This window comes from Coffea arabica, chromosome 5c (assembly GCF_036785885.1).
Source record: "Coffea arabica cultivar ET-39 chromosome 5c, Coffea Arabica ET-39 HiFi, whole genome shotgun sequence".
Classification (NCBI taxonomy): Eukaryota; Viridiplantae; Streptophyta; class Magnoliopsida; order Gentianales; family Rubiaceae; genus Coffea; species Coffea arabica.
In genome coordinates, this window is record NC_092319.1 from 2908221 (window position 1) to 2980309 (window position 72089).

Here is a 72089-nt window from a genome sequence, read left to right on the forward strand (position 1 = left end):
AATTGCTTCCCAATGATGAATTGGTCTAATGGTTAAGATTGATTTATTGGTTAAGCTTGAGATTTCACGTATTAGAGGAACTGACCACCTGGGTTCTAATTCCTTTGTCTCTCACCACTTATTAAGTCCCACCCTTTCCTTGTTGGAAAAAAAATTTAAAAACAAAATATTTAATTGCTTGTCAAGGAGATCTTATTTTGGTGGCTAACATTGAGATCTCATTCTAGTAATTAAGATTAAGATCTCAAAACATAGGGTCAGGGTGTGGACACCAAATTTTTCTTGATCTTAAGTTTACTATTATCTTTATTTTATTTTTGCTTATTTTCAATAAAAATTACTTAAGTAATCATTTTAGTTTTGTTTTGTAGGTTTGTGCAAGAAAGAAAAAAAAAACAAGGAAAATAACTCATTTTTTCTTTGAACGCCAAACCCAATTCCTAAACCCCAAAAAAAACCGCAACGGATCTTCTGTCCCACATCCTGTACTATTCTCTGTCCCACTTTTTATTATATTGTCATTTCTCCTTCATAAATATCATGTTTTAGTTCTTTTTTGTTTCCTTAAGATCCAATAACTACAAATTCAGTAAAAAATAAATACAACAGTTTCAAAAAACCAATATATAATAGAAAATTAAAAAATGCAGCAAAAAATTCATAAAAAATCTCATTTTTTATGCATTTTGATTTTTTGAGTTTGTTAAATTTTTTGTATTACTAAACTAATAGTTATTGGATTTAAAGAAACAAAAAGGAACTAAAACATGATGTTTATGAAGGAGAAATGGCAATATAATAAAAAGTGGGACAGAGAATGGCACAGGGTGTGGGACAGAAGATCCGTTGCGTTCAATTGGGCGTTGTTCCTTTAGGCTTTCCTTCTTTCTTTTATTTTCTTTTTGACAGGTCGTCAGCCTGTGCAATAATAATGATAAAAAATAGAACCTAACTACCACTAAAAGCAGTCAATAATTAATCCTAGGTACTGGAGCAGGGACTCTAGGTGTGCAATGGGTTACTTGATTCACCCTGTTCCCGAAGAGTTTGCTTAACCCGATATACCAGAATTAATTAGTCGACAAAAATTACTAAACAGTAGACAGTGGCAAGTAGGGTCGTCTCCTCAGGGACTGGAGGTATCTGTCTCTTTCAAAGTCCAATTAATAAGGGGGGATTTCACTGGAATGAAACTAAAAATAATTAAACAACTTAATTAAAAATGAATAAATCACTAGCACAAATATAACAGGAATTTAATCAGGAATAAATAAATTCTAGCCAGGGATGCAACTACTCAGGCACAGTCCATTTATCCGATCATTGATGTAGGAGAGGTTCACTTCATTTATTAATAGGCTAGTTATAGCCATCGATGAACTCTAATGACCAATTTTTCCTTAATTTATAGGTGACCAAGGTACGACCGTTAATCACCCCTAACCAGGAAAGCACTCCTGGGTACGACCGTAGGAATTAATTTTCCAATTGCATTAATAACCAGAAAAACCTAGCCCTAATCAATAACACGCTACGAGGGTTATTTAAATTAGATTGCACGTTCCCCTAATGTGTAAACACATCAGTTGCCACTAATATTAATCAATCAAACAATTACGGATTTAATTGACTAAATTGGCACGAGATTAATAAATCACATTGAACATCGGGCCCTTGACATCCAATTAATAAAATAATCCCATAAAAATTAAATCAGACAACATGCAAATATTAATAGATAAAGGAACGCGTGAAAACTAATTAGATCTCACAGATTTTCGGGACTGCGCCGTCGAGTTGACCCTTGACTAGATGGAAGACTTAGCCACGCCGCATAATTAAATCATCACACGAATTAATGGATTGCAAAGGCATAGCGTTTTTTTACTAGAAAGCAAGGAATGAAAGATGTTTTTCCCGTTGGAAAATTTTGTCGAACACCTGGCGTGTGTCAGAGGCCAGTCCAAAGAAAGAAGGAAAAACTAAAGCTACCCTAAAAGACTAAAACTAGATATCCCCTGCTACCCTACGTTATCCCTATTTAAGCAACAAAAGAAAGATGACTAAAGGCTATCTACGTGGTCCCCACACATGTGGACAAAGCCTTCCAAGTACTTCTTGCCCCCCCAAATCTCTTTCCGTAGCTTTCTTTTAAGAGCCCAAATGACTAGATGCCTTCCACTAGCTTGTGATCCCCACCAATTCAAGGGCCCAAGAATTGAAGCCCTTAGAAGTCTCCATATTTTCCATAAAGTCCCTCCTTTTTGGTAGTTGTCTGCTTTATTCCTGAAATTAAATCCAGATACCAAATATGAGTAAATATCAGCAATTAACACAATATTTATCAGGGATAAAAGGAAAAATTAATAATAAAATTACTAACAAATTATACCCTATCAATTCCCCCCACACCTAGACCATGCTTGCCCTCAAGCATAAGAAAAGTGGACAGACCCCAAAAGTTGACAGTGGTCATCACTCTTATCTACTACATTGCCAAGAGTTTCAAGAGAAAATCATATATTGAGCATTAGTGATTAAAATTCAAGAAGCATCCCCCTCGGTTAGCCCCTAAACTGCAAATTCCTTCAATTTCCAGGTTAACTACTCTAAGAAAAAGGAATGGCACACAACATTTATCAGCTAGTGGTCCGAATATTCACACAAGTCTCCATATCTAGTCCATAAACCGGCAAGCTTTCCCATTATTTATTCTCTCTTTTTTTCCGTTTTGTTTTTTTTCTCTTTTTTTTCTTAACAAGGCACATAATAATATTTGACACAAGAAGACTTAGTCTTTAGCCGCCGGAGCCTTTTGACGCGAACTCCAACATTTTTAGATGAAGGAGCCCGGTTACTCAGCTCCTACCGCTATACAACCACGTACTCATATAAAGTACCACCTTTTGACGCGAGAAACGACACTTTTAGGTGCCGAATCCTGGTTACTCAGTAGTAACTCATGGCGGAGTACAGTCCAGATTATTCACAGCCAAGCAAAGCCAAAAACACATAATAAAAACACTAAGAACCAAAAATAGGAGCAGCTCACCTCATTATTGCCAAACGTAGAGAACTGGAGTTAATATTGGACCAGTTCACATTAAAATGCCAACAGTCATTCCCTATGCCTAGAAAAATTAACAAAGAAATCACAAGAATCAAGCAGTCCGATATTCACCAAGGAGACATCTCGAATCCAACCACACTAACCCGATACATTATATTTAAAAAAAACTTGGCAAAAGTAGAACTAGAGTCAATGAACCAAGATTTTTCTCTCTTTTTTTTTTGTTTTTTTTTTAAATAGTCACATAGGATTAAAACTAAGAATTAAAACTACAATTAATAGTCACAAAGAAAGAAAATAAGCAACTAGAATTAAAACTAAAAACTAATAAAACTAGAAACTATTAAAAACTAAAAACTACTAAAACTACTAAAAACTAAGAACTACTAAAAACTAAGAACTAAAACTGAAAACTAAAAATTACTAAGAACTAAAAACTACTAAAAACGGAAAACACTAGCACCCCCTTAGACCCCCCCACACCTATAGGACATATTGTCCGCAATGTGACAAATATAAAACAAAAGTGAGAGGGAAATGGACCAAACTTCCCTGAAATCGGGTCATAGCGGAGGGCGAGGTGGAAACGGAGGTGCAAAGCCTGTATGAAGCAGAAACTGCGCCAAATTCTGTGCCATGCCGGCGACATTGGCGTCCACGTTGACCATCCGAGCCTCCAAAGCATGAACTTGCTCCCGGAGTTGTTGCCATTCAGAAGTCTCACGGCGTGGAGGTGGTGCAGAAGATGACGGCCCAGCCGTGTCCTCGGCCGACTCATGAAATGAAGAGGGTCCTTGTGACAGCCCCACCTCCCCCTAAGGCGAACCAAAGGGTTCAGCGGACCGCCTGCCCAGCTCTCGCCGGGACTCACTACAATTCTCAAATAAAATACATCACTCACATCCAATAACATAGGGTACAAGCTCAAGAATAAACGAAATAACATTTTTCAAACTTAGAACGAGATAAGATACATTACAAATCTCAAGTAAGGGTATCATTCCCCGAATAAGACAAAAGTTCTCAGTTCTCAAATAATTACATCAAATACTTATCAAGTGAATCGAATTCAAATTATATATGAGATATCCCTTCAGGCACTAATCACTCAATACAAGCGCTTTCTTTGGCCTCGAGCCTTGTGGGAAAAAATTATTTTTGGGGGGTCACTAATTAAGTCTCAGAACTTCTACTTCCAAACCTGTTAAGGAAAACAAATTGGGGTGAGCTAACGCTCAGTGAGGTCAAGGGAAAAACATGCAAGCATGCTAGCAAAGATACAATACAAAGCAATAACTCGAGTAACCAATAACTGCGAAACATTAAGCAATTAGGGAATTTAATCACAATAAAAGGATACGGGAGCTCTCAGGAGCTAATCCACGCGCGATCCAAGCTCAGGTAGTTGACCCTCCGTCAACTTTCACAGTTATCCATGTAGAACTCCACTTACTACCTCCAGCCACCATGACACCCTCTTGGATCCGTAACCAAACAAGCATGTAGGTGGTATCACTTAACAAGTATACCTAGCAAGACCCCTTATTTGGATCAAGTTATAACACTTCCCAAGATTCACCAAGTTTCTCGACCAAGCCCTTGCCGGCTCGAGTTACAAGGCTAGCCAATGGGTTGGGGCGTCCCCTCCATTCACTTTTAGGTCGATGAGACGAAACTCCAATCGACAAGATTTGGTCATAGCATTGAGACGGGATGAGCGGTATCTCCTACCCTAAAAGGGCATGATACATTCTGCCGCTCAATGCTCACGAAAAACACTTTCATTTGCATTCACATGTAACACGTATCACTTATTAAGCAAGCAATTTCATGAAAGAGAGGACAAGGGCGATAAAGTACGCCCTAGCCTCATTAACTAGCAAGTACAAGAATCATTTCATTTAAACACTTCACATGCACTTGATACTCACCAAGTATCAAAAGTCAAAGTTTGAGAAATTAGCTCTAAGACGCTTCGCCGAGAGTTCCCTCGAAGTCCTCTTGAGATCCTGAAAGTATGCAATAATGCATTGTATCTCAAATTCCAGGCCATACAGTATTCGTGTAAAGAAAAGAAATAGTCAATTTTGACTCCAAAATTCAAGTTTCCAAAGTATTTCAATTCATAAGGAACCGACTTTCAAATGAGGTCTCAAGTGATAGGTGAACTCAAGTTCACCATGAAAATAGGTTTGAAATGCTCTAAGAGTTGTAAAAATGTAACCTAGGCCCTTAAAAGAACATTTAGGTCCAAATTGGAAATTTTCACTTTTCGAGTCATTCTTGGAAAAATCAGTCCGGAAGTTCGAAAAGTCTAAAAATAGAAAATTTTACACCGTCAAAAACTCCATTCAAACCATAACAACTTTGCAGAAGGTCACTTTCCAAGAATCAAATCAGAAACAAGTCAATTTCTCCAAGAAAGTTTACTATGCATTGAAGATAGGTCAAAACAGTCCAAGTTTTCCCAATAATTTTGGAATTTCGTTAAAAATCATAGAATCAAAACTAGCCTTTGAAATTTGATATGAATGTAAATTTCCAATCCAGGTTTCAAATAAAAAAAAATGGAACTCGATTCCGATGTTCCTAGCTCAAGAAATAAAAAGTTGAAGTTCGCTAAAATTCCTGGACTGTTGACCTTTCCAGAAATTTTCCAGATTTAATGCACTTCGCTAATTAGGCCGTATCTCACTCGATTCTCAGTGAAATTGAAAACGGTTGATGGATTTAGAAACTAGGTTTACAAGGCTATATTTGTGTAGAAGAAATCATTTCCAAAATCCAGACATAAGTGGTTCAAAATCAAGCAGAAAAATGGATTTTCTGGACAGTCTCGGATGAACAGTAATAAGCAGGCAGCCAACTTTCAAAACTCGCCACGAATCGCTCGGGATGAACTAGAAAATGAGCTTGGTACCATTTTAAAGCTCTAAGAGTCTACTTTCAAATGCTACAAATGGCAGTCCATTTCGATCAACGACCAAAAGGTTATAGCTACACAAATGTTGCTGGTCAGAAAATTCTGGAGCTTGTTCCAGTTTTGCTTCTTTACTTGTAACTCAAAATTTAACCAACCATTTGGGTTGATTTTTGGTGGACAACCACAATACACATAGCACAACATATCTACACCAATTTGGAAGCTCAATTTGCACCAGAAAATTTTCGAAATTACAGGGCAGCAGCAAACAAGAAAGTCGGCAGCAAGTCAGAAATTTCAGACAGTACCTTTTCCAAATTTCTAACTTTCTTCCAACTTCATTCCATCAATCATTCTATATACATGTAACATAGCACAATATCAGCAACCAAAACATATTAATTCGTCAAATCAGCCACCAATAAGCATCCTCAAACCCTCGAGCATGTCATGAAATTGCAAGAACATAATTACTCAACCAATCAACCCAAATTCTACCATAGGTTGCAAACCCATGCTACCTTTGCTCCATTTGAGCTATAATTTTGCAAGATTGAAGTGTGGGTGAGTGAGTTACCTCAAGAACTTAGTTGGACAGCTTTAGAGCAGAAATCTTGACCGAAATTCCTCCAAGAAAACCGATGAACAGCCCCCTCTTCCAAGCTAGGATCAAAGCCCTCTAATGGATGATGAAATTTGGAAGTGGATTGAGGTAATTTTGTAAGGATTTTGGCTAGATTTTTCTTCCCATCTTCGGCCCAATAGAGAGTGACGAGAGGAGAGAGAGTGAAATCAGGTATTGTAATGAAAGTGGAGAGAATCGGTGCCTTAAGTCTAAGTGTCAACTCATGCTAGGTCCGTTTAGGGTCTTCGCGTGTCCATTTTTCGCGCTCGTTTGCAACTTTTGTGCACTAAACCTCTGAGGTAATTTCCCTAGTACATTAATAGAACATTACTAGTAGTCTAATATCATGTTCTTAAAATCTCCAATTAATCAAATTAATGTGCCTGTCGGGGCCTTTTCGGCACGCGCGCGTATAAAGGTCAAACTTAAGGGTTTTCTCGTTTGAATTTGGAAATTCAACTTATTCGATTCTAAAACTCTAAAATATGATAATCCAAATATATATATATATATATATATATATATATATATATATATATATATATATATATATATAACAATAAAAATCACGATAAGCAATTCATCTTGAATAAATTTGGGCATTAAAATAATATACGCGTAAAGAACCAATCGGTAAAATTTATTTTCGAGAAATTCATGTACTTTAGTATTTTTTTTTTTGGGTAACTCGAGTACGAAATATTTTTAAAATGACCAATTTAACAATATTTTGAAATAATAAAATTATGGGTCCTCACATCCTCTCCCCCTTAAGAGAATTTCGTCCTCGAAATTCATACCTTAACTCAAAAACTCCAGATGTCACTTTTGCATCCCACTCTTACGAATTGTAAAACTTTTTCCGCATTAAATATCACGTAAGTCTTGTATTCTTAATCTGTTCACGACGAGCGAGATAACAATTCCTTCATGCGGTTCACAGATTCAATTGCCTCAAGAAATTTGTCAATTCAAGAACAAATGATGTAATAACCCTTTAAATTGGTATACGCAATGAACTTTAAATATCTCGCAGATCAAATTCAATAAGATCTTATTAGCACACAAGTTTTGTCCTACTGGACCTTAACCCTAGTAATCTTTCAAAATAGATAGTAAGAGCCCTCAAGAATCAATAACTTCAAAATCATATCTAGTTCCGTATACATGTATGCAAATATTGAAGTACGAATTGAAACCTTACATTCAATAATATCTTATTGTAGTCCCCAAGTCATTTATGAGTATTACTGCCAATTTTTAACCCAAATACGACTTAAAGACCCAAATCCATTAATGCTACTGGTGTATTCATTACTCCCAATGGCATAATTGAATTTCAAAGTGCTTACTTTTCTGATGAACTAGCCTTAATCATATCTTCCTCTAGAATCCTCAATTAGTTGTAGTCCTGTATTAAATCTAACTTGGAAAGTACTACTGTCTCTTGTAGATACCCAAATGATTCATTTATGCAAGGTAAAAGATATTTATTCCTAATACCCACTTGATTCCAGTCTCGATATTATAGACATGGCTTTCTCACAAGGTTATAAGCATAACAAAATTTAGATATACGAATAAGTCATGAAATTGATTAAATGCAAAGTAAACTTTCATTTGCTATAAAAGACCATAATAGTTTCATAAAGTTAGGATAAGTTTATCAAATCATTTCAAAAGAAAAGCGAATAAACAAGATTGTAGCAAAACATGCTAAGTCATCCATGTTCAAAGCAACAAAAGATTTCATCCCTTACACAAAAGATTACAACCTTCAAAAGTCTCAGTATAGGCTAAGTTATAATCATAATTCCTGTCCTTAAGCAAAGTCAAATCCATCTTCACTCGTAGAGCTTCTAATACTTTGGTTCTTCTCACAACCATTAGTATTAACCACTCCCTCTAACACTCGACTGTTTTGCAGCAGACTTAACGAGCTGCTGAGGAGTTCATCGGGCAACTTAAAACTTAATGCTCAGGACTCCCGCATAGCAAGCATTTCCTTGTTTCCTTCAGCCCATAATCTCAGTGTGATTAAACTTGCCACAGTATCCACAAGTTACTCTACAAGTTACGGCCTGATTAGCTTGAGAATTCTCCTTTTTCTTTTTCTTCTTTTCTCTCTGCTCCACAACAAATTCATGTTCACATCTCTCTTTACGTTTCCCTTTTTTCATTATGGGAGTTTCCTTCACTACCCTTAACTTGGTTGCTAGAAATATACTGAGGTGAAACTTGAATAGTGGGTCGCATCTCCTCAAGTTTTTTTTTTCTTTCCTGAAGTTCCTCCAATACTCCTTCGTATTTCTTTTTCATTTCCAATTTCTTGTTCCATAATTCCATCTTCTCTACAAACTCTTGTTTGCATCGTTCTTCTCAGAATTCAACCAATTTAGTCTGAAATTCCAACTCCTTGCGAAGAACTTTTATTTCTATACGCATCTCTTCCAAACTTTTCATTTCATCCATTTGCTTAATCCTAACTGTCAGCCTATCAACAACTCAAAGCATCTAAATGAGTACCAAATCAAAATTTAAAACTTAACTATCCACAACCTATAAATTCTCACGCATCTAAGTCATCCAGGTATATTTACTCTTACCTCTCCACGAATTTGATACGTAAGAAAATTTACACCTACAAATAAAGTAATACCCCTTGATATAATGATATGTACTTCCGTTCTAAGGTCTTACTCACGTATGTAGTGAAACCATAAATTACACGCCATAAGAAACAAGTTCCAAACCTTGACTAAAAACTGTTACGCACTAATAAGACCAGAATCCTTTTCCTCAAAAGTTTGTCTAAATCAAACCAATCATGACCTACAAGATAAAGTCGAGACTTTTGATGTATTTTGAATGTATCTGTGGCAAAATGCGATTCAAAATTTTCAAAATTAGAGTTAAAGATACAAATTTTCTTCATGATCCAAAACTAAATTTTCTTAGTAAGAGATTTCAAATAATGTTTAACCACAATCATCAATACATATTTCAAATCTCTCAAATAGATTTAAGAAGATTAATCATGCAACTTAATGCATGAATTTTAAAACATATATATAATAATCATAACATATACATGGAGGGTGTTCCAACACTTTTCCTCAAAGTTTCGAGTTAAATCTATGTTCGGGTAAAGCGTATATTTTAGAAAATACCTTTAAGAAAGATAAATAGACATGTAGGTTCATATTCGCATAACCTGTGATCCAACACCTTTACCACCCTTTTATATCCAAACCAAGAGCTAACTCTACTAGTACATAAAATCCGATCATTTCTAATCTCTGATTCATAACAAATAGGCATTCATGTTCCTAAGAAAAGATTCGAACTTGAACTCTATCTGATTTCGATTCTCAAACGAGTTCAAAATGTGTATACATATATATATATATATATATAAATTTTGTGAAAAAGTAAAACAAGTGAATCTGGGTATAGTAATAGTCAAGTAAAATTGAAAGCGCTTTTGTTCAAGTAGAATAAATAGGTAATGAGTTCAAGTCATCTCACCAAACCAACGAAATACTTTCGGAGTTCAAACTTCATAAAAGTTGAAAGATGGCCATAGGACCACTCATAATATACGTATAAAGCAACTATTAAAATTTTGCACAAGAAAATCTCATCAAGTTCCCAACTAGGTTAATCCATTATACACTGGTAGATCTAATCTTCTGGTTTATTCTCGATTCATATTCAGTATGAGGGTCTCATTAAATTATATAAGACTATCCATCAATTTTCTCATGAGTACAGGGTTGTCTAAACCCTGGGTCACGACCCCTTTTTCCCATTCCTGCTGCTATACTTAATAGAAGTCTATAAGCACAAGAAAATAAATAATTAAACATAAAAGAACTTAATGCATATACAAGTTGCAAAAATATTTAGAATCAAAACATGCTTCTTTACATGTATCAAAAGTTATAGCACGAGTTAGAAGTCACAAAACAAGCCCAATATGTCAAATACTGCATATAGGCAATTAAGTGCCATAAAATATAGAAGTATATGCAAGCAGGATACAAAAGGCCTCACGGCGTGCACCACCCTTCCTAAGTCCTTAGTTAAACCAAAGGATCCAAATATCACTAATTTCAATTAGATCACATGCCTTTCCGAAATTAGATCCAATCAAACCATAACACAAGCTGAAACCAAAGGTTATCCATTCGAAATTCAAAATCTTTAATAAGCAAGCCACCAGCCAGAGTACCATCATCTCCAAGAATAACCAGTCTTAGGGTTTTATAGTTAAAGCCTCAAGCTCCAAGTTCAAACCCAAGAAATAAGTACAACTTGCTAACTTACGTGTCAAATGGAAACCAAGTCAATTCACACTAACTTCGTGCTCTTGAATGCGGTTATTCTATATTTCAAAGTTCCTTCAGCCCGTACACCTAAAGATAGGCTCACTCTTCTTGAAAACCAAGAATTTTAAAATATAAGAAGAGTAATCAAAGTAACCAAAAATCTTATCAAGTTCAAGATTTACATTATAAAAACATAAGTTCGTCATTCTTCCGAAAGCTCAAGATTTTTTTTTTTTTTTGTAAAGCATAGACAAATTCAAGTGTGAGAATACACCAGTATACAATCAAGGGGGAAAAACTTAGTTTAGAAAATTTTAATCTTGTATCAGCCCATCGTATACAAAATTCAACAAACTCATCAGTTATTCACAAATTTTCAGTTTGAAATTCAAGTAAAATTCACATATTTACCAAAATCAGAAAATTATACATACTTAAAGCATATATATATTATTTCCAATCATCGTTTGAAAATAAAACTAGTACATCCTCGTTTTTCTTTAGAATTTCAAAGCAGAAATTCTCTAGGAGGTAAATGGGCAGGAAAATGCATTTTATTCCTTTGAAACTCTTTTATCTTGGTTCAAAATCACCATACATGGAGTTTGACCATCAAATCCCGGTCTCTTATCCTCTATAGCCAGTACTAATAATTGTCTCAATTCTTTCCATACTTACAAGTATAATAATAATTCAAATTCATCCAATCTTTCACTACTAATTCTCATCCCATATTTTCCTTCAATATAACATCACCTAATTCCTCAATTTTTTTTTATTTCTACAAGTCCCAAGTAAGAAACTCTCAAATAATCAATTTCTGTAACCCCTAGGATACAATAGGTCCTCATTCACATAATATTCAAAATACTCCCACAGTCAGGCATCCAAAACTTTAAGCCTAAGATACACTACGAGATCTAGAGCCTGGGCTCTGATACCAACTGTGACAGTCCCACCTTCCCCTAAGGCGAACCAAAGGGTTCGGCGGACCGCCTGCCCAACTCTCGCCGGGACTCACTACAATTTTCAAATAAAATACATCACTCACATCCAATAACATAGGGTACAATCTCAAGAATAAACGAAATAACAATTTTCAAACTTAGAACGAGATAAGATACATTACAAATCTCAAGTAAGGGTATCATTCCCCGAATAAGACAAAAGTTCTCAGTTCTCAAATAATTACATCAAATACTTATCAAGTGAATCGAATTCAAATTATATATGAGATATCCCTTCAGGCACTAATCACTCAATACAAGCGCTTTCTTTGGCCTCGAGCCTTGTGGGAAAAAATTATTTTTGGGGGTCACTAATTAAGTCTCAGAACTTCCACTTCCAAACCTGTTAAGGAAAACAAATTGGGGTGAGCTAACGCTCAGTGAGGTCAAGGGAAAAACATGCAAGCATGCTAGCAAAGATACAATACAAACCAATAACTGCGAAACATTAAGCAATTAGGGAATTTAATCACAATAAAAGGATACGGGAGCTCTCAGGAGCTAATCCACGCGCGATCCAAGCTCAGGTAGTTGACCCTCCGTCAACTTTCACAGTTATCCATGTAGAACTCCACTTACTACCTCCAGCCACCATGACACCCTCTTGGATCCGTAACCAAACAAGCATGTAGGTGGTATCACTTAACAAGTATTCCTAGCAAGACCCCTTATTTGGATCAAGCTATAACACTTCCCAAGATTCACCAAGTTTCTCGACCAAACCCTTGCCGGCTCGAGTTACAAGGCTAGCCAATGGGTTGGGGCGTCCCCTCCATTCACTTTTAGGTCGATGAGACGAAACTCCAATCGACAAGATTTGGTCATAGCATTGAGACGGGATGAGCGGTACCTCCTACCCTAAAAGGGCATGATACATTCTGCCGCTCAATGCTCACGAAAAACACTTTCATTTGCATTCACATGTAACACGTATCACTTATTAAGCAAGCAATTTCATGAAAGAGAGGACAAGGGTGATAAAGTACGCCCTAGCCTCATTAACTAGCAAGTACAAGAATCATTTCATTTAAACACTTCACATGCACTTGATACTCACCAAGTATCAAAAGTCAAAGTTTGAGAAATTAGCTCTAAGACGCTTCGCCGGGAGTTCCCTCGAAGTCCTCTTGAGATCCTGAAAGTATGCAATAATGCATTGTATCTCAAATTCCAGGCCATACAGTATTCGTGTAAAGAAAAGAAATAGTCAATTTTGACTCCAAAATTCAAGTTTCCAAAGTATTTCAATTCATAAGGAACCGACTTTCAAATGAGGTCTCAAGTGATAGGTGAACTCAAGTTCACCATGAAAATAGGTTTGAAATGCTCTAAGAGTTGTAAAAATGTAACCTAGGCCCTTAAAAGAACATTTAGGTCCAAATTGAAAATTTTCACTTTTCGAGTCATTCTTGGAAAAATCAGTCCGGAAGTTCGAAAAGTCTAAAAATGGAAAATTTTACACCGTCAAAAACTCCATTCAAAGCATAACAACTTTACAGAAGGTCACTTTCCAAGAATCAAATCAGAAACAAGTCAATTTCTCCAAGAAAGTTTACTATGCATTGAAGATAGGTCAAAACAGTCCAAGTTTTCCCAATAATTTTGGAATTTCGTTAAAAATCATAGAATCAAAACTAGCCTTTGAAATTTGATATGCATGTAAATTTCCAATCCAGGTTTCAAATAAAAAAAATGGAACTCGATTCCGATGTTCCTAGCTCAAGAAATAAAAAGTTGAAGTTCGCTAAAATTCCTGGACTGTTGGCCTTTCCAGAAATTTTCCAGATTTAATGCACTTCGCTAATTAGGCCGTATCTCACTCGATTCTCAGTGAAATTGAAAACGGTTGATGGATTTAGAAACTAGGTTTACAAGGCTATATTTGTGTAGAAGAAATCATTTCCAAAATCCAGACATAAGTGGTTCAAAATCAAGCAGAAAAATGGATTTTCTGGACAGTCTCGGATGAACAGTAATAAGCAGGCAGCCAACTTTCAAAACTCGCCACGAATCGCTCGGGATGAACTAGAAAATGAGCTTGGTACCATTTTAAAGCTCTAAGAGTCTACTTTCAAATGCTACAAATGGCAGTCCATTTCGATCAACGACCAAAAGGTTATAGCTACACAAATGTTGCTGGTCAGAAAATTCTGGAGCTTGTTCCAGTTTTGCTTCTTTACTTGTAACTCAAAATTTAACCAACCATTTGGGTTGATTTTTGGTAGACAACCACAATACACATAGCACAACATATCTACACCAATTTGGAAGCTCAATTTGCACCAGAAAATTTTCGAAATTACAGGGCAGCAGCAAACAAGAAAGTCGGCAGCAAGTCAGAAATTTCAGACAGTACCTTTTCCAAATTTCTAACTTTCTTCCAACTTCATTCCGTCAATCATTCTATATACATGTAACATAGCACAATATCAGCAACCAAAACATATTAATTCATCAAATCAGCCACCAATAAGCATCCTCAAACCCTCGAGCATGTCATGAAATTGCAAGAACATAATTACTCAACCAATCAACCCAAATTCTACCATAGGTTGCAAACCCATGCTACCTTTGCTCCATTTGAGCTATAATTTTGCAAGATTGAAGTGTGGGTGAGTGAGTTACCTCAAGAACTTAGTTGGACAGCTTTAGAGCAGGAATCTTGACCGAAATTCCTCCAAGAAAACCGATGAACAGCCCCCTCTTCCAAGCTAGGATCAAAGCCCTCTAATGGATGATGAAATTTGGAAGTGGATTGAGGTAATTTTGTAAGGATTTTGGCTAGATTTTTCTTCCCATCTTCGGCCCAATAGAGAGTGACGAGAGGAGAGAGAGTGAAATCAGGTATTGTAATGAAAGTGGAGAGAATTGGTGCCTTAAGTCTAAGTGTCAACTCATGCTAGGTCCGTTTAGGGTCTTCGCGTGTCCATTTTTCGCGCTCGTTTGCAACTTTTGTGCACTAAACCTCTGAGGTAATTTCCCTAGTACATTAATAGAACATTACTAGTAGTCTAATATCATGTTCTTAAAATCTCCAATTAATCAAATTAATGTGCCTGTCGGGGCCTTTTCGGCACGCGCGCGTATAAAGGTCAAACTTAAGGGTTTTCTCGTTTGAATTTGGAAATTCAACTTATTCGATTCTAAAACTCTAAAATATGATAATCCAAATATATATATATATATATATATATATATAACAATAAAAATCACGATAAGCAATTCATCTTGAATAAATTTGGGCATTAAAATAATATACGCGTAAAGAACCAATCGGTAAAATTTATTTTCGAGAAATTCATGTACTTTAGTATTTTTTTTTGGGTAACTCGAGTACGAAATATTTTTAAAATGACCAATTTAACAATATTTTGAAATAATAAAATTATGGGTCCTCACAGTCCTGGTCGGGGCGTAGGGTGTGCACCCGGAGCTCGAGGTGGTCCCGGGGGGTAAACTGGTAGGAACCATCGGGCAAGCGCTCGATGACTCCCATCCTTTCTAAGTAATCCACATCCAAGAGCTCCATCTCGAACGCCAAATGTAGGTCATGGTCCTCCAGGTTAAGAACCCCTAGCTCTGTCGCCAAGTGAGTGATAAAGGACCCAAGGATAAGGGGTTTGTTCTTTTTGGCCAAGACCGTCTTGAACTGTGCTGCCAACCAACACCCCAAGTTGACCTTGATGTTATTCTGCATACACCAAATGAAGAAAAACTCGGGACGAGAGAGAATGCCGGAGCTGTCCTTGCGACCGGAATAGCTGTAGGCTAAGAATCGCTGGACGTATCTGGAGCTAGGGTCCCTAAGAAAAGAGGTCCTAGACCTAGAAGGATCGTAGCGTTCCCCATCGACGGACATGTCCTCCCATAAATCATGGTAGCAGGAGAGGAATGGCTCTACGTAGTCACAGGCACTCTCCGCATACTCCCTAGTCTCTGCATACTCTCTAGTAATGAACCCAAATGCCAGATTAAATTCGGTAATCGAAAAATTAAATTCCCGACCCATCAGATGGAAGCGAATGACATTAGGTGTCGCAACGGTGAACCTCGAGGGCAGCTCAAACTCAAAGGTAGAATAAAACTCCCGCGTTAGCTCGACAAAGGCGGGGCAAAAGATATCTAGATATGGACGCCGCCCGATGGCTGTAAACATCTGCTCGACCTCCTCTCGTATGCCGAGGCCCATCATGGTAAATTTGTCACTAATCTTACAAGGTATGATACGCCGCTCACAGACTTTGGCATACCTCTGCTGATCCGCAGGTCTAGTGAAGGTCAAGTGCCCTCCAAAGTGAGCTGGGGTATCTACCTGAGCACCCCTACCCCTACCCAAACGGGTTCGGACATTAGAAGAGTACGGTAGGTTGGTAGGTATATTCACAGGAATAGATGCCTGTGGAGGGGGCTGAGAACGAGAGGCTCTAGACCTAGAGGATGATTTTGGTCGCACCATGTCCTCCAACAGTGAACTCAAACCAACAAGAAGCTTCAACAGGTATAGAAACCAGCAAATGTAACTAGCAAAGGAAACTCAGCAGAACAAAGCAAGAATGTCCAGTAGTAACCCAATCAAGAACAAAAAGAAGGATTTCAGTAATTAAAGATGCCCAGTCAAGGCCTTCCCACCTCAAAAGTTGAAGCAATCAGTCAGAGGTCCCCCCCAACAATGAAATTGTGCAAACCCCAATAATTCCTCCAGCAATACAAGCAAACTAGACCTCAGCACATGGACTCACGACTGCAATATGTCAGCTCACCCCAAAAATTTCAACAAATGGCTCCAGTTGGCCAATCAATTGCACAAGTTCACCCAATTCCAAAATAAAAAAATAGCAATTCCAAGCAAGAATAATCCAACCAGTACCACTGGTATGACCCAGGCAACAATATCACTATGGAATGACCCAGGCAGTACCACTAAGTATTAAGAAATTGGGCGGCAACTGCGAATTACCTCCACCGTAGATGGTAGCCAAACGAAATGGGATAGAAAGAGCCGGTGTTGGCTGCAGTGGAAATGGTCAACGGCGAACAGAGCAGGGGCAGGTGGAACAGAGGCTGCTGCCGCGCCGGTGCGCCTGTGGTTGCGCTAGGAGGGAGCCGCATGTGGAGGCTGCGGCGCAGTAGAGCTGGTGGTAGGACGGTCGCGGGACTGAGGTGGACTGAGATGGCAGGCGATGGAGCTACAGCAGCGGCGACTGCGGACCGGAGAGAGAGGGATAGATCTGGCGGCGTGCGCATGCGTCAGTGAGGACTGCGTGTGGTTAGAGTGGGCGATGGTAATGTAAGGCTGCACTGGTGGCAGCGTGGGTAGTGGAGGAGGGTGGCTGGGTGTATGGGGGAAGAGATGGAATGGGAGGCGGCGTGCGCGGAGGGGAGCAGAGGAGAGGAAAGAAGGAAAAGAGAAAGAAAGAAGAAGAGAGAAAGAAAGAAAAGAAAGAGTTTTTTTTTTTTTGCAAGGAAATTGCTTCGGTTAAGAGGAAAAACTTTTTTTTCTTTTTTCTTTCGTTGAAAAATCAAAGACTAGCTACGGTTAAGGAGAAAGAAAATTTTTCCCTTTGATTTCGTATTTCTTCCTATTTTTTCTTTTTGTCCCCTCTTTTTTTTTTCTTTGAATCCTTACCTTTCCCGCGAATGTGACGCGGGCGCGTCAAGAGAGCAAGAGCGCTCCCAGAAGTTCAGGTCGTGAGCTTTCTGCACGTCACCACGCGGGCACGTCATGAGGGCAAGAGATCTCCCAAAAGTTCAGGTTGTGAGCTTCTTGTACGTCACCACGCGGGTACCTCCAATTCGCGTTTTATAAGTCGCGTTTCCTGCCCAAAACTTGCAGGAATGAAAACGCGACTGAAAACGCGCCTTCAACTCGCGTTTTATAAGTCGCGTTTCCTGCCCAAAACTTGCAGGAATGGAAACGCGACTGAAAACGCGCCTCCAACTCACGTTTTCTAAGGAAACGTGCAGAAATGGAAACGCGACTGTGCAGGTAAACGCGACTTCGAGTCGCGTTTTTGAATCTTGACCCCTTCCTGCTCTTCATCAGGCGGGCGCGTCAAGAGGAAATGCCACCTACATATCAGCAAAAACGAAACCTGAAACCCAAAATCAGTCGAATTCAAGGGAAATATATTTAAACTATCACACGAAATCAAACAAACAATTAAAAGAAACAATTGGGTTGCCTCCCAATGAGCGCCTTTCTTTAACGTCTTTGGCTAGACGTCGTCCAAAACTTTGCTTAAACTAAGCAAATCGAGTCTTCCAAGTGCACCATCTCCACCCGTTCAATTGGAACCCCTTCATAATACGGCTTGAAACGATGACCATTCACTACAAATTTCTTCTCAGTTTTCAAACTTTTGATCTCTACTGCACCATAATGAAAGACATTAGTCACAACAAAAGGACCAACCCACCGAGAACGTAACTTACCTGGAAATAACTTCAATTTGGAGTGGTACAGTAGAACTTTTTGCCCACACTCGAATGTCTTCCTTGAGATCTGTTGGTCATGGAAAATCTTATTTTTCTCCTTATAAATTACCGCATTTTCATAAGCTTCATTGCGAATCTCCTCCAACTCCTGTAATTGTAACTTCCTTTGGATTCCGCCCTCCTCAATATCCATATTGCATTGTTTAACCGCCCAAAATGCTTTATGCTCGAACTCTACTGGAAGATGACACGGCTTACCAAATACCAACCTATAGGGAGACATCCCTATAGGTGTCTTGTATGCCGTCCGATAGGCCCAGAGTGCATCTTCCAACCGTTGACTCCAATCTTTTCTATCGGGGCGCACCATTTTCTCCAAGATGGACTTTATCTCCCGATTTTACATCTCCGCTTGACCATTGATCTGGGGGTGATACGACGTTGAGACTCTGTGGAGTACACCATACTTGCGAAATAACGCAGCTACGGTTTTGTTGCAGAAGTGCGTTCCCCTATCACTGACAATAGCTCTTGGCATTCCAAATCGCACAAAAATATTAAATCTGATAAAATCTGCAACCACTTTCGAGTCATTAGTTCGAGTGGCCTTAGCCTCCACCCATTTAGACACATAATCAACTGCCAGCAAAATATACAGAAAACCAAATGAAGTAGGAAAAGGCCCCATGAAATCTATACCCCAGACATCAAAAATTTCTACAAAAATCATCGGGACTTGGGGCATATGATCTCTACGGGCTATATTACCTACCCTTTGACAGCGATCACATGACTTACAAAACACATATGCATCCTTAAACAATGAAGACCAATAAAATCCACTTTCTAAAACTTTATGAGCAGTTCTTTTGGGTCCGAAATGACCTCCACAGGCAAAAGTATGACAAAAAGCTAAAATCGATTAAAATTCTATTTCACTTACACATCTTCTCATCACCTGATCCGCACACCTCTTCCACAGGTACGGGTCATCCCAGATAAAATACTTGGCATCGCTCTTCAATTCATCCCTTTTCGACTTTGGCCAACCTGCAGGAAAATCACCCGTCACCAAATAATTGACTAAATCAGCATACCAAGGCAACTGAGAATTTAAAGAAAATAAGTGCTCTTCAGGGAATGCATCCCTCAGTGGTTCATTATCCTCTCCAACGGGTATACGACTCAGATGGTCAGCTACTAAATTCTCCGAGCCTCTTTTATCCCTTATTTCCAGGTCAAATTCCTGTAGTAGCAATATTCATCTGATGAGTCTCGGCTTTGCATATTTCTTGGTCATCAGGTACCTTAATGTTGCATGATCAGAAAATACAATTACTTTAGCACCTAACAGATATGACCTGAATTTTTCTAGAGCAAATATCACTGCAAGAAGCTCCTTCTCAGTGGTGGAGTAATTCAACTGGGCTCCATTCAATGCTCGGGATGCATAGTAGATGACGTGAGCTGCCTTCCCTACTCTTTGTCCCAATACAGCCCCAACAGCATGATCACTGGCATCGCACATGATTTCAAATGGTAAACTCCAGTCAGGGGGCTGGATGATTGGGGGTGAAGTCAACAATTCTTTCAACTTGTCGAAGGCCTTCTCACATTTGTCATTGAATTCGAAAGTCACATCCTTTTGTAGGAGTTGGAACAACGGGGCTCCAATTTTTGAAAAATCCTTGATGAACTTTCGATAAAAACCTGCATGTCCAAGAAAAGAGCGCACCTCCCGCACACTCGCGGGGTAAGGTAATGCTGAAATAATGTCTATTTTAGCCTTGTCAACTTCTATGCCCTTAGACGATACAATATGACCCAAGACTATCCCGTGCTCAACCATAAAATGACATTTTTCCCAATTAAGCACGAGATTAGTCTCTATACACCTTATCAGGATCAATTTCAGGTTATCTAAACACGTATCAAAACTATCACCATACACACTGAAATCATCCATGAAAACTTCAATAATTTTCTCCACATACTCAGAAAAAATGCTTATCATACATCTTTGGAAAGCCGCAGGTGCATTACACAACCCAAATGGCATTCGTCTATAGGCAAAGGTCCCGAACGGGCACGTGAAGGTTGTCTTCTCTTGATCCTCCGGGGTAATTGCTATCTGAAAGTATCCTGAAAATCCATCCAAAAAGCAGTAATAAGCCCTACAAGACAAACGTTCAACCATTTGGTCAATAAATGGGAGAGGGAAATGGTCCTTTTTGGTGACGGCGTTTAGCCTACGGTAGTCTATACATTGCCTCCATCCAGTGGGCTTACGCACTGGCACTAGTTCACCCGTTTGGTTGGCCTCCACCGTCACTCCTGCCTTCTTTAGGACTACCTGGACCGGGCTCACCCAGGGGCTATCTGATATTGCAAAAATAATCCCCACATCTAGCAATTTTAGAATTTCTTTCTTTACAACTTCCATCATGAGGGGATTGAGCCTCCGTTGAGCCTGCCGTACAGGTTTGGCATTCTCTTCTAGTCTAATCCGATGCATACAGATGGCCGGACTAATCCCCTTAATGTCTGCTATTGTCCAACCTATCGCCTCTTTATGCTCTCTAAGGACCCGGATCAGTTTCTCCTTCTGGATTTTTGACAGTGCCGACGAGATAATCACCGGGAGTGTCTCATTATCACCCAGATATGCATATTTCAGGTGCTCTGGCAGAGGTTTCAACTCCAGTACAGGTGCCTGCACCACAGATGGCAACACCCTCCGGTGAGGTTCGGGAGTAAAAATAGGTAAGACCTCATACCTTTTTGTAGTGGTCTGCAATGAGTGTAATGCACCTATTGTGCATTTTAGATCCTCGCTCCACTCCACCTCAGGAGTTGTCTCCAACTCGAGGTGCTTTATTAAAGCCACCTCTAACTCATCCCTGCCAACAGTTTCAAGCACTTCCTGCACTACAGAGTCAATAGCACTCACAGAGAAAACTGAGCTAAAGTTGGAGTTTGAGGGATATTTCATAGTATCAAAGATATTGAAATGCACAATTTCCCCATCAAATTTCATGGACAATGTACCCTTATTAACATCAATCTTTGTCTGTGCTGTGCTCATAAAGGGTCTACCTAACAACAAAGGTGAGGGGTAGGAAGAGTGGTCATCATCCATATCAAGTACATAAAAATCAGCTGAAAACACCAAATCATTAACTTTCACCAACACATCTTCAACTAACCCATCAGGATATGCATTAGTTCGGTCAGCTAAATGAATGATTATTCCAGTTTCCTTTAATGGACCCAATTTTAAAGAAGCATAGATAGATTTAGGCATGAAATTAATTGATGCTCCTAGATCCAACATTGCCCTTCTAATCACAGTATTACCTATCCTACAGGGAATAGTAAACATACCTGGGTCCCCGCACTTTGGTGGAAGCTTCCTCTGTAGGACCGCTGACACGTTCTCCCCAACAATGATCCTTTCATCTCCCCTCAATCGCCTTCGGTTGACACACAAGTCCTTTAGGAACTTAGCATATTTTGGTACTTGTTTGATGGCGTCTAAGAGGGGGATATTTATCTCAACCCTGCGAAAAACCTCCAAGATCTCCTTCTCCTTATCCTGTTTCTTCGATTTTTCCAACCTGCTAGGAAAAGGAGGCGGGTTAGTTTTAGCTGTAATTATTGGGTCAGGAAGTACCTTCAGATCTGCACCATTGCTGTCCTCCCTTTCAAGCTCATTTTCGATTTTTTCCTCATCCTTATCCTTAGGAATCACAGGTTCAGGTCTCTGAATTTCTTTCCCACTCCTTAGGGTCATTGCGCTCACGTTCTTCGGATTTACTTCGGGCTGAGATGGCAATTTACCTTGGTTCTGGGAATCCAAACGGTTTATTGTTGTGGCCATTTGACTTATCTGATTCCTTATATCCTGCATTTCGGAGTCCGTCCTTTGCTGATATTACATAATGGTTGCCTCCGTCCTTTGCTGATTTTGCGCCATGTTTGTCATTATTTGTTTCATCATCTCCTCCATGGATGAACCAGAGCTTGGGGGCGGAGGCGGTCGGGGTTGGTACTGCTGCTGGTACCCTGGTGGCTTATTTGGCACAAAGTTAGACTGCTTGTTCAGTGCATAGTTAGGCTGCCTATTTCCTCTATAACTGAGATTCGGGTGGTCCTTCCAGCCGGGATTATACGTATTCGAGTACGGGTCATAGGCTCTTCTTGGCGCGGACGCGTGGCCAGCCATATTCATCTGTTCTGCAGTTTCTTCCTGAAGCATTGGGCACATGTCTGCAGAGTATCCCATACCAGTGCAAATCCCGCACATCCTGGCCTGAGTTGCTCTCTCTACAGCCAGTTGCCTCACAAACGAGGTCAACTCAGTTAGCTGCTGCTGGACAGATGGTGTCTCTATCTCGTTCACCTTGCGTATTGGGACATCCTCTCTGGTACCAAATTGTTGTGAATTTTCCGCCATCCCCTCTATTAGCTCCCGTGCTTCCTGAGGGGTTTTGTTCACCAGTGCCCCTCCACTTGCAGCATCAATTATGCTCCTATCTCTGAATAGGAGCCCCTCATAAAAATATTGAATGAGCAACTGCTCACTTATCTGGTGCTGGGGACACTTGTGCAACAAATTCTTGAACCGTTCCCAATACTCATAGAGTGACTCCCCTGGATGCTGCTTGATCCCACAAATTTCTTTCCTTAGGCTTGCAGCCCTGGACGCAGGGAAATATTTATCCAAAAATTTTTTCTTCAATTGGTCCCATGTGGTGATACTACCTGGTGGCAGGTAGTACAGCCAGTCCTTTGCAGAATCTTTCAAGGAAAAGGGAAATGCCCTCATTTTTATCTGCTCTTCTGTAATACCCGGGGGCTTCATACTATTGCATACGACATCAAATTCTTGCAGATGCTTATACGGCTCCTCACCTGGTAAACCATGGAAAGAGGGTAAAAGAGAAATCAGTCCAGATTTTAACTCGAATGAAGTGTTTTCACTCAAACTCGGGAAAGTAATGCACAAAGGCTGCTGATTTAAATTAGGGGCAGCCAACTCCCTTAATGTTCGTGCATTAGCCATGGTGATTTCTTCTTGCTCTGAGTCACTCGAAGTATCACCAAATGAATCTGTTAGTTCAACTTCTGGCCCAGGTCTCTGAGATGTAGCACTGGAGTGCTCCTCTCGGAGCTGTCTGGTCTCTTTTCTTGTCCTACGCGCAGTCTTCTCTACCTCAGGGTCAAAAACCAAATTACCTGTACGAGAAGATCGCGGCATACACTAGAAAAATACCAGAAAATTAGAGCAAAAATGAACTTAATAAAGAAACAAATAATAGCACCAGTCCCCGGCAGCGGCGCCAAAAATTGACAGGTCGTCAGCCTGTGCAATAATAATGATAAAAAATAGAACCTAATTACCACTAAAAGCAGTCAATAATTAATCCTAGGTACTGGAGCAGGGACTCTAGGTGTGCAATGGGTTACTTGATTCACCCTATTCCCGAAGAGTTTGCTTAACCCGATATACCAGAATTAATTAGTTGACAAAAATTACTAAACAGTAGACAGTGACAAGTAGGGTCGTCTCCTCAGGGACTGGAGGTATCTGTCTCTTTTAAAGTCCAATTAATAAGGGGGGATTTCACTGGAATGAAACTAAAAATAATTAAACAACTTAATTAAAAATGAATAAATCACTAGCACAAATATGGCAGGAATAAATAAATTCTAGCCAGGGATGCAACTACTCAGGCACAGTCCATTTATCCGATCATTGATGCAGGAGAGGTTCACTTCATTTATTAATAGGCTAGTTATAGCCATCGATGAACTCTAATGACCAATTTTTCCTTAATTTATAGGTGACCAAGGTACGACCGTTAATCACCCCTAACCAAGAAAGCACTCCTAGGTACGACCGTAGGAATTAATTTTCCAATTGCATTAATAACAAGAAAAACCTAGCCCTAATCAATAACACGCTACGAGGGTTATTTAAATTAGATTGCACATTCTCCTAATGTGTAAACACACCAGTTGCCACTAATATTAATCAATCAAACAATTACCGATTTAATTGACTAAATTGGCACGAGATTAATAAATCACATTGAACATCGGGCCCTTGACATCCAATTAATAAAATAATCCCATGAAAATTAAATCAGACAACATGCAAATATTAATAGATAAAGGAACGCGTGAAAACTAATTAGATCTCACAAATTTTCGGGACTGCGCCGTCGAGTTGACCTTTGACTAGATGGAAGACTTAGCTACGCTGCATAATTAAATCATCACACGAATTAATGGATTGTAAAGGCATAGCGTTTTTTTACTAGAAAGCAAGGAATGAAAGTTGTTTTTCCCGTTGGGGAATTTTGTCGAACACCTGGCGTGTGTCAGAGGCCAGTCCAAAGAAAGAAGGAAAAACTAAAGCTACCCTAAAAGACTAAAACTAGATATCCCCTGCTACCCTACGTTATCCCTATTTAAGCAACAAAAGAAAGATGACTAAAGGCTATCTACGTGGTCCCCACACATGTGGACAAAGCCTTCCAAGTACTTCTTGCCCCCCAAGTCTTTTTCCGTGGCTTTCTTTTAAGAGCCCAAATGACTAGATGCCTTCCACTAGCTTGTGGTCCCCACCAATTCAAGGGCCCAAGAATTGAAGCCCTTAGAAGTCTCCATATTTTCCATAAAATCCCTCCTTTTTGGTAGTTGTCTGCTTTATTGCTGAAATTAAGTCCAGATACCAAATATGAGTAAATATCAGCAATTAACACAATATTTATCAGGGATAAAAGGGAAAATTAATAATAAAATTACTAACAAATTATACCCTATCACTTTTTGAAACTGTTGTATTTATTTTTTACTGAATTTGTAGTTATTGGATTTTAAGGAAACAAAAAAGAACTAAAACATGATATTTATGAAGAAGAAATGACAATATAATAAAAAGTGGGACAAAGAATGGCACAGGATGTGGGACAGAAGATCCGTTGCGGGTTTTGAGTGGGTTTTTTTCGCAACGGATTTTCTCTCCCACACCCTGTGTCATTCTCTGTCCCACTTTTTATTATATTGCCATTTCTCCTTCATAAACATCATGTTTTAGTTCCTTTTTGTTTCTTTAAATCCAATAACTATTAATTTAGTAATACAAAAAATTTAACAAACTCAAAAAATCAAAATGCATAAAAAATGAGATTTTTTATGAATTTTCTGCTGCATTTTTTAATTTTCTATTATATATTGGTTTTTTGAAACTGTTGTATTTATTTTTTACTGAATTTGTAGTTATTGGATTTTAAGGAAACAAAAAAGAACTAAAACATGATGTTTATGAAGGAGAAATGACAATATAATAAAAAGTGGGACAAAGAATGGCACAGGATGTGGGACAGAAGATCCGTTGCGCCCAACCGACCCATTTCTCTTCTTTCCAAAAAAAAAGAAAAATTGCTGGAGACTTGCACGCGCCATTTCTGCTCCATTTCGCAAACCAATACGAAGCATGTACTGGAAACATTATGGCATTTTCTTCTTGATTTTTCTTTCTTTTTTCTCTTTTTTTCATTCTTTCTTTTTTTCCCAAGTTTTGTTGGTACAAAGGCAACTCCCCACATCGAATCTTATCTTTTAGGGATAATTGCAGAAGTCTCCCCTGAGGTTTCTGACATTTGCACTGACCTTCCCTGTGGTTTGAAAAATTACACTGACCTCCCCTGAGGTTACTAATCTTTTGCAAATTTAGTCCAAATGATTAAAATATTATTTTAGAGAGTGAAATTAGAATTTTGTACCAGATTTGCTCTTTGTGCTACATGTCCAATGAATGACAAAACACTATAAATCAATTAACAATTAATAAACTTTAAGGAGTATAATTTATGGGCAAACACGCATTATTCATTTAAAATACCGGGTCTTTACGGGTATTTTACTTTCAAATATTTAATTTGTGATAAATATATCAATATTTGTAAGTAAAATTCAAAAAGTGTTACAGTAATATTCTTGCAAAAAGGAAATCGGTAGGTTACTTATTTAATATAAATTAAATATTATTTTTTTAAAAAGAAATGGCCCATAAAGTATTAATTTTTTATGACTTTTATCCATTACATGAGTAAAGTATTCGCTCTTTAAGTGCATTTTATTCATTTAATTTATGTTAATATATAAATGTTTGTAACTAAAATTGAAAAAGTGTTATATTAATATTTTTACGGAAGAGAGATTGGTAGGTTTTGTATTTAACAAAAATTAAATATTTGAAAGTAAATACAAATCTGTATTTGAGCGTAAATATTTGTATTAAATTAAATGTTTGAAAGTGAAATACCCATAAAGAACCGGTATTTTAAATAGTTACCAAATCTTTATGGGCAAACACGTATTACTCATTTAAAGTACCGGCTTTTTACGGGTATTTTACTTTCAAACATTTAATTTATGATAAATATATCAATGTTTGTAAGTAAAATTTAAAAAGTGTTACAGTAATATTCTTACAAAAAGGAAATCGGTAGGTTATTTATTTAATATAAATTAAATATTTTTTAAAAAAAGAAATGGCCCATAAAGTATTAATTCTGTATGGCTTTCACCCATTATATGAGTAAAGTATTGACTCTTTATGGGCATTTTATTTTGAATCATTTAATTTATGTTAAATACATAAATGTTTGTAACTAAAATTGAAAAAGTGTTATATTAATATTTTTACGGAAGAGAGGTTGGTAGTTTTTGTATTTAAAAAAAATTAAATATTTGAAAGTAAATACAAATCTGTATTTGAGCTTAAATATTTGTTTTAAATTAAATGTTTGAAAGTAAAATACCCATAAAGAGCCAGTACTTTAAATAGGTAATGTGTATTTGCCTATAAACTATACTCGTTAAAATTTATTAATTGTTAATTGATTTGTAGTACTTTGTTATTCATTGGACATATAGTACAAAGGACAAATTTGGTAAAAATTTCTAATTTCACTCCCTAAAACAATATTTTAATCGTTTGGACTGAATTTGCAAAGGATTAGTAACCTCAGGGGAGGTCAGTGTAATTTTTCAAACTACAGGGGAGGTCAGTGCAAATGTTAGAAATCTCAGGGGGTTTCTGCAATTATCCCTATCTTTTAACATGGGCACCATCATTTCAAAGTTTAGGGTTTTGTTTCTTAACATGGGTTCATATAAATAACATCTTTAGAGAGTTTTAGGGTGGAGAAATAGGAGTTTGCTGGTTTCAGCTACTAGAGAGAGAAGCAAAGGAAAAGAGAGAAATATTTAATCCAGCAAACCACAAAAATAGGGCTAACCGACCAGTCCTGTTTGAACACCTTTTCTCTTTTTTTTAAGCTCTATTTTGAGAGATTGCTTTTCCTACATACCCCATAAATGTAGTAGAAGAACTTTTGTGTTGAAAATTTCCTAAGAAGATAGCTATAAACTCATAAATTTGACATCAAATTTGGGGGAAAATCAGCCCTGGTGCCTACGTTGGAGGCTTGGATTATTCAGCTTTTTCTTAGCTTCATGATTCGTTCATTTTTGCACCTTTTTTTTTACTAGTACATCTAGGTAGATGCTCTCAAACTTTGGTCTTTATATCTTTTTCCATTTGGATGCATCTTGGGAGGTTTCCTTTTCATGTTTTGTCACTTTGAGGACCAAGGATGATGAAAACTCTTTCGGTTAGTTATGATCTAAATTTTTCCTTAATATTTTAGCCCTTGAGCACCAGTAAAATCTGTGGATTTCTTGTTTACACATTTGGATGGAGTTCTAGACATGAAACATGACTTGCATCAGGGTTTTGCCTTGAAGTTTGATGTGGATATGTTGTGAAGTTTGGGGTTTGTTCTTGGACTTTAAATTTAATTTTGATTGGTTTTGTGTTGATTTGGATGTTGTTTGATGTTTTAGATACTTCATGATGTTGTAAGGATCATGTTCATGTCAAAATTTATTGAATTTTTTTTTCCGGGGAAGACTACGGCCATCTGGCCGGAGCTCTTGATGAAGTTTCGCAAACTCAGATGTTTGAATTGAGTTTGTTACGTTCTGTTTCCCATTTCGTTTCGTATGTTTTGTTTCTGTTTTATTGGGTTTTGAACTTTTGCTTCATTTCTTGACGGAAATAGGTCTATTATATTGGTTGGGTTGGTTTTAGACTGTGGCAAGGGGCTAATGAACATGCTATGTTGGGCTTGTTTATTATTTTACCTAATTTCTGTTGCGAAATGGATCATAATGCAAAAAGTGGGTTTGGTTAGTTTGAATAGAGCAAAGTTGTTAGATTTAAGTCTGAATTGTTTTGGGTTGGGCTTGTTGGTTCATTTCAATAAGACTACGCGCATTCTGCCCAAGTTACTTAGGTCTTCTTGTTTGGGCCAAGAGATTTAGCCAACTCGTCCAAATTTGCTATGTTAAAGATCGGGTTAAAGAATATGGACCAAGATTTTGTTTTCTATTTTCTTTATTTTTTTAATATGTTATTTAAGACATTTTATGTGTTTTAGGCATTCTTTAATTTTTCTGAAAATTTTGATGCGTCATTGCATTCGCTGATTTTTATCTAAATCTACAAGATGTATTTGCATTTGACCCATAGTTTTTGCATAACTATGCTAAGGCCCAAAATTTGTGAAAATGGATAAATTTCTTTTTTAGAGTCTTGATCCCTCTTTGTGATGTTTCATGCATGTTTTTGGGTGTATTAATTCTCGCTTTCAAGTATAATTAGGTTAAATAAACTTGTTAAGTTTAGAATTTGAATTCAACAACTTTAGAAACTAATGCAAATAGTTTTTTAATTTGATGGCTTAAAATTATTTTTAGTGATTGAATTAGTCTAGTTTTGAGTGGATTATGAAAAATAGGGCAGTAAAAATTGATTTTTGCAGAATTTTCATTTTGGCCCTTAGATTCTTAAAATTTATATTTTTGCCTGCACAACTTTTATTTTTCTCATTTTAGGCCTTAAAAATCTTTGTTCATGCTTGGTATGTTAGTTTATTATTTGTTTTATAACATTAGTGAGCTTCTTTTTAATGGAATTAAGTTTTTTTATCTCTAATAATTAATTATCAATTATATTAGTACCTTGATGCATTTGTTATTTTTGAGTAATAGATAACTCTCTTACCTAATTTAGCCGTTACTTCAAAAGAGAGGTACCCTTATTATCCTTTAAATTTCTATTATGTGCTCCTATGTGTTCATGTGTTTTATGTATTTTTTTTTACTTATTTATTTACTTTAAACTTTTATCCATTTCTATGTTTATTTAATTCAAGTTTTATAATTGTTTGGATGGTACTTGAATATCCAAGATGTGATAGATAGGTTAGATCTTTTTGTGCAAGAAATGTAATTAGATAGGCAATATAATAGATAGGTTTTATTTTTACAAGAAATATAATTGGATAGGCAAATATAATAGATAAATTAGATAGGTTTATTATTTTATATTTCCCTTTTTAGATTATAGTTAGGAACCCAATGTAATAGTTAGGTCTATGTGCTTGTGTGTTTATGTGCTTATATTTTTATTCACTTTTTTTTTAGAGTTTTGCATTTAAATATTATGCTTATGTGCCATGTGCTCTACGTGTTTATTGTTTTGATTATATTCTATATATTTTATTATTAATAAATAATGAGTGCATGATATTATTGCATTAGTCCAATGGTAGTTGTGGATTTTCTCTCCGATTCCTCACTACTCCAACACTAGTGGAGACTTGTAGAAATAGACTAGTCTAATACTAGATCCTTAGGTGATCCATATGCTAGATTCATACTTTGTGTTACATTTATTGCATTTCATGCATTTTTTTTATTTTAGGTCATTTTTCGTCATTTGCATGACATGTTTTCTTATATTAGTCCCTTATCCCTATATGCATAAACTATATCATTAAAACTCGTATTTCACATAGGAAATCAAAAGGCTGGTTTGTTCATTTTTTGTCCGGATTAGAAAAGTCATTTTTGAATATGGAAAATGGGAGAGTATGACTTTTTAACCTTAACATGCTATTACCCCTTTATAAGACAGAAAATTGTGCCATGAGTTTTAGTTTTCCATACCCGTTATGTTGCATTCCTCTTTTTAAGGTCATACATATTTATCTGTATATCATAATTTTCTTTTCTTTTTTTTTTTGAGTATCATTTTTATCATTTTCGTGACCTCTTCAAGGGATCATTTTTTAGTTTCATAATTAACGCAATTAGTACCAATTAAATCTTGAAAAGACATTTTGTCTCTCTCGATATTCTCTAGCTTTAGGTTTGCATCCATATCGAAACATCCAAATGTAATAAGTTTAAAATGTTATATTAGGAAAATGTTGACTATATCTCACAACTAGTTTTGACTAAGTTGAAAAGGTGTCTTAGATTCAAATCGATCGAATCTTTACCTTCCCTTTCTGCAACTATGACTACCAAACCTTTTTCACTCTTTTTCAAAGATCTGGAATTATCTATAAGTGTTTCATTAACTTTCACTTTTTAAACATTTTTTTGACTGACTTGGTACACCTAAGTTCGATACTAAGTGATAACTCTCTTTTTTAAAAACCCTTTTTAGACTATCATTTTATGTCCAAACCGCGTCGCATTTTCTAAATCCCATTTTAGGCCATTTTTCTTTATTTTCTAAAATCAAAAACTCATATTTTTAACTCTTTTCTTTTTATTTCAAAAATGGAACGCGACATTAGGCTGAAATGGTCTTAGGTTCAAATCTTTCTAATCCCTTCCTGCTTCTTAAATCCCATATTCCCTTGCTAGAATAATTTTTTAAAAGAAAATTGTATTTAATTGTTTGAAGAGGGACAAAATTGCTTTTAACCATTGTGTTGGTACCAATATCCAATGTTCTAGTAAAAACTAACAAACTTAAAGTGGCGATTAAACTTGTTATAATTATTGGAAGATATAAAACAAACTTGAAAGAGACAAGGACTATTTCTAATTGACTAAGCCATAGAGAAAATTCTAAAATTATGATGAATTCTAAAATCAATATGCAAAAGCGTAGATTGTGATGTCCGCTTTCAACAAGAGAGGTCTTCGCAATAATGAAATGCAAGCTTGATGAGCTCGCAATTTGCAAATGCGAGGTATGGCTAAATTTATTGAATTCTGAATTTCTGAATGATCATTCAACAAAAAGGACAGTCTGTCTCATCTGTGATTGCTAACTTTTGATACAGAAAATAGCAAACTTTTGTTAAAGAAAAACTTGAATTATTCAGTTTGATACAATTGAGATTTGTGTAAGATAAAGGATAAAAAATTGCATTCTCTTGCTCACAAAAGAACAAGAAGGCCTGCTATCCTCGCAATTGAAGAATCCGATACAATTGGGAACTATGTAAGAAAAATGATACAGTTGCATGCTCTTGCTAGCAAACAACACCAAAAAAAAACAAAAAGTTATGTTATCCTCGCACTTGAAGAAACAGAAAGGTCTAGTATCCAAAATGATGAACTCTTAGACTTTGCATTCCACAAGTGCAAGAGCTAGAAGCCATCACAACAAACTACCCTTTAGCACAAAAAAAAAATTGAAATCCATCATAATATGGAGATTAATTTTCTCTTTAACCTTATCACTTGAAAGTTGGATAGGCTTTGTCATCTCATTTAAATGGCGAGATAAGAATTAGAGATAACTGATAAGTGCATGTTTAACCTACCATTAGAGTATTTTTCATTAATATAAATCAAATTGGATGATAATCCGTTAATGAAATTTGCTTATTATCCAAAAAAAAAAATAAACCAACTAATATTGCAAAAATCTCTCGATTTCATTATTAAATACTTAAATAAATAATTGGTATGGGAAATATCACAATCTCTACGTAGACAAAGTTAAGGACAAAGTTAAGGACATAAATTATGAAAAAAAAAATTAGAGAGAGAAAAGAGAAAAATTAGGAGGCCAACTTCTTTATGTTTATGGAGAGTTCGTAGGGAAGAATCCGTTCAGTGGCAAAGACAACGGAGGACCAATTAAGGCACGCAGCAGCAGTTTTAGTTTTATTTCTTTCTTGAATCACACATAGGCAGATAGGTTCAGCCCCAACAAGAACTGGGCAAATTAGTTGGGTAGAAGAAAGTTAGGGCAAGAAACTTTGGAAAAAGAAAATCAGGGAGACCAAAAGAAAAAATTGAGAGAGCCCGTTCTGCACCACCTTTTTATTTTTTTTGGTCTCTCCCTCCAGAGTTAGAGATAGAGAGTGAGACAGTGAAAGAATGTAGGCAGCAGTTCACCGTTCTGTACCAACAAGAACTGGGCAATGTAAGTACTTTGTTCAATTTTTTGATAATTCATACACCTTCTTAGGGGTGTCAAATTTTTCTGCAATTTTTTTAAAAATTTTATATGTAAAAATAAAACATAATAAGAATTGAAATTATATTATATTTGTTTAGATTCATATAATTTATATTAATTATATGGCCAGAAGATGCAAAAGTTGATGAATGTAAAAATCTATATTCTAGAATGAATCAATTATTACAATTATCAATTCTTTTGAATACAAAAAAAATGTCAAAATTCCATGTAAACAAACAAATAACACAATAGAACCAACAAGACAAATGTAATAAAACATGTTGTGTCCCGTAAACTAATTTAGGGTAATTAAATCAAATTTGTATCAACTGTAATGTATTCTGGTATTGAATATTGATTATTTCAAACACTTGAAAATGAATGAACATTCTATTCTGGCAGTAGAATGATAATTTTTGTCCCTACAATTGGGGGTTAAAAGGTATCCCAAGCGGAAAGATATTTTTATTCTGGACATTTTCACGTACCAAACTAGGGGTTAGTGTAAAATGGGGAGAAATATTGAACAAAATTGTTGATCTCTCCCACGTGGCCAAAGATTAGGCGCGATCCTCCATTTCTTTTGCTTCCCAAATTAGCAGTACAACTTTCCAGGTTGGAACTTGACCAAAAATCAAAGACTTTGCTCAATACTAAAAATTTTCAAAAAGAGAAAACAATAGCCATAATGCTGGATGATCGTGTACGATATATTGAATTTACTGGAACAAGTAAATTAAGAAGAGGACCAATTGCTATAATATAACCTACCTTAGAGCAAACTTTAGATTTTCATTTATTACCAGTACCTTTTTAAAAAATTTGAACAGGCCTCGAGCTATGAATTTAAGCAAAACTGAATTGTACATCGATCTTAAGTTTTGAACGCAATTGCTTTCATTATATACATATATATATAAAAGAGTAAATTTTATAGACACTGACGGTATATACACTATCACAGTTAGATATATGATATATATATATAATATTTGAGTTTCAAATTCAAATTTGGATTATGTGTATAGAAGATTAATCCATATAAAAAAAACAATTATTCATCTTTTTCCAGGATTAATGTGGTGCTCAAAAGTCAATTCACATTAATATCTGCAAGTGATGGAAGCATAGTTACTAAGTACGTTATTGCGTATGAAATAAACTTTGTATAGAAGCTAACAGAACAATAATATTCTCAACAGTAAAGATGTACTGAAATGTAAAAGGTTCTTGAATGAATATATTGTTTTGGGAGAATAAATATCTGATGATATTGTTTTTTTAATTTGATCTCGCATGGCCAAAGGTTCCCCATACCAAGGAAAACCTGGAACTTGCATTGGAATGCGGATTGGATCAAGGGCTGTTATCTTGAAATTCTCTGTCTAGCGAGTGAGAGATTTTGATCTAGTACCTTTTGCATGTTCTTTTTTTTTTCAATACCCTTTTTTTTCTGAAGAGTAAGGGGAAATTGAAACTAATGATATTGTTCGTGCTAGTTTTTACTCAAGAACAAACACGAATTAAAAAAATAAAACTCGACTGCCCTTATTTTGGGGATTGAAAACCCATGTTTTATTTATTTATTTAATTTATCTCTTGCAAAAACAACCCGGATTACATTTCATCTCTCATAGGATAATGAGAGGAACTTATTTATTAACATTATCTCTGGCTTAAACCACCGGGATTATATTATACTTATTTCATCTCTCATAAGATAATGAGAGGAACTTACTCATCCACAAAAGACTTTATCATGGACTTTCTTGGGTACTTAGACCTGCGACCAAAAGTCAGAGTTTCAGGGTTAACATAAGGCCTGATTGCCTGACTGTAATTCTCGTCATAGTATACGTTCCAAAGCATGACGCCTCCATAGTTGGGATAGTCCTGGATTTGGGGAAGAACTTCACGAATAAGCATCCGATGTGGAATGAAACCGCCAGAAGGAGCGGCTTCAGGGGATGCAGGTAATCCCAGGAATAGTTTGTTAACTCCTGGATGTGAAGCCCAATGAGAGCTCCAACTGTTGATGAGGTTGTTGGCATTGCCCATGCTATACTGACAAGGCGGATTGTTGAAAAATTGCACCCACACATAATCAAAGAGGCCAGTTCTGATAGCAGCGTCGAGATAATAGTCAGGATAGGAACATTGTGGTGCTGCAGATAAGTGCACCCTTCTCTCCGTTGTTCTATATTCTGAGAGCGCCTTGGCGAGATCATCCAAGAAATCCCTCCTTCCACCTTGGATATGAAAGTCTATACCGTCTAAGACAGCATCGCCTAATGGACGATTTTCTGATTCACCGCCAAGGAAATTATTATAGAGATAGGACGCGACTTCCTTAGCATCATCGCGTGAAGAAAGGTTTGGAGCTCCGCCGAGAGAAAGAAGCACTTGGATGCCTCGTTTCTGGCAAGCTTTTATCTCAGAACTAAGCGAGGAGCAAGCGCTTCGCTCACAATGCCCAGCTAAGTTCAATTCTGGTGTCTGGCCATTGCCATAATTTATCAGAAAGGCAAGATTCACGTAGTCATAGGTACCCCTCCGGCATGCGTCTTCCAGGCTTCCTTCGTCAGTGTTTTGGCCCCAGTAGGTGGCAATTCCAGCAGCATCGGAAGACCTGATCGCTGAAGATATCATCAACAGCAATGTTATTGCTATGACTAGTGCTCTAAAACAGGGAGCCATTTTTTCTTCTCTCGGTTGTTTTTGCAGGCTTGCTTTCGTGTGTATTTTTTGGTTTGGTGTGTATTTGGTTGCCCACAGATCGACCCCTTTTATAGATGAGTTCAGCTACCTGTGTGGCGAATTGAAGACGTGCCAAATACTGGCCATCCCCCTGGAGGTACGTGTAATATGTGCGTTATCAATGATAGTTGATAGTTTACCCAAAGAAAAGTATTATTCGTTGCTCAAGTGTCCCGTCGATACATCATTGACAGCATCAGTAAATTTCTTCACTCATCATTTCAACTATAGCACAAATATCTTTCTTTTTCTTGGTTCTTGGAGAACTTACAAGTGCCATAATCTTATAAATGGGTATTGAAAATGTTTAAATAAAAACTAATAGTATAAAACTCAGTTTTGACTGTTCGAGCGAGCTGATTGAACTGTTGATCGAGTAGCTTTCTGAACTAAACCAAGTGTCAAACTAAGATGGATCAAAAAATCGGTCTAGATAGTAAAAACCAACTAGATCGTTTGGTCGGACCAACGAACCGTCGACATGTTTTTACTAAACGGTTTTGAGTCTTGCTTTTCTTTAAAAAAAAAAAAATGCGGCCCCACATTAGCATATAATAATTATCGGAAACGATTAACGCACTATACTTTTTGACATTTTACTATTTAGCCCTCATACTTACTTTTAGATTTCAATGTTACCTCATATTTAAGTTTCTATCATTTCACCTTTAAAAAATTATAATTTAGCTCTAAATTGTTTACAAAATCCAAAATTTCTTACTATTCGTATTCCTATCCACTTAACAATTGTTAGAATTAAACAATGGTTACATCCCATTTGTAGTTAAATAAATTATTCGATCCATATTCATTTTTACTCTAAAAAGTATGATTTAATCCAAACCATATTCATTTTTTTAAAACAAAAATGGAATTTGACCCCATCCATATTAATTTTTATCACTAAAAAAGTGGTATTTGACATTTTTTTTTACATAAAAAATGATTGCATATAGGTCACATGGCGATCTTTGGCTAAAAAGTAGTCAAAAATTTAGATTGCGACCAAATTTTGCTAACTTGAATTTGTAAGAGATGTAAAATTAATATTTTAAAAGTGAAGGAACAAAAAAATCATTTAGTGAAATGTAAGGGACGTATTGAACGATTTTTCACATTAATTATTTATGATATATATGGTGTCAGAGATTAAAAATGACTTGGTAACATTTAGTCTAACGATTGAACCAATAACCTATGACCCAGTAAGATTTCCAGCTTTAAAACCTTCTTAAAAACTTGATTTTCGGAACCACTCATGGACGATGGGGTGCATACTCAAGAGCCCCATATATCATCATAATAATGTAATATTACTTACATCATCATGTGTCACTAAATGATAGTGTGCCAAGTTGAGATATAGTTTGTGTCAATTCTCCTTTCATTTTAGTATATTTTGTGTTTTAGTGATGTCATAAGAATTTGGGATGACAGAGGACTAAAAAGAGTTGCTGAAAAGTCTATTTGCTATAAAGTATGGCGCGTCTTAAAGAGCCTAGGAAATTGAGAAGTTGTGGGACCTGAGATTAATTTCAACAATTAAAGAGAATAATTGATTGATTTCTCTGCAGCCTTGAAAACTTTATTTTTGGATGGCAACTAGTTAGTAAGGATATTATTATATCATTATCCACGAAAATAGATTATTCCAGTATGGAAGATAATTCCTTTTATTGGAATAATTTTTAGCAGATAATCATATAGATTGTTAGGGTGAGAATATCGATATTTAATTCCCAACTCTCTCTACACTTTGTCATCGTAGTTAGGTGGTTTTTCCTTTTTCTTCTCTCAAGACAAAAACCTAGTTTTCTCCGCTGCATTTTCTCCATAAGAAGTGGCTAAATTTTCTTTCTAGTTAGAGGATAATCCAAGACTTGGTTCTACAAACAATTATGATATCTAATTGAAGTTTAGTGTTTCATCTATTCGTGGGTATTTTTATACTTCCTGTATTACATGTATGATGATTATTGTGTGTAATTAAATAAGTGGCCAATATTTAATTATTTACAATAGTCTGCTACCAATTGAAGCAATTAAATTCGTAATTGTTTGTCTGTTTTAATATTTGTGTAGACTGACATAATTGGATCTATATCAGGAAAAATATATGATATAATTTAAATGATCTCTCGCAACATGTTTGTTGATTAGAATTAGGCTTTTTTAATTCTTGATGCTGTTAAAAAATTTAATTCTATGGTTGTACCTAGAATTATCTTTTAGTTAGAGAAGTAGTTAGTGGCCATACTCTGATTATCGATAAAGTAAGGAAATATTGATTGCCAAAGTTTAATGATAATTATAACCTATTTGTTCACTAATATTTGAATTCATCTTTGCTTTAGTGATCAATTGTAGGAACCAATCCTAAGATTATTCCTTTGGCTAGAACTCTATTATTATTGGTTTATTCTTAGTTAATTTTCTTTGCATGTTTATTTGTGTTTAAATTAATTAGTTAGTATAATTCTCCAAAATCCCCCTTTTTATTCATTGCTTTGGAAGAAAATAAATCAACTCTATCTTGTGGAGACAATCCTACTCATTGCTGCATACAAATTCGTATTTTCTAGAGCAGTTATTTATTTTTAATTAGTTGACACCCTGTCACTGAATCAACATGGCTTTTAAGGAAGAAAGAGAAGGATTTATCTATTAGAGGATGAATGGCACTTTGTCCGAACCATGGGGTTCATCCCATTTTACCTCTTGAACCAAAACAATACACACTTCATTTTCTTTGTGCTAAATTTTTTTTTATCTTATTAAATCAATTACAACCAGTGTTACAATTTCATACTTAGCTCATAGGTATATGGTTTAGAATATTGATGATTAAGGAGCAAATTGAACTTTTTATATATAGTGTTTGTAAAGAGAAAGCCATTCTTTATTTATTGAGTTATACACTTTACTTTGCATCTTTGCTTGTGCATATGTTGGCTGGCCGAGGATTGACCATTTTATTTTATAGATAGATGAATTCTGTCTAAAGTAGAGGATATATTGTACCCAATAGTACGGCAAAGGTTCCTCTTTCATAACATCTCTTGTTGCATTATCTATCTGATTAATACATGTTTTCTGTAGTAATAAATAAAAATTCAAGTTTTAAAATAGGAATAATTTCAGAAACTCCTCCTGAGATTTCTAACTATTTCACTTAGTTTTCTTGAAGTTTTTAAAATAACATTTACCTCCCTTGATTTGACACTTTGGTAACCAAATCTTAAAATAAGCTAAAAAATTTAATGAATACCCTGAAATGCCCTTATCTTATATAGTTCAATTCATTCTTCTAAACAATTGTAAAGTAATTTGACATAATTATATATATTAAAAAAGAGTCTCAAATTTTTCATGTCAATATTTGTTATTTAATAATCAACTGTAACAATAAATCTTTACTGTGCTAAGTTATTTTTTATAGTGTTTTATTGGGAATATAGATTCTTTTTAAGATAGAGAAGAAAGTGTTACCTTGTGTTTTATAAATTTATGGACTATTGTTTTAGCAAAAGTTTATGGACTAGTTTAGCGATGGAACTACCATAGTTTGGTAGTGATTTTGGGCCATTTGTTTTTAATTATTGTTGATTTATTCTTGATTTTGATACAAAAAAAAAAGAGTAACAAAATAATTGGATGATATTAAAAGTCATCAACAAAATTACTAGTTTAACGTTTGATCTAGATAGATATTAGCGACAATATTGATAGGTCTTCTATACTTCTAATGAAATATAAGAGAAATGAATAAGAAGGAAAAAGGAAAAAAATTATAAAATCCATTCTTTGTATAAACATGGAAGCAAGAGAGTTTTATTAAAATATTAAAGTTAGTATTGTCATTTTAAATGGGCAAGGGAGTTAGATATAATTTTTGAAACTTTAAGGGAGCCACATAAAATTATCAAAAACCTCAGGGAGGTTTATGAAATTATCCCTTTAAAATATTTTTCTTAATACAACAGTTGCCCTTTAACAAGTTGTATAATATAAAATAAAATAGAAATAGGGTTAATTGTAAGTTGCACCCCTCAACAATTTGGCAATTGGAACTTGCATTCCAAACTTTAAATTTAGCAGTCTATTACCTTCAACTTCTAATTTTTTGCACAATTTACAAATTAAGTTAAATCTGATAAAAAAAGAGAGGGTGATTATACTTGTTTACCCTCAAATTTTTACCAAACCTCCAAAAATACCCTTCCTTTATTTTCATCTTCTGAATAAACTCAAATTCCTAAACCCTACAAATATTCCTCAAAACAAAATCCCTTTGAAAAAGCATAAATTAATATCTAAAAATTCATCAAACAGAAATAGAAATCAAGTCATAATCCATACCCAAATCTCACATTATCAACACCAACCTCTTGATCATCCCATCACCACTATCATTATCCCCCACTATCACCATAACTTCTTAAAACTCATTAAAAAAAAAGTAATAACAAACAAAGAAATGAAGGAGAATAAGATCTTTGGGAGGCAAGAAAACAAACAAAAAAAATTCCCAAATCCAAATCTCGCCAGAATAACCTCTTAACTTCTAACGTCTAAGACCCACAAATTGATCAGTGTGACTCACAAATTGATTACGAGCTCGAGCTCTACAGATAAACCTATTTTATGCAGTGCATGATAAGCTGTTATTTAATTTCTAAGGTCCTTCTACGCTGACAGTTAGCAAGGTTGGATTGATTACGTAAATTGCCCAAGAAATCTGACAAATGGTTGTGTAGATAATTAAACCAAGCCTAATTATTAAATTAAATTACTTATGTGGCAAGTTTTTTTATTTGTTGGTTTAGTGAGTGGAAGAATTTCAAAGTTGATACAGAAAAGAAATATTTCCTAAGGTCCCCGTTATTAAAGTTCAGCAAGATATTTACATTTATCATGTTGGGAGAGAGATACTCCTAGTCGGTTCAGAATTGAAAATTTTTCTGCCAACTGTTAGTTTCCTATTCCTTTGAGACCCCTGTTTGGCACTTAAGTTTTTTGCCAAGTTTATCTGCTACAAGTTTTTAAAAATTTTAACTACAGTAATCTCAAAAATTTCTCAAAATTTTTAAATTATACACTTCAAAATATTAAAAAAACACACTTCAAAAATTTTTTTAAAAACTTTTATAATAAACTACAGCAAAGTTTTAGACAAATACCCAAAAAACTCACTTGCCAAACGGGGTCCTAGTCGGTTGGATACTCTATACCGTTTCATTATTTTCTTGAAGAGAGAGGTAAGTTGTGGATATTGAGAGAAAACTTCTAAACTTGTTATTTGTGAGCATTATTGTTGAGTTTAGTTAATAAAATTATTAAGTTATATTGTGTATTTATTCTCTTTCTCTTTCACATATATTCATATATTTTAAAATAATTTTTGCTGAGCATGATTTTTTTTTGTGGCAATAGATTGGAATATGTAATCAAATTTGAGGATGAATAGGGCCTCAATCAACCTTCACCCTTCATTCATGTTTATCTTATACTTGAACATCCTAGGTTGAACTTTTCTCTAGGCCACAAAATTGTTTATGCAAATTTGATGAGTAAAAGTTTACATGTACTTCCTTGGGGGAGCACAATTTTCGAGTAAAGATATTGAATACGGATTTGATGTATGGATTTATCAACAATCTTTTCTTCTTTTAATAGTGACGTTGATTGACACTAACATTATTATTGGACACCCCAAAGGTGACATTCTTGCCTTGTTTCCATAGAATTTTCCAGGCCACCCTAAATCATTGTCCTGCCACAGAATTCTGGGACCAGTCCTTCCTGTGCATGAATTGAAGTGGACGCACTAAAATCACTTAAAATGGACGGACTAAAACGAAAGTCACTTTAAAGACGCACTACAATGAAAAGTTACAGTTTGAATTGTAAGTTTACAGAGTTTGGTTAAAAAATATATTATGATAAAGTGATGCATGTGAGATAAAAAATTGATTGGTAAATGTATCAAAAAAATATTTCAAAATATCTAAGTGAAAACTGGCAATCCAAATAATGCCAATCTTGTCGGCTATAGTAGTATTTTGTGTGACCAACTTCTCTCTGCAGTTTTCCTGGTTTCAAATAACACTACTGAGAGCCCATTGTCAGGTTTGAACATTTCCAAATAGAAGCTCTAAATAAATCACTCAAAAGGAGTACAATAGGAAAGCAAAGGATAGGCTGTGTCCAAAAGACTGAACTTCTTTGGATTGCATTTTTCTGAATTTTTTGTAGAAAAATTACTATAGCGATTTGATATATATGAGGTAAAAAGATAAATGGAAAATGTGTTTACGGAAAACGTAACAATTTTGCTTTGGAAAATTGCTGTCCAAACAAGGCTTATTTCTTTTTTTTTTGGGTAGGTTAAATCTGTTCCAAAGCCACAAAATATAAGTTACAATCACTACAATAAATCTGAAGTGAAAATTTTCTTGTAAGGACCCAAATAAATTAACTGGTTGTACATGTTTCGCGAGATCAAGAAGTTTCACTACATAGGATAAGATTAGGCATCACAATCCAGCTGCAGTCTTATATGTCTTTTACATCTTTAATTTTGACAATCCACTTGCGATGGTTACTGATTTCGCAATCACTATCTCAAGATACCATCCTATGAAGCACTTCCTGTTTATTTCTATTTGTAACTGAAGATAATTCCCATGGAACTCGCCAGTAATAATCCGTCACCAACAGATGTTTGTGTAAGTGGAAGGGGCTTGCATCCCTTAATCATGAGATCTCGGGTTCGAAACCATGGGGATGGAATAAAAAACGTTGGGAGAGCTTCCCCCTGCAAAGGATCCGACGCGGCTCAAACGAGATTAGTCGCAGACCGTAAAACGGATGCGAACACCTGTGGGTTAATACCAAAAAAAAAAAAAATAATCCATCATGATCAACTGAAAGAAAACAAAAACACCTACAGATCAATTGCAAGTGCAAACACTCCAATTCAATCCTAAATTTTCCTTCCCCTTTCTTCAACCTTTCAATATCCAGTTACACCAAAGAAAACAAAACAGTGAACAACACTCCATGGGGATGTATTTAGTTTAGGCATTTTTCCATCATGCTTACATGCTATGATCGTAGGGCAGTTTCCTTTTTCCTTTAATCAAATTTGATGTTGAATCAATACAAAATTCACCACAATTCAGACTTCCTCAGGTAAACAGAATATGTGATTAAAAAATTGCATACGAATGATCTAAGGGACAACAAATTCAAGGAGACTAATAATATGAAAGATCCAAACATCCATAGGTTGCGCATGTTAATTCACACAAATTTCAAGGTATTAAAAAAAAAAGAAAATTTGCAAAAGAGGGCTTACTTCGGTGGTGGCACAGTGAACTGCAAGATTGGGCTACATGATGAAATCTAATGAAAAAAATTTGTTCCAAAGACAGTAAATTTGATGATCGAATGGTTGACGATGGCTGCTGTAAAGATGACGATGGTGATTTTGCGGGATTCCTAGTGAGACTTTTTGTAGTTTTTCTATTTCTTGTGTTAGATTTTTTTTTGTTTTTTCAAATTTGATTTCCAGATTTGAAAATTTTTAAATTTGTCACGTCAGATTTCACCTTACCATCCAGGTTTAAATCAATTCATTAGCATATTTGGAAAGAAATAAACCGTACAACTGGAAGCACGCATAGATAATCTTGATAATAAATGTTTTATCATTTGATTTTTGTGAGTTCCACTGCATAATATTCTATTAATTTTTCAGATCTATATATATTTGTTTGGACAGAATATTATTTGAAATAATTATTGTAGTACTTTTTATGATGTGATGTATATGAGATAAAAAGGTGATTGGGAATATAAAAAGGTGGGTTGGAAAATGTGTTTATAATGCAAGCGAAATATTATTTGAGATATTTCTACTGTCCAAACACTAGCCTAAGTAGATCTGTTTGTATCCGTATATTATTTATATAGTTTCTGCCACTAGTATAGATTTAATAAAATAATAACATTTTTATCAAAAAAAACAAAAGAAGAATACAGGATTAAGCCCGTGCAAATGTGCCGAAGTTGAGTGCTTGTGTATTCATTAGTTAGTGGGCAAGCAAACTGAGCAAAAGGTCATGGACAAGGTGCTCAAGAAAAAAGTTTGTTCATTAAAGTATGAGACTATCAATGAACAGGTATGCTGAAATGAAAGAGACTTTGAAAACTCATCTTCACCACAATTTCAATGTCATCCAGCCTGCGATCCAGCTTAGATGCTTCGCGTTGAATGTTTATTGCATGTTTAAAATCCCCATTTCACCGAAATCCAATCTGATAATTTCACACTCTCATTTCTTAATGAGTTTGAAATTTGCATTAATTAAAGATTGTTTGTTCGTGTGTCAATCACTAGTCTTTGTTTTTTTTGCCTTTGGGCCATGAAGTAAATTGACAGCGCTAAGTTAAAAAGAATATTAAGAAAAGAATTGTAGAGACAGAAAAAAAATACAACCTATTGTTGGCCAAAGTTGAGTTCATGTAAGTTTCCATTTTGACAAGTTTTCTATTAATATGATTTTTCAACATTTTTATTCCTTAAACAACTTAAAATATTGCCTCTTATATTAGTTTTCTTTTTTGAAATTTATAGCTGCAAACCAACATGGCTTTTAATTGGGAGAAGGATTTATCTATGTGTAAATCTTATATACACTGACAGTATATACACTATCATCATTGGATTCATCATATGTGCATAAAAATTAAATTTTAAATTCAAATTTACATAATTATCATTCATCCAATACTAACAGTATGTATACTGTCAGTTTTGACAAGTTAAAAAAAAATATTAAGAAAAGAATTGTAGAAACAAAAAAAAATATTGCCATTTTGACAAGTTTTCTATTAACATGCTTTTTCAACATTTTTATTCCTTAAATAACTTAAAATATTGCCTCTTAAATTAGTTTTCTTTTTTCAAATTGATAGTTGCAAACCAATGTGGCTTTTAACTGAGAGAAGGATTTATCTAAGAGGCGACGAATGGCACTTTGCCTCTCTGAGCCATGGAGTTGATCCCACCATACCCGCTTCGGACTATGGGTCGAATAGTACGGCAAAGATTCCCTTTTTTTTTAACAATTTTTGCTGTTAAAATCTTATCATGCTATCTATTCGATTGATAGGTATTCCAGTGGCAGAGCCACATAGGATTGTGGAGTAGACAATTGCCTTCCCTCCCCAGCCCCCTCAATTTTGATAAAATTGTACAATGGCCTTCAAATTTTTCAAGATTTTTAAGTTTATACCATGTTTGCACCCCTGAATTTTATAAAATTCTCTCTTTCAGTTGTGTTGCCCCAGTCAAATTTAAGAAAATTCCCTTCTTTATATATAGGTTATCTTTTAAAGTTTTATATATTCCTCACTTATTCTACATTTACTCCACACACACAAAAAAAAAAAAAAACTTTCTATTGATTGCCTCTAACAAAAATTTAGGATTTATTTCAAATTAAACAATAATGGGAAAAAAGATTTCACTTTTTAAATCAAAAGCACACTGTATATTTAGGATTAATCTTTTCTATACTGACAGTGTATACATTATCAGCGATGGATGAATGGCAAACATATAAATTTTGAATTTAAAATTCAACTTTTACACATATGTCATAGATCCAATGGTGATAGTGTATACACTGTCAATGTATATAAGATTTACTCGTATATTTATTATATAAATCTAAGAGTATGATTTATACTGAAATTGCCCATTGCACCCCTTGTCATAAGGTTCTGGCTCCACCACTGACATATCCGATGCAATAATGACTAAAAATCCAAATTTCAGAATGTATCCCTTTTTTGTTTTTTTTTTCGGACAGGATAGAATGTCTCTCTCGATGAGTCATAAAATTCGGGTAACATATAGAAACGCGAAACACAACACCTCAAGGCGCGAATGGTCCTGACGCTCACTCTTCACACAAACTATGCAGTTCTAATAATAATAGCTATCGTTTGGCATGTAACGCAGTAAAAAGAATATTCCTTTCAGATAAATGCCCAGCAACTTAAATGCAAACAGCCGAGTAGGGCTGCAAACGAATCGAGCCGCTCGCGAGCAGCTCGAGTCAAGCTCGAGTCGAGCTCGAGCCAGCTCGAGTCAAACTCGAGCTCGAACTCGAGCTCAGAATATTAAGCTCGTTAGCTCGCGAGCCGGCTCGCGAGCTTGAGTAAATATATATTTTTTTATTTTTATTTTTATTTAATAATAAAATTACGTATATTATATATATATATATTTTATTTTTTTATTTTCATAATGAAATTACGTATATATCCTTAATATTTTATTATTTATTCATAAAAAATATTATTTTATTTATTTTTTAAAAACATAAAATAATTTTTTTTTATTTTTTTTGAGCTCGAGCTCAGCTCGACTTGATTCGAGTCGAGCTCGAGCTCGAAAATTGCCAGCTCGTCGAGCTCGAGCTCGAGTTTGGTAAAATTTAGTCGAGACTCGGCTCGATTAGCTCAAAACTCGACTCGACTCGGCTCGTTTGCAGCCCTACAGCCGAGTACGATAATGAGAAATGGGTCCCTTTTAATGCGCAATAATGGATGGGGCAATTATTGTACTGACCTAACCTGTCCTTAGGTATGAAAGTCACTAATTTCTAAACTCGCGGCTCCAAGTCTCCACGTCGATACAGAATGGACAATTAAAAACAGTACATCTTTTCTACTCATCCTCCCAACCATGCGCCTGTTATCTTCCCATATTTCGTTCTTGGCGTATCTTTACCTAATCTGAATGGGTTTGAAAGATATTTTTGGACTCTATAGCCACCTCAATTTTTTTTTATAACCTAATGCTAATAATATACTTCTTCTGTCTCATTAAAATCGCTGTAATTTTTATTTTAGAATGTTCCAAAATAATTGTCATGTAAAAAAAGTCAAAACACCTTTTAATTTCTCTTTTGAATATAGCCTTTCTTTTTAATTATATTCATGTTACCATTCAAATTTAAAATTTTGAATTTGTGAGGATAATATTTAAAAAAAAGTACAAATATCACAATCAAATCACTATTTTTAAAAGTTAGATTTGTTAAACATGACTAAATAAATGTGACGAAAAAGTAAACATACATCACTTAATCAATGCGACTCAACAATTCATTACAAGGTCTACAGATTAAACTTCTGTATTTTGTAGTGCATATGATAAGCTGTTAATTAATTTCCAAGCGCTGTCCTTCAAGGCTGACAATTAGCAAGGTTGGATTGATTATGTAATTGCCCAAGAAAGATGACCAATGGTTGTGTAGATAATTAACCCAAGACTAATTATTAAATTAAATTAGCTATGTGGCAACCTTTTTTTTTTTCGTTGGTCTCTAGTGAGTTGAAAATTTTAGAAGTTGATGCGGCAAAGAAATATTTCCTAATGTCTGGTTATTAAAGTTTAGCAAGTTTGCATTTATCATGTTGGGAGAGGGGTACTCCTCGTCGGTTCAGAATTGCAATATATATATATATATATATATATATAACTGTCCATTGCCGTATTCCTTTGTGACTAGAGTCCGTTGGATGCTCTATAAATTGAGTAGTACCATTTCATTGTTTTCTTGAAGAGAGAGTTAAGTTGTGGATAACGAGAGAAAGCTTCTAAACTTGTTATTTGTGAGTATTATTGTTGAGTTTAGTTTATAAAATTATTTCAGTTATATTGTATATTTATTCTCTTTCTCTTTTCACATATTTTTATATATTTTAAAATAATATTCCCTGTCCTTGATTTTTTTGTGGCAACAGATTAGAAAATGTAAATCAAAATTGATATGAATAGGTTTAAATTAGAGGTGTCAAAATGGGTGATTTGGACGAGCTTGAATTGGATAAAATGGGTAATGTGTATAAGTGAGTCAACCTATTTATGTCCATTTAATTAGATGGGTATAAATGGATAAGTCAAAAAATAAATTGGGTTACCCAATTACCCATTTATAACCCATCTATTTTAACATTTTGTAAATTCATTTGAATTCATTTTTGCAAACTAAGTTATCAATTTATACCATTCTTTGCACCCATCATTAGTTTTAAATATTTACTTATAATGTTTAATAAGCCTAATTATCAATTTTTTTTCATCCGTACTCTATGTCGCAAAATTACATATTATTTCATAACTAAACAATAAGAATATAAAAATTTGAACTAAGTACCATAAAAATTAACATAAAAATTTAATCCAAAAATTTTGAACCCCTAGCATTTTTTTGTGGGTAAATTTAAAATTTTATTTTGGAAAAATAAGAAAAGAAGCTAAAACTTGTCATAAATTGGTAATGTTGAAAAATGAGCAAGTTAATAAATTAAAAGAAAATAAAATGATAAGATAAAACTAATAAATAATAATAATAATGAAACAAAAGTAGTTAACATCATGATAAAATAAAAAAAATTTTAAAAAAAAGGGTGGGGGACGAGAGGAGGTTTGGGGGAAAACAATTTTAAATGGGTTAATTGAGTTTGATGATTTTAAATGGTTAAATGGGTATTATTAGATAACTCATTTATACCCATATATAAAAATTTAAGATACTCATATCTATTTATGAACGAATGTGAATAAATTTAATTAAATAAATTTGTTTTACAGTTTTAGTTTAAATCAACCTTCTCCCTTCACTCAAGTTTATCTTGTACTTGAACATCTTAGCCTGAACTTTTCTGTCGGCCACATCATATTTTATTTGATGGATAAGAGTTTACTTGTACTTTCTTGGGGGAGCACAACTTTCGAGTAAAGATAGTGAATACGGATTTGATGTATGGATTTATCAACAATATCTTTTTCTTCTTTTAATAGTGACGTTGATTGCCACCAACATTATCGCACTTCCGAATGCGACATTCTTGTCTTGTTTCCATTGAATTTTCCAGTCCTTCCTAAATTATTGTCCTTCTACAGAATTCTGGGACCAGTCCTTCACGTGCATGAATTGAAGTGGACGCACTAAAATCACTTAGAAGGGACGCACTAAAATGAAAGCTATTTGGATTGTAAGTTATTTGGGATGGTAAGTTATTTGGGATATTTTTATTGTAATATTTTTTGTGACATGATGTATGTGAGATAAAAAGTAATTGAGAAGATAAAAAAGTGTATTGAAAATTGTAATAATAATGTAAGTAAATAAAATTGAGGAAATAATGCTCAATCCAAACAAATCAGTTTGAATTGTAAGTTCACAGAGTTTTGTTGAAAAATATACTATAGCAATATGACATATATAAAGATAATAGGATGTATATAATAATAAATATGACATATATAAGATAAAAAGGTGATTAAAAATATATCAAGAAAATATTTTAAAGTTTTTCAGTGAAAACTTGCGATCCAATTAAGGCTAGTGTCATCCGCTTATGACCAGCTTATCTTTGCAATTTTCATGTTTTCAAATAACGTTGAGATCCCATTGTTAGGAACATTTCCAAACAGGAGCTCCCAATAAATCACTGAAAGGGAGTACAATAGGAAATCAAAGGATAAGTAGTATTCAAAAGACTGAACTTCAAAAGGGAAAATCTTTCACAATGTCCCCTATATTTTGTCAAATGAATTTTTTGTTCTTCATTTTGAAAATGTTAGTTTTACGTTCTTTACAAATTCAAGTTAACAAAATTTTGTTCGAATCTAAGTTCTTTTTTACCACCTTTTAGCTTGAAATCACCATGTGGCTCACATGAAATCATTTTTTATATACAAAAAAGTCAAATTTCACCTTTTTAGGATAAAAATGAACATGAATTAAATCAGATCCCACTTTTCAAAAGAAAAATAAATATGATTTAGATCAGATCCTACTCTTTGTGTCAAAATAATTATGGATCCAATCATTTGTTTAACTACAAATGAGATTTAACCTTTTTGTCCCAAAAAAATGACCATATTTGGGTTATGTGATGAATTCAGGGTAAAAAGTAATCAAAAACTTAAGTTGAACTAAATTTTACTAACTTGATTATGTAAGAAACGTAAAGTTATTATTTTAAAAGTGAAGGATAAAAAAATTTTCATTTAGTGAAATGTGAGGGACTTTTCAAATGATTTTCCCACTTCAAAATTACTCGAAGGCTTTGCAGCCGAAATTTACTTTTTTCTTTTTTGGTAGGTTAAATCTATCCCGAAGCCACAAAAGGTACGTTACCATAACTACAATAAATCTGAATTGAAAATTTACTTGCAAGGACCCAAATAAATTAACTGGTTGTACATATGATTGTACGTGGTTCACGTGATCAAGATCTATGAAGTTTCACTAAATGGAGCACATAGGAAAAGATTAGCCATCACAAACAAACCGGCTGCAGTATTATATATCTGTACATATTTAATTATAACAATCCACTTGCGATGATTATTGATTTCATAATCATTATCTTAGGGTACCATTCTATGAAATATTTCCGGTTATTTCTATTTGTAATTGAAGATAGTTCCCATGGAACTCGTCAGTAATAATCCGTCATCAACTGTAAGAAACCAAGAACACCTACAAATTAATTGCAAGTGCAAAGACTCAAATTCAATCTTAAATTTTCCTTCCCCTTTCTTCAACCCTTTCAATATCTAGCTACACCAAAACAAAAAAAAAAAATAAAAAAGAAGAAGAAAGAAACAATGAACAACCATGAATTTAGTTTAGGTATTTTTCCAACATGCTTACATGCTATGGCCAAATTTGATATTGAGTCAATACAAATCATCCAAAATCAGTCTTCCTCGGGTAAAAAGAATATATGATTACAAAATTGCATACAAATGACTAAATAAATTAAGAAGGGGACAAATTCAAGAAGCTAATAATCTAAAAAAATCCAAACATTCATAGGTTGCACATATCAATCTCACAAATTTTTATGAAAAAGAAATTTTACAAAAGACGGCTTAATTCAGTGGTGGCAAGGTTAAAATTTTGCAAGATTGGGCTCCTTTTTATGTTTTGGTTTATACTTTTTAGGATTGTTAAAAATTAAATTTGATGAAATAAGGTTGATGATATGATGAAATCTGATGAAACGAAGTTGTTCGAAGGGCAGTAAAATTGAAGATCGAATGGTCGACGATGGCTGTAGTAAAGATGATGTTGGTGATTTTGTGGGATTCCTAGTGAGTGTTTTTGTAGTTTTTCTATTTCTTGTGTGAGATCTATTTTTTTTTTTTTATATAGATTTTGTTGTTAGATTTGAGATTTCTTAAATCTATCTTATCAGATCTCATCTTAGCATTTAGGCTTGAATCAGTTCATTAGCATATTTAGGAGAAAGTAAATGGTATCGGTGGAAGTATGCGCCGATATCATTTGATGTTTTTTGAGTTCCACAATGTAATATGCTTTTGATTATTCAGATCTACAACATCTAGCATTTGTTCTTCAAATCTATATCTGTATATCATTGATGTAATTCCTCCCACTACTACTACAGATTCAACAAAATGATGATGTTTTTATCAAAAAAAAAAAAAAAAAAAAAAAGACTAGAGAATTAAGCCCGTCCAATTGTGCGGGAGTGGGGTGCTTGTGTATTCATTAGGTAGCGAGTAAATTGAGTAAAAGGTTATGGACAAAATTGTAGAAAACACATTGTTAGTTAGGTCACAACACGGCAAAGTTTTTCATCAAGTGCTCAGGAAAAAGTTGTTCACAGGTTGTGGACAAATTTGAAGAAGACAAATTATTAGATCATAACATGACAAAGTTTTTCATGAAGTGCTCAAAAAAAAAAAAAAGGTAATTCATAAAGTATGAGACTATCAATGGACAGGTATGCTGAAATGAAAGATGCTTTAAATTGAGTTGACAGCACTAAAGTTAAAAAAAATATAAAAGAAGGAAAAAAAGTTGTCACAGGAAAAAAAATGTATAGGCCACAGTTGCGTTCATGTAAGTTTTCATTTTTGCAAGTTTTCTATTAGTATACTTTTCAACATTTTTATTCCTTAAACAACTTAAAATATTGCCTCTTGAATGTGTTTTCTCGTTTCAGATTGATAGTTTCAAACCCGTCCTGATTCTTGATTTTTCAGAATCACGAGATTCGTGAACTTTTGCACCAAGTTACCGAAAATTCATCTTTGATACCTATCTCCACCAGTGACAATTTCTTCAAATTCTTTTGAGGTTCATGCTCTTGCAGAAACTGACATCTTTTCAAACATAGCACTGTTAATGATGAGTCAGTTGCACCAAGGATTTTAGGGTCTGGGGTTTATGCGGTTTGCTAAATTCTACGATGGAAATCCTGATTACGTTGACATGTTTTTCTATTACAGCTTTCTTGAGACACCTGTTTAGAATCTTCTCATCCAGTTTGGTCTCAATCATCATCGATAGATGCGGCGCCTACCACTTCTGCAGTGCGCTGTTGGCACGTTTCATGAAGCCCTTTTTGTAATATGATTCATATTGAACAAATGCCAGTCGCTGAATTTTTTTCTTTCTTTCTTTTTTTTTTGTTTTGTTTGGTAACAAAATGGACTATAAAGTTATAGGTACAAAGTGACAAATTCCCTTAATATCTGCATCTACTAAATTTTTTAAATTAGGAGGGACACTTTCATAACATACACAAATCGTGTCTTGCTGAGCACATAATTTCGTCAATCTATCTTTATACTGATTAATTTTTCAATAAGTATAACTTTCGACAGAACAGAAATCAGGAACCTACAATTAGAAATAATTGAAACATACTCATGAGTTGAGGTATCAACAGATTTAAGCAAATCTAGAGCAATTTTAGCATTAACTTCTAATTCAATATTTTGCAAGTTGAGAGAGGAAGCTAAGGATACCCCATCCCTTGTTCCCACAACTCAGCAACGATATTGGTAATGGGTCCTAATTTTTTGCTAAAGGCAGCTACCCAGTGTCCTAGGTGATTCTAATCAAGTCACCTGATCCAGCTGGACCCGAGTTCCCCATGGATCGAGGACCCATCGGTATTGATTTTGAAATAAGAAGGGAATCTGGTTAGCGAGCACTTCTGTTCTAAGGCGTACTTAGTTCTGAATAGGTCGTGAAAAGGAGCATTCGTGGCTGAATTTTCTTTCCTCGAAGAAGCCGTACGCCTTGAAATTCTAATCTAGGGCTGGTTGGATAAAATACTCTAGCTTCGACATAGGGATGGCAACGGGGCGGGGTTGGGGCGGGGGACCCCTCCCCCATCCCCCGCCCCGTTGCCTATTAGTTCCCCCGTCCCCCGCCCCGTCCCCCGCCTCCCGCTCCCCCCGCCCCCGCCCCGCTTCCCCCGCGGGGGCACCTGCGGGGTTAATAAAATTTTATTATATAATTTTATTATAATTAAAATTTAATAAATAATCAAGTACTAAAATATCAACACATCACCAAATTATTATTCATTGTAATTTTACAATTGAAACTCATAAAAACAATCAAACAGAAGTTATTTGAATACAATCCAATATGATGAAATAAATATAACTAAAATAGTCAAATTTTCACTTTTAGTACAAATGCAATCACTAATTCATCATTGTGTTTGTGCTTTTTTTTGAGAAAAAAGTTTTATTCTATTAAGTGTAATTAGAAATTTAGTATAAATGTATTAGTAAATTTAGTATAACTAATTAATAAATTCTATTAGTAGACATGTATAATTATTCATATAATTGATAATATCAATTATATTACATAAATTAATATACATTATATAATACATCTAACTAATAATATCATTATCATAAGTTTATAACTAATTAACTTACATATAATATATAGTCATTTATATATATATATATATATTTTTTTTTTGCGGGTGGCGGGGCGGGGGATGGGGCGGGGGAGTATACCCCCGCCCCCCGCCCCGTTTCTAAGCGGGGGGAAAAAATTCCCCCCCGCCCCCGCCCCAACCCCCGTCCCGTGAGCCCCCCGTGGGCATCCGCCCCATTGCCATCCCTACTTCGACATGGTGTTTCGCAATCAGGAAAGAAAGTATGCCAGCTGCCGCCCAAATCTCGGTTTATCTCGTTTTTCCGTGCTGATTTGCACTAGCCTCGTTGATTGTTTTTGGAACCCTTCCCAAAAAAACCCTAGTTTGACTACGACCTCATAGTTACCTGTCCGATATCCTCACCAGTTGAAATGAATCTTTGCAACACAAATCCCGCTATTAAATGGAGGTCTTGGGGACAAAAAATTTCATGGTTCAATTTAATAAGTTCAACACAAATTTATTAATAGACTATTTTTCTAGAGTTAAGGAGATATTTGATAACCCCATTAAGTACGCAAAGTTATTGCATTAAGTACTTCTTTCCTGCTACATTTGTTTGATAAAAAATTTGCTTATATTTATGACACATTTGATTTATATACAAAATTTTACACGAACGTTATATCACTTAATTTGTTGAACTAGTATATGTATTAATCATATTCACTCAAAAGAATCATTGCGCTCACCAATACACTTTCACACAGTATACACACACTCTCTCTCGATCACATTTTCACACATCCACACACGTTCTCTCTCGCTAGAATATATATATATATATATATATATATATATATACTATATAATACATCTAAATACAATCTCCCCTTCAAACATGTAGAATCTATATGCTTTTCTTCTTTCAAACAAACATTTTACACAAAAAGCACATGCTCCACGAGTCACACACATACACAAAAACACACCTTTCATATTAGCATAGAGCTTATTAGTATCAAAAAAATAATATTTAAAAATTAATCTAACATAAAACACACCTTTCATATTTAGGATTAAACTACAAAATACATATGGAATAAATATTTCAATTCAATGCTTGCATTAAATTGACTATCAAATAGATGTGACTTCATGGATATAAGCAAATTAAGAACTCAGGAATTAGTTTTCAATCTTTATATTTCAGAAATCAATTTTCAGTTTTATCAAATGCCGTCTAGGCCATTGAATTCTATAATATTTTATGGTTTCTTTTGACTGATTCCCAGAATAATTCTTTTGATTAATTCTACTAAGTCTCTATCGTGTTCACAATTCCACCTCATCTTCTTTTTTTGGGTACAATCAAAACACAGGATTCTAAATTTTATGAGATTTTATGTTGCACTCCTTCATTTCCTTTTAATGGTGAAAGAAGAAATATTGAACAAATTGTTGATCTCTTCCTCATGGCCAAAAATTAGGAGCAACACTCCATTTCTTTTACTTCCCAAACTAGTCCAACTTTCCAAGCTGGAATGTGCAAGATACTAAACAAATTAAGAAGATTAGGAAAGATACTACGAATCACAGATTCCACAATGTAGAGTTGTGCAACGTAGGAACTTGACTAAAAATCAAAGAGTTTGCTCCAAATTAAAAATTTTTGAAAGGAGAAAGCAAGATCTATAATAATGGATGATCATATATGATATATCAAAGTTACTGGAAGAGTGAAATTAAGGAGAGGATCAATTACTAAAATATGGCCTACTTTAGAGCTAAATTTAGATTTTCATTTGTTACCAATAATTTTTACTATAACTTTAAGCTTTTTTTTTTGGAGCAAAAGAAAAGAAAAATGTGTTGGTGATTGTAGTGGTTAAGGTTTAGGCCATTGATCTAAGTTGTAACTCAATCTAATTAACCAATAGGAGCAGTTTGTGCCCCTAGTAGAAACTATTTCTATTTCCACCTCTCTGTTCTGGAGCTTTCTTTAGATTACAGATATCCCTAGGCTGGATGGAGGAGCTGCATCTGTTGTTATCCTTAGGCTGGATGGACTAGATGGAGGAGCTGCCTCCGTTGTGTCATCATAGCCCATCAAAACTCTAGTCCTATTTAGCGAGTTTTTTGCTAAGTTTTTCATTTGTAAGTTTTTTTAACAGTTTTAACTACAATAACATGAAAAAAAAACTGTTCAAGAACTTTTCAACATACACATTTTAAAATACCTAAAAACACACACAAAATTTTTTTCCTTCTTTCTTTTCTTCTTCTTCTTCCTCCTTCCCACATCTCAACCCACCATCACCAACACTGCTAGCTGGCACTTTGGCGGCGCCTTTGGCAACCTCCTCCCTTTTTTCCCCTCTTCTCTCCTCTTCCCCTTTTTTGCTTCCTCCTTCCTTCCTTTCCTCATCTCCTCTACCCCTTTTCTTCTTCCTCCTCCCTCCTTATCCCACTCGCCCCTTCCGGTCCTCCATCTCCCAAAGGGAGGGAGTAGGAAGGAGGAAAGAAGGAGAAGAGAGGAGGAAAGGGAGGGAGGAGAAGGGGAGAAAGAGAGTAAGAAAAAAAAATATGTCTACCAGCATCGTTGTCGATTGCCGACAAAGGTACCAGCAATGGTGGCTAGTAGTGGGAAGAAGGGGGAGTGAGGAGGAAGAGCAATGGTAGGGTGGGAGAAAAACAAGAGGAGAGGAAAAAGAAAAGATAAAAAAAAAAGGAAAAAAGTTTTACCATCCAAACAAGTTTTTTTTTTTTTACAAATTTTACGATAACTTATAGTAAAATTTTGGACAAACACCCAAAAAATTCAATTGCCAAATAGGACCTCTATTTGATACAACGTGAGAAGGATTAATGCTCTATGGTCTCAATCTCGAATATTAACTAAGTATTCCAGTAGGACAAGTACGGTTGGTATTAGGTGTGGTTGGCACGATTATTGTACTTTTTTGTAATTTGATATACACTCATATAACTTTATTATTTATCGTGAAATATAATAAAAATTATGTTAGTATACACCAAATCATAAAATACAGCGAAATTATGTGAATATAAATCAAATCATGAAAAGGGTATAACAACTGTATCAATTGCACCTGTAGCTGTAGTTGATCGTACCTGTCCCATTCCTGTATTTTAGAGTCTCTAAACTTTGCTGTAAATATTTCTTCTTATTCTCATATTGTGAAACTAGGGGTGAACCCAAGCAAGGTGCGGGAGTGAGTACTTGTCGTGAAATCTTGTAAAAAGTAAAATTGTAGTTGTGTTGTTCTCAACTTTTTTTTAGAGAAATTGGAAATGTATAATATGGTAACTTGTTGTAATTTATCATTGTATACATATTCTACAGCTTTATCTTTATTAATAGAATTTCTCAATAATCTCTCTTGTTTTTTCCTTTTCTTTGAGAGATTACAATCCATAATTGCTTGGTAATAAAGACATTAAAATTTTACCAAAAAATAATTAAATTGTACTACAATAAAGCCAACACAAATTATAATCTCTTCCTTGATTTCTCTACCAGCTGAATCTTCTTCATCTTGAAAAAGAAAAACAAGTGGAGAATGACACTATTAGGAAAATCTAAAAACTAATAAGGCCAAAGAGCTAGATAATAAGTACTATTCTTACCAATGCTTTTGCAAATCAAACACTAACATCTTCATTTTTAGCATCATCATCATTAAATTCCAAGGCTTTCCCTTATTCTACTTCTACAGCTTTGTCCAAATAAACTTGTCAAAGCATTTGAAATATCAAAATCATTTGAAATTGAAAAACTATTTCCATATAATAAACAATAAATTCAAGTATATCAAAAGTGCACTTAGTTCTTCAATTTTAGACTTTTATTTCTAGCCACCCTCTTTGGCAATTTGAATAATTGGATCATCAAGTTATCATGTCATAAAAAAGCAAATAAAAAAATGTGCTTTTCAAGCTTAAAACACAATAATAAGTACCTGGGGGTGTTCATACCATCCATAAACACTTATGAAGAGGATTTGCCTCCATGAATGATTTTCTGAAACCCTTCCTATGTATACCATTGCTTTTCGCGCCACGTTTTTGGTCTGTTTTCTATTTAAGAGTAATATAAGAGTAAAATTTAGTAATTTTTATTCAAAATAAAGTTCAAATAACATAATTAACTACCAACTTATACATATAAATACACTATAATTTATGCCCTATCAACAACTCCAGTAGGCCGAAGGGAAAGATCATTTTGAAAACACTCAGATTCTGCATATCCTACTTGTTCACAATATGGACAAATAGAATGCCAATTTTCGTACTCAACATGTTGCCAAAAGCCATAATCATCGTCTCCCATCCATATTTGTTTTATTGGCATGTTAGAAACATCCAACTCAAACACACTCGGGCGGCTGAAGGCCGTTTCAATTCTGATGTTGCTGAAGAATTTGGGCCAACTTGTGTTACTAGTCACTTGAAAAAAGAAACAACAAAAAAAGCTAGACACGTAAGGAAAGAAGCTCGCAAAAAAGAATTTGTAAAGTTGGTTTCTTTTTGAAATGTTATTATTAACGCAATTTGTGTAACTCTACTTTTCTCCTTCCCTCTTTTTCTTTAAGAACCTGTAGAGAAACAAAGCCATGCATGAAACCAATTCAAATTATAAAGTTTCGTTTTGGCCACTTTGTCCTTATAATTTTTAATGTGAAACTATGAACTGAATTTTACACCAATCTTAAGTTTTGACCATCATTGTTTTCATTATTAATAAAAAAAAAAAGCATTATTCATAACTTTCCAGGGTAATTGTGCTGCTCAGTCAATTCACATTAAAGTCCGCAAGTGATGGAAGTTTAGTTTTACATATAATATAAACATTGAGTGGAAGCAAACAGAACCATAAATATTCTCAACAGTAGAGATGTGCCGAAACATAAAAGGTTCTTGTATGAATACATTGATTTTGGAGAACATATATCTCTAATGATATTGACTTTGATCTGGTACTTTTTGCATGTTCTTTTCTTCTTTAATACCTTTTTTTCCTGAAGAATAAGAGGAAACTAGAACTAATGATATCGTTCGTGCTAAATTATAATCAAGAACAAACACGAATTGACAATCAAACTCTGGGGATTGATAACCCATGTTATATTTATTCACGTTATCTCTGGCTTAGACAGCCATGATTACATTTATTTCATCTCTCATATGACAACGAGAGGAACTTATTTAGTCACATAAGACTTTATCTTTATGTCGCAATTGCTTGGGGACTTTAGCATGGACTTGCGATCGCAAGCCAGCGTTTCAGGGTTAACATAAGGCCTGATTGCCTGACTGTAATTCTCGTCATAGAATGCGTTCCAAAGCATGACGCCTCCATAGTTGGGATAGCCCCGGACATAGGGAAGAATTTCGCGAATAAGCACCTGAGGTGGAATGTAACCGCCACTAGGAGCGGCTTCAGGGGATGCAGGTAATCCCAGGAATAGTTTATTAACTCCTGGGTATGAAGCCCAATGAGAACTCCAACTGTAGAAGAGGTTGTTGGCATTGCCCATACTATACTGACAAGGCGGATTGTTGTAAAATTGCACCCACACATAATCAAAGAGGCCAGTTCTGATAGCAGCGTCGAGATAATAGTCAGGATAGAAACATTGTGGTGCTGCAGATAAGTGCACCCTCCTCTCTGATGTGCTATATTCTGAGAGCGCCTTGGCGAGATCATCCAAGAAATCCCTCTTTCCACCTTGGATATGAAAGTCTATACCGTCTAAGACAGCATCGCCTAATGGACGATTTTCTGATTCACCGCCAAGGAAATTATTATAGAGATAGGACGCGACTTCCTTGGCATCATCGGCGGAAGAGAGGTTTGGAGCTCCACCGAGAGAAAGAAGCACTTGGGTGCCTCGGCTCTGGCAAGCTTTTATCTCAGAACTAAGGGAGGAGCAATCGCTTGGCTCACAATGCCCAGCTAAGTTCAATTCTGGTGTCTGGCCACCGCCAAAATTTATCAGAAAGGCAAGATTCACGTAGTCGTAGGTATTTCTCCGGCATGCGTCTTCCAGGCTTCCTTCGTCGGTGTGTTGGCCCCAGTAGGTGGCAATTCCAGCAGCATCGGAAGACCTGATCAGTGAAGATAACATCCACAGGGATGTTATTGCTATGAGTAGTGATCTAAAACAGCGAGCCATGCTTTCTTCTCTCGGTTGTTTTTGCAGGTTGCTTTGGGTATATTTAGTTGCCCACAGATCGATCCCTTTTATAGATGAGTCCAGCTACCTGTGTGGCGAATTGAAGACGTGCCAAATGGTACCCATCCCTTTACAGATATGTGTAATGTGTGCTTTATCTATAATAGTTGATAGTTTTACCCAAAGAAAAGTATTATTCGTTCCTAGAGTATTCGCATCGATCAATTATTGACAACATCAGTAAATTTCTTTACTCGTCATTTCAACTATAGCACAGCTATCTTTTTATTTTTGGCTCTTGGGAAGCTTAAAAGTGCCATAATCTTATAAACCGGGTATTGAAGACAGGACCTTTAGAAGTTGAAATATAACCTTATATTTCAACCACAGGCCAAAAGTCTACTGGAAAATATATTTCAGATGTCATATTTTTTAAAATATAAAATTAATTAAGAAAAATAAAAAATACAAGAGATGGTTGGTAAAATTAACAAGTATTCAATAGATATCCGTTAACAAACTCTTTAAATAAAACTAATATTTTAAAATTCAGTCTAGACTATTCGATCGAGCTAATTGAACCGTTGATTGGGTAGTTTTCTGAGTTGAGTTAAGCCTCAAACTAAGAGAGATAAAAAAAAACCGATCTAAATAGTAAAAACCAATTAGATCTTGGCCAGACCAATGAACCGTCGCCGAAACGGTGTTTACTAAACCGTAATCTTGCTTTTCTTTGAAAAAATTGCGGTCCACATTATCGGATGTCCCCTGAGGGACGGCGGTCCCACGTTATCATACCATCTTCAGACAAGATCGACATACTTTGTGACATTTTCCTATTTATTCCTCATGCTTGCTTTATTTTAAGTTGTCTTCATCGATCATGAACCAAAGTACTTTAATACTACTCATTGATCAACTAAGTATGGATTTACAAGATTCATGTTAGTGGTCTACATGATAACAGTAAAATAAAAAAAAACAAAAAAATGATAACAGTAAAATATATTTCAGGTATTAAATTTTTAAAAATATAAAATTAATTTAAAAAAGCGTATAAATGCAAGGGAATTAATTATGAAAAGTATATAAATGCAATGGAAGTTAGTAATTGTTAGTGTGTGTATATACATGATAGGTTAGGTGTAATATAGATTTGTTAATGAGTGCCCCTTGGTCACCTGTTAAAAAATCCTATATGATAATAAAGATAACATTTTAATTAGGAAAGATTGTTCAAAATGTATCTCACAATTTATCAAATGAATATTTTTCATTGTTTACTTTTAAAATGGTAACTTTATATCCTTTATAAAATCAAGACAATAAAATTTAGTTCCAACTTAGATTTTCAATCATTTTTAACCAAAATCCATCATGTGACCACATATGGTCATTTTTTAGAGACAAAAAGGTTAGATTTCATTTGTAGTTAAACAAATGATTGGATCTATATTCATTTTTACCCTAAAAAAGTAGGATCGCATTTAAATTATATGCATTTTTTCCCTAAAAAAGTGAAATTTGACACAATCTATATTTATTTTTGTCACTAAAAAAGTGGGATATGACATTTTTTATGCATAGAAAATGAAAAAATTGTAAATTTAGTACCAAATGTTTGGGATATCAGCAGTTTTATTCCTTAAAGTTTGGACAAAAGTAAATCTAGTCCCAAATATTTCAATTTTTAAGCACATTTAGTCCAATTGATTGATTTTTGACAAATTGTTATCGGAATTCAGTCACATCAACAACATATGTCAGTAGCTTAAATTTTAAAAATAAATAGAAAAAAGAAAAGATGTTGGTGGCCATAATCTTTATTTAAGGGCATAATTAGTCACACACAGAGTAGTCATGTAGTTAAAGAGCAAAGACTAATTACTATGCATATGACTAATTAGTGCCCTTTAATTACAAAAAATGGCCACCAATATCTTTTCTTTTTTCTATTCTTTTTCAAAAGTTAGTTGTCGAAACGTGCTATTGGCGTGACCAAATTCAAGCAATAATTTGCCAAAATCAGTCCTTTGGACTAAATATGGTTGAAAATTAAAACATTTAGGATTCGATTTGTTTTTGTCCAACCTTTAAATACTAAAACCATTGATGGTACTAAAATTGTAACTTTCTCTAAAAAAAAAAAAAAGACTGAATTTGGGTCACATGGTGATTTTAGGCAAAAAAGTGATCAAAAATTTAGGTTGAAACCAAATTTTACTAACTTGAATTTATAAAAGATGTAAAGTTAATATTTTAAAAGTAAAAAACAAAAAAATTATTTAACAAAATATGATAGATGTATTAAACAATTTTTCCTATTAATTATTTATGATACATCTCTGATGTCATAAATTAACAATGATTTGATAACATTTGGCCCAATGATTTTTAACCTAGTAAGATTTTTAGTTTAATAAATGGCTTGGATTTTAAAACCTTCTTAAAAACCTTAATTTTCAGAACCACTCATGGATGATGTGGTGCATATTCAAGAGCCACATATATCATCATAATAATGTAATATTACTTGCATCATCATGTTTCACTAAGGGTCCGTTTGTTTCGGGTGAAAATGTTTTCCAGGAAAATATTTTCCTAATTTCCCGTGTTTGGTTGCACAAAAGTTACTGAAAACATTTTCCTATGTAAAATATTTTCACTCATCTTGTGGAAAACAACTTCCCTTCCAAACTTACTGAAGTTGTTTTCCGAAATGCATGCATCCCGCCTGTAGTATGTTCCAAACTTACTGAAAACATCTTGTAATATGTTCTTTTTTTTTTTTAGTGCAAACAGGAGGACTCGAACCCAAGACCTCTTCCTTACACTCCCTCCCCTGTACCACCCAACCCAACCCAAACCTCCCCCTAGTATATTCAAAATAAAAAAAAAACCTCATTCTGCTCATCCTATGCTAGTAATTAATTGTGTATAATAGGGACATTCTTTTCTAAAGAAACTTTCAGCAGTGAGAGTGCAAGATATATGTCATAATAAGCATTGCATGTGATTGATATTTGACACTAAATGGTCAGCAATTTGTTTATTGCTTAAGGAGATATTTTTTATTCATATATACATTTCTCCAAGATTTTTTAAAGTTAAACAATGAGATAAATTTTCTTATTTTGCATGAGAAGAAGTATGTAGTTATAATGTGTAGAAAGTAAAGATAGAGATAAAAGTGAAAATATTTCAAAAGTTAAACAAACACCAGAAAAATGAAATAAGAAAATATTTTCAATAAGCTAACCAAACACCTGAAAATGATGAAAGGGAAATGATTTTCATGAAAAATTATTTCCACGGAAAATATTTTCCCAAGGAAAACATTTTACTTCTAACCAAACAGACCCTAAATGAGTGTGCCTTTCAAGGAAGAAAGGGGAGCATTTATTTATTTGTCTAAAGGATGAAAGGCACTTTGTCCCTTTGAATGATGGCGCTCCTCTAATTTTACCCCCTTGAACCAAAACAATACACACTTCATTTTCTTTATGCCAAATTTTTTATCTTATTAAATCAATTTCAACCAGTGTCACAAATTTTCCTCTTTTACAAAAGTAGTTCCTCTTTTACAAATTTTCCTGTTACATTACCTATCTATTTAATTAAAAATATCTCTTTCAATGCGACAACGTCAGTTTGACAAGTTGTGCAAAATTTAATAGTACTGAAAAGAATATTCGTTTTAGATACTGCCCAGCCAATCACATCCAAACATCCAAGAACAGGACTGAAATTTGTGCCTTTCAATGCGTAATAATGCTCGAGGCAGCTACTGTCCTGACTTGACCTGACCTATATTATGAGAGTCACTGATTTCTAGGTTCGCTGCTTCAAGTCTCCACGTTGATACAGAACAGACAATTCACTGTTACCTTTCCCCGCGTCGTTCTTGGCATTTCCCAACCTAACCTAATCCAAATGGGTTTGAAAGATACTTAGGCAGACTCGATATCCCGAACTAGAGCTGCAAACGAGTCGAGTCGAGTCGAGTTTTGAGCTAATCGAGTCGAGTTTTAGCTAAATTTTATCAAACTCGAGCTCGAGCTCGAGCTCGACGAGCTGGCAATTTTCGAGCTCGAGCTTGAGCTCGAGCTCGAAAAAAATAAAAAAAAAATATATTTTTAAAAAAAATAAATAAAATAATATTTTTTTCTGAATAAATAATAAAATATTAAGGATATATCCGTAATTTCACTATGAAAATAAAAAATAAAAAAAATATATATATAATATACGTAATTTTATTATTAAATAAAAATAAAAATAAAAATATATATATATTCAAACTCGCGAGCCGGCTCGCGAGCTAACGAGCTTAATATTCTGAACTCGAGTTTGAGCTCGAGTTTGACTCGAGCTGGCTCGAGCTCGATTAATGTCGAGCTCGACTCGAGCTTGACTCGAGCCGCTCGCGAGCGGCTCGATTCGTTTGCAGCCCTATCCCGAACCGCTCTTGGACTCTATAGCCATATCGAGTTTCTTTAGAATCCAATGCTAGTTATATCGACAGACATCACTTAACCAATAATGTAACTCGCCAATTGATTACGTGGTCTACAGATAAAGCCATAGATTTAACTTCTGTTATTTGTACTGGAGGGTGAGCTGCTAATTAATTTCTTAGGTTTGTCCTTCCAAGCTGACATTTAGAAAGGTTGGGCTGATTATGTAATTGCCCAAGAAAGCTGGCCAATGGCTGTGTAGATAATTAAAATAGGGTAATATTATTTATACTCGCATTATCTCATTTTTATTTTGATGAGGCCACAGATTACCCCCTCTCTAATTTTTTCTCCTTGCTTATGAGTTAACTTTACTAGATTTTCTCTTATATTCTAAAACTAATTAATTATTCCATTACACACTATAATGGCTAATTTAAAATTGTCACTAATATACATTATGTATTTTTCTACAAAACTTTACGAAATTATATGATGCTATAAATCAATCTAGCAATGTAATATGAACAAATTCCAAAATTCAAGCCCAAAATAAATAAATAAATACATAATTTCAAGTTTCAAAGATGACTGAAAATTGAGTATCACCACAATGTCTCATAAATAGGATACTAATACTTCAAAAAAAGTCAACTAAGAATAGCTCATATAACCACCATAGAGGGAGTGAAACTTTCTAATATATTTCAACAAAAGGATAACAGCATCTAACATCCAGATAATGGCAATGGAACCTCAATTGTGCTCATCAAAACCTGCAAAATTGAAATTGAAATAAGAATATAAAAAATAAATTAAAAAACAGTTATGTAAATTTAGAAAAAGAGAAGTAAAAGTTAATTTTTTTTAACTTTTGGACACATACGACAATTATGCCCAACTTCCTTGCATGTTAGGAGAAGAAATTAGGATAGGAGTAATATGGTCTTATCAAGATGAAAATGAGATAGTGAGAGTGTAAATAACATAAGGGAAGTACAAATTACATTACCCTTAAAATAAGCCAATTATTAAATTAAATTACTTATGTGGCAAGTTTTTTTAATTTGTTGGTTTACTGACTTAGAGAATTTATAAATTGATGCGGCAAAGATATATTTCCCTATGTTCCGGTTATTAAAGTTTGGGAAGTTACATTTATCATGGTGACAGTGGGATACTAATAGTATTGCAATATATTTTTGTGCGTTGTCAATATTGTTATATCTGTTAGTTTCCTACTCCTTTGTGACTGGAATCTGTTGGATATATACTTTATAAATTGAATTACTGTCATCATTTTTTTTTTTAAAGAGAGAGTTGAGTTATGGAAATTGAGAAAATTTCTCTAAAATTGTTGTTATCTGCGAGCATTATTGTTTATTGAGTTATTATTGTGTATTTGCCGATCTCCTCTTCTTCCTGCATATTTTTATATGTGTTAAAATAAATTTAACTGTGCTTAGTTTTTTTTCCTTTGGGCCAACAGGTTGGAACATGCAAATCAGAATTGATGATGAATAGGTCTAAACAAACCTTCTCTCTTGAACATCCTAGTTCGAACTTGTCTCTGGGCTACAAAATTGTTTATGCAAATCTGATTAATTAATGTTCACTTGTACATCCAAGTTGGGGCGCACAATTTTCTAGTTAAGATATTGAAGACAGAATTGATGTATAGAGTTATCAACACTTCTTTTTCTTCTTTTATTACTGAATTGATTGACACCAACCGCATCGGACAACCCGAACGGGACCATTGTTGTCTTGTCGATACAACTTCTGCTGGTACATCCTAAATTATTGTGCTAGCACAGAACTTTGGTACCACTCCTTCCTATCCATTCCTTCGTTTTTCATCAGATGCTTCACTACATGCATGAATTGCGAAGAGTCGCGTTGAGTAAAGAAAAAAATCATAACTGGTACAGCTATTTATAGGACAAAGCTATGCAATTTCCATGAAGCTACATTAATTTTGTCCCTACTCAATGAAAATCACTTAAACGAACGTGCTAAAATGAAATCTTGTTGGTTGAATTGCAAGTTTTCAGAGTTTTTGTTAAAAAAAAAAATTATTATAATAATATAATATATGTAAAAAAAAAAGATAATTAAAAATATTTTAAAATTTTTCAGTAAAAACTCACAATTTTTCTGTAAAAGTTTTTCAAAAATTAGTTTTTCAAATACTAATTAAAATTTTTAAAAAGTAGTCTAAATTTTTTAATATTTAAAAAAAATCCCAAAATATATTTTAAAAACTCTTCTACTCTTAAATATTCCAAAATATTTTCTAAAAGTATTTCAAAATATATTATAAAAACTCTGTTACAGTAAAATTTTTTAAAAATATCTCCAAAAATAGCTAATCCAAACGCGTAGTTTTTTGGCATGACTAACTTCTCATTGCAGTTCTCATAGTTTTAATTAACGCTGAGATTCCATCGTCAAGGTTAAACATTTCCAAGTACGAGCTCTATGTAAATCAGTGAAGGAGAGTGCAACACGAAAGCCAAGGATAGACAGCATTCAGAACCCAAAAGCTTTGCAGTGGAGATTTACTTTTTCCTTTTTGAGAAAGTTAAATCTATTTCGGAGTAAGAGAATGTACGTAACAATCACTGTGATAATAAAGCTAAAGTGAAATTTTACTTGCAAGGATGCAAATAATGTATAACATTATATACGTGTCATGCATTCAAATATGGGTTGCGTCTACGGTGTAAAGTTCACCTTTCTGCCCATAGTAGGCAGAACCAATGCAAGGAGGCCAGCTGTGCTATGTGGGACGCACAAAGAAGGACATCCGAACACCACTAGAGAAAGCCGGTTTGGCTTGGATGAAAAACGTTATATATTTTAAAATTACAATAAAAGTCCTCTTAAAAATTTGTTCATCATCTAATGCCCAATACTTATATTTGATAAATTAAAATAGTTAATTAAATATTCTATTATAATATAAACAACTATATGTCATTGAGTTGATTGAATGATATATTTTTTTTTGTATTTCAATTAGTTGTCAATTAAGTTTCAATTGAAATAAATATTTTATAATTATTTAAATTATCAATTTAAGATGAGCATAAATATAAATACATTAAATTGTATTATTGAAATATTTGATTTAATATAAAAGAAAGACAAGAAGAAATACAAGAAATTTTTTAAAAATTCATGTGAGTCCTTTATATTAGTAATCACATTTACTTGTTATTATAATTACAATGCCTAACCATAACCAATTGAAACTCATATACACAAGTCATACAACAATTTGCGTTATAATGTTTACAATTAAAGTTACTATACACTCAAATTAAAATTCTCTTTTTTCCACTAAAATTTCTTTTATATTAAATCAAATATTTCAATAATACAATTTAATGTATTTATATTTATGCTCATCTTAAATTGATAATTTAAATAATTATAAAATATTTATTTCAATTGAAACTTAATTGACAACTAATTGAAATACAAAAAAAAAAAGAAAATATCATTCAATCAACTCAATGACATATAGTTGTTTATATTATAATAGAATATTTAATTAACTATTTTAATTTATCAAATATAAGTATTGGGCATTAGATGATGAATAAATTTTTAAGAGGACTTTTATTGTAATTTTAAAATATATAACGTTTTTAATCCAAGCCAAACCGGCTTTCTCCAGTGGTGCTCGGATGTCCTTCTTTGTGCGTCCCCACATAGCACAGCTGGCCTCCTTGCATTGGTTCTGCCTACTATGGGCAGAAAGGTGAACTTTCCACCGTAGACGTAACCTTCAAATATGTACGGTTAGAAATAAAGAGAGCCTTTGTTGAAGGGGGGCCAAGTCCATTCACTGACATCCAACCTGCAATCAAAGACAGAGTCCAAGTGTTCCATTGTACACGGTTCACGAGATCGAGATATGCGAAGTTTCGCTGAAAGAAGCTCATAGAATAAGATTTGCTATCACAATAAATGTTATGTCTTCATATCTTTAATTATGATAATCCGCTTGCGATCATTACTGATTTCACAATCACTGTCTTTGGATACCATTCTATGAAACATTTCCAGTTTTTTGGTCTACTTGTAATTGAAGATAATTTCCACAGAACTAGTCAATAATAATCCACCATCAACTGTGAGAAAGCAAAACACCTACAAATCAATTGCAAGTGCGAAGGCTCTGATTTGGTGCTGAATTGGGCACTTATTCGTGCCAATTCAATCCTAAATTTTCCTTCTCCATTCTTCAACCTTTCAATATCCAGTTACAAGAAGAACAAAATATAGTGAACAACCATCAATTCAGTTTTGGCATTTTTCCAGCATGCATGCTTGATTGCTATGACCGTAGGGCAGTTTCCTTTTTCCGTTTATCAAATTCCGTGATGAGTCCATAGAAAATTCATCCGAATTCAGCCTTTCTCACGTAAGAAGAATATATGATTACAATTGCATACAAATGACCAAATCAATTAAAGAGGGACAAATTCAAGAAGACCAATAATATAAAATTCCAAAAATCCATAGGTTGCACGCAATAATTCTCACAAATTTCAAGTTATAAAAAAAGAAATTTTGCAAAGGAGGGCCTACTTCGATGCTGGCACAGTGACGATGAACTGCAAAGTTTGGGGTCTCTTTCATGTTTTGGTTTATCCTTTTTAGGGTTGTTAAAAATTAAATTTGGGGAGATAAGGTTGACGATTGATGAAATCTGATGAAAAAGTTGTTTTTTCTATGGCATATTGAAGAATGGTGGTATATTCGATCAATGGTATCCAATAGTCTTGAAATAGAAACACAATTTTTTTTTTATTTAAAAGAGACTTTTGTTTGTTTTTTAAATTGATATGCATCACAAAGTTTATCCTTTTTAAGTTAATTTTGAGCAAACCTCTAACGAGTTCTTTTGTGAAAATTTCATTTAATAAATCCATATTGAAATGGCAAAACCTTCTATTCCGCAGTTAAGGATCATCATTTGTAACCTTAAGACACTAATCTTACTATCATCAATTTTCAAGATATATCACATAAATATCATTGTATCTTTTGCCTTTGAATACAACATTAAAATTAGTATCAAGAATCAAATATTCACGCCTTTTAAACAATACATAAAGATATCTATCACATAATTGATTAACACTGAATGAATTATAGCTTAAGTTATGAACCAAAATAATATTTTGAATGAAAGTGTCACCGTTTTTGTCAATATCTCCTATTCCAATGGTTTTAGCCTTCATGTCATCTCTAAAGGTGTTCTTTTCACTACTTTCTAGCTTGAACTTGATGAATAGAGATGGAATACCAGTCATGTGTCTTAAACACCTATTATCAATGAACCACTTTAATCCTTATGTGGTGTTCTTCAAGTATACCTATATATAAAAATCAAGAAATGATATTTGGTACCTTTTTATTATTTGATCCGTAATTGTTAGTACAAGATTTAAATATCCACATACTATTAGGAATACTAATTTCTTATCCAAGTGGTTTCTTTCCCAACAAATCTAGTGAATTATAAACAAGACATTATTTAGGATGTTTTCTAGAGAGAGAGAGAGTCTAGAAAAATTTGTTAGGTTTTCTACAATGATTTTACTTTTTTTTTACGATTTGAGATTTCAATAATATTGTGAGTTGATTATTTTTTTGTCTCCTACATTTTTTTTGAACGTCTATTTTATCCCTTCAATCCTGTAACCCTGCACGCATTGGTTATTATTAAAACCCTAAAATTTAGGTTCCACAGATCTCAGGTGGCAGAGGATTCCAATGACTAGAGAAAACTAGGAGTTCTGTACGGAACGGAATATTTCAATGAACATTTTTTTAAGGTGTTAATGGAGTTTATTATATGGCAAATTACACTTTACCCCGTGATTTAGTGTTTTTATACATAACCTCCCTATGGTTTCAAAAGTTATATATAACTCCCTCATGATTTGGATTAAAGTGTCAAAATGACGGAAATGAGTATTCGTAACGGAGTCATTTAAAATGTCAAAAATACCCTTATGTAAAATTGAAAATTATTTATTAATCCAAAGGGGTTATGTGTATATTTTGAAAATCATAAGGGAGTTATATGATAAAGTATTAAATTATAAGTGAGTTATATAGTAAAATATTAAACCATACGGGGTTAGTGTGTTATGTATTTATAAAGGTAATTTCGACATTTTTAAATGTTATGTTACGAATGATAATTTCCGTTACTTTGACACTTTAATTTAAATCATGAGGGAGTTATGTATAATTTTTGAAATCATAGAAGGGTTATATGAAAAATCGCTAAATCATAGAGGAGTAAAGTGTAATTTGCCCTTTATTATATAGTGAGTTTTGGTAACTCTTTAGTGATTTGACAATGCATGTGTAGGGTTTAGTAGTCGTTTTGTCCTCTGCTACTTTCGGGTGAATTCTCTCGTTTTTTCAATAATATCGTGTTTTATCAAATAACATCGAATCAACAGTAGCTATAAATATCTTGACTGATCATGCCGACCGCACTACTCTCATCTTTCTGTATCACAGGAATGTTTGGATAGAGTATTATTTAAAATATTATTGAAAATAATTAATGTAACATTTTTTATAACGTGATGTATGTGAGATAAAAAAATAATTAAAAATATAAAAAAATAGATTGAGAAATATGTTTATGATACAAGTAAAATATTATTTAACAAAATTGAGTTATCATGGCTCAAGTGGAGGCTATTGCCCCTACTTAAGTTTTAAAAAAAACTCTATAAACAAATTTAGACACTCTCTAACTCAAAATCGACATTTCTGTCTTATTAAAATAGATAAATAGACAGATTTAGTGGCCTTCTCCTCATTTTCTTCTTATCTTCTAATAGCGACATCCATGGACCAGATTGAAAATATAATGCTGTTTTTATGCGTTTAGCCGTTTACCCATTGTAAAATGCATGAGCTTTGATACCAAAATGACAAAACACATAGGCCTACCATTGGCTCCTTTTCAAGTATTCCTTAAAAACTTTCGAATTATCATCGCTAAATGAACAGGGCAAAGTTGGGATATTGAGCAGATTTCCTTCTTCAATGCCTTTTCTTTTTAGCTGATAAGACGTTTATGTTGAAAAATTGCTATTGCTACTGATCGAGATGCGACGCGACAATCACTGAGCCACCAGGAAGGGACTTAAGTCCCTCCATGGGCTGTTGGCGAGGGTTCAAACCCCATCAGCAGCGAAAAAAATCTAAGAGTTGTGCCATAGCACTCTCTTGGTCTAGTTGGGTCTGTATACCCACTAGCCCCTACAACAGCCTCCTTAGGTTCCCCCTTCCCCTAGATTAGGATAGAGTAGATTATACAAATGTATCGTTGCTAACAAAAAAAAGAGATGCGACGCGACAAATAGGTTGGGAAGGAGGTAATAATAATTAGTACGTACTCTCAATGCAAACACATGTGAGTAGACACGGAAATAACTATTTTATTGAGTCTCAAATATTCAGCGAATTTCTAGAAATAATACTAAATTTAGAAAACTTTCTCCACTTAGAGTTGCCGTATTTTTCAAATGTAGCAACAACAAAACGGTATTTTTATTTTGAATTATTTTTTGGTGTCACAAATGCGGCGACAATTAAAGAGTATTTTTTTTGAATTATTTTTTGGTGTCAGAATGACTAAAATTTTTTATTTTTTTATACATCTTCGCGGGCGACTGTGAAAATGACCATTTGGATGCGGCGACACCAAGATGGGAGAAGTCTTAACCGTCAAGTTTCTTTATATTAGATCTAAATTTTATCAGATTTTGTTGTTGAAGCTGAGATTTCTTAGATCTACCTAGTCGGATCTCACTTCAACATTAGGCTTAAATCACTTCATTAGCATATCTCGGAGGAAGCAAACGGTACATTTGAAAGTATTTTTGAGACTATAAGTGCTTTATTATTCGATATTTTTCGAGTTCTGCAGTATAATTACATTTTGTTGTTTTTTCAAAACTGTAATGTCTAGTATTTGTTCTTCGAATATGTTGCCACTAGTACGGATTTGATAAAATGATGATGATTTTATCCCCAAAAAAAAGACTATAGAATTAAGCCCGTACAAATGTTTTTGGGGGGGGGGGGTGCTTGTGTAGGCATTGGGTAGTAAAAAGGTT

At 34.4% G+C, this 72089-nt stretch overlaps 2 protein-coding genes, 2 long non-coding RNA genes and 1 other non-coding gene across 7 annotated transcripts; 1 reads left to right on the top strand and 4 right to left on the bottom strand.

Annotated features, from left to right (window-relative positions):
- Positions 1-1859: 1859 nt before the first annotated feature.
- On the bottom strand, positions 1860-6790 carry LOC140007621 (uncharacterized). 2 transcript variants are annotated; one of them, XR_011814921.1, is made up of 4 exons: positions 6571-6790; positions 6302-6348; positions 5002-5079; positions 1860-4271 (listed from the first exon to the last, which is right to left on the bottom strand). It is a non-coding gene; the product is annotated as an uncharacterized lncRNA (long non-coding RNA). The 2 variants fall into 2 exon arrangements; XR_011814920.1 differs by lacking the exon at positions 6302-6348.
- Positions 6791-12054: 5264 nt separating this feature from the next.
- On the bottom strand, positions 12055-14801 carry LOC113688911 (uncharacterized). Of its 2 annotated transcripts, none has more exons than XR_003448143.2 (3): positions 14582-14801; positions 13014-13091; positions 12055-12299 (listed from the first exon to the last, which is right to left on the bottom strand). It is a non-coding gene; the product is annotated as an uncharacterized lncRNA (long non-coding RNA). The 2 variants fall into 2 exon arrangements; XR_003448142.2 differs by lacking the exon at positions 14582-14801 and adding an exon at positions 14313-14372.
- An 8176-nt stretch (positions 14802-22977) lies between these two features.
- Positions 22978-23084, top strand: LOC113691243 (small nucleolar RNA R71). Its single transcript, XR_003448651.1, has one exon. It is a non-coding gene; the product is annotated as a small nucleolar RNA R71 (small nucleolar RNA).
- An 11211-nt stretch (positions 23085-34295) lies between these two features.
- On the bottom strand, positions 34296-35511 carry LOC113690267 (acidic endochitinase). The gene has a single exon (XM_027208105.2). It carries the CDS (start codon positions 35442-35444, stop codon positions 34482-34484), a length of 963 nt encoding a protein of 320 aa, XP_027063906.1. The 5' UTR covers positions 35445-35511; the 3' UTR covers positions 34296-34481.
- Positions 35512-58376: 22865 nt separating this feature from the next.
- LOC113689794 (acidic endochitinase-like) lies at positions 58377-59608 on the bottom strand. Its single transcript, XM_027207578.2, has one exon. The coding sequence runs from the start codon at positions 59462-59464 to the stop codon at positions 58490-58492; it is 975 nt and encodes a 324-aa protein (XP_027063379.1). The 5' UTR covers positions 59465-59608; the 3' UTR covers positions 58377-58489.
- Between the last annotated feature and the right edge of the window lie 12481 nt (positions 59609-72089).

What these genes read in the sequence shown, in the direction of transcription:
- LOC113689794 (XM_027207578.2), bottom strand. Translation starts at nt 59,464, where the DNA reads ATGGCTCGCTGTTTTAGATCACTACTCATAGCAATAACATCCCTGTGG.
- LOC113690267 (XM_027208105.2), bottom strand. Translation starts at nt 35,444, where the DNA reads ATGGCTCCCTGTTTTAGAGCACTAGTCATAGCAATAACATTGCTGTTG.